The sequence below is a fragment of the Zea mays genome, chromosome 1 (genome assembly GCF_902167145.1).
Source record: "Zea mays cultivar B73 chromosome 1, Zm-B73-REFERENCE-NAM-5.0, whole genome shotgun sequence".
Lineage (NCBI taxonomy): Eukaryota > Viridiplantae > Streptophyta > Magnoliopsida > Poales > Poaceae > Zea > Zea mays.
The window spans coordinates 226,480,763-226,552,851 of record NC_050096.1 but is presented as its reverse complement, the minus strand read 5'-3'; the positions used below and the strand labels follow the sequence as shown (position 1 = coordinate 226,552,851).

At 46.1% G+C, this 72,089-nt stretch overlaps 1 protein-coding gene across 1 annotated transcript; it reads left to right on the top strand.

Moving 5' to 3' along the window:
• Window positions 1–36,134: 36,134 nt before the first annotated feature.
• LOC100272614 (uncharacterized) lies at window positions 36,135–46,026 on the top strand. The gene is made up of 6 exons (NM_001147077.1): window positions 36,135–36,442; window positions 43,288–43,364; window positions 43,448–43,502; window positions 44,461–44,530; window positions 44,653–44,722; window positions 45,206–46,026. Exons 1-6 carry the CDS (start codon window positions 36,229–36,231, stop codon window positions 45,521–45,523), a joined length of 804 nt encoding a protein of 267 aa, NP_001140549.1. The 5' UTR covers window positions 36,135–36,228; the 3' UTR covers window positions 45,524–46,026.
• The last annotated feature ends 26,063 nt before the right edge of the window (window positions 46,027–72,089 follow it).

The following is a 72,089-nucleotide window of genomic DNA, read 5'->3' as shown; positions in this document are numbered from 1 at the left end:
TCACCTTAAGTGGGAAGGTCCCTGTTGGAACTTGTGTTCCCGGGCAGGTTGATTCCAACGGGGGAGTGAGCGAGATGTGAACACGGTTTAACTTGAGGCGGTGGTTGCTCTGTTAATCCAGCCCCTCAAGGGTACTATACGGGGGTATTTATAGGTGCCTGAGTGCCCAGCGTCTCAATGTAAGGACGCATGTTCCCTCAGGCACCCGGTCTATCCACGGAATATTCCTATAAAGGAGGGTTACAGACTGTCATTACAGAAAAGTTGTTACAAATTGGGCCCGTAACACATTTATCCGAGCGGGGCCCGTTACAATGGGCCGAATCCCACGTGGGCCTCAAGGCGGAGTGAGGACGTGGGACGGGGCGACATCGCTGTAGGCCTTTGTCCTGTATCATAGAAGACGAAGGGTGGACCTCGCCGGTCTTTCTGCCTCCTGCCAGCGCAGCGAGGTAGACGAAGGCTAGAGCGGAGGGTAGCGTCTTTGCCTTGGCCCCAACATTTGCCCTCCAAGGGACCTGTTCGACTAAGTCATCTGGTGCCAAAGACTTCGCCAGATGGTGGAGACGCTGCCCTCGCTCGAAGTGGTTCCACAGGGGTTTTTGATGTGACTGTTGGACGCCGTACTGTTGGAGTGCGGGTTTCCCGAAGCGCCGCGTCCTGTGTATAAAAAGGGGGGTCGGCGCAGGTCAAGTACTCTTTTTGCACGCCGCCAAACCCTAGCCTCCTTTTGAAATCATTCGCCCGCTCGCCTGCTCTCCCTGCTTCTGCTCATCGGAGATCTGGCCCGCGTCAAGCAAACCACCCGCCGCCGCCGACGGTACGTAGCCATGTCGTCCCCTTCCTCATCTGCTGCCAATACGCCGCCGGCTGGCACGTCATCCGAGGACACTTTGAGCAATGTGGTGGTGGAGGAGTTACATCCTGGGGATACCGTGGAGTTTGGCGTGTCGCGGATTTCCTCGGTCCGCGTTCAGGATATGCAGCAGCTTGGATATTTTGGCAGCGGAGTGGGGCATGTCCTGGGGGCGAAGGAGGTCCCCGAGCCAGAAGGCGATTTGGTCGTTTTTGAGGCTTTTTTCACCGCTGGTCTTCGTCTGCCTACTCATCGATTCGTGGTGGAGGTCCTGCGAAGATTCGAGGTCCAGGTCCACCAGCTGATGCCGAATGCCGTGGTGGCCCTGGCGAAGTATGTTTGCGCGACGACTTCTTATGGCGGTCGGCCCTCTGTGGAGGTCTTCGCAAAACATTATGTTGGGGGCCTTCGGCTTCCGAAGGTCCTCAAAAACATGATTTAACAATGTTTCTGGAGTATAATGTGTGAACAGGTATCTTCGGACTTGAATCAGAAAGGGAGAAGCTCAAAAGATACGAAGGTTGACACGGTGCCGAAGCTGTGAAGCAGGAAAGCTTCGGCATGTTCGCAGAAAAGGGAACCGACTTAAAGATAAAAAGGCCATTTAGACCTCGATAGAATGCTATAGAATTATCACCAAATGTAAAGGGCATGTATGTAATTTTGTATGGGTTGTACCCCGTGCCTATAAATAGGTGAACAGTACCCCCGTACTGTTCACGCTGACTTGGCATTTGCTTTTGCGTCACACTTGTATTTTCATCTCCTTCCAAGCCGAAGGTACATTTATAATTCAATATTGTTTTTATTTCTTTATGATGAGTTAATAAAGTTAAATGAATAATGTTATATGATTATTCATGCTATCTTTTATGTTTCATAAGCTTCGTCTTTTACTAATGTATATTGTAATGATGAAGGTTAATCTTTCATGACCTTCGTCCGGAGATCGTTATATCCTAAGGGAAATAATGCTTCAAAGGACGAAGGATCTTAATGTTTAACATTTTCTGTGTTGCCTTGTTCTTAATTCATAGCATTTGAGAACAAGTCCCCAACATTGGCGCCCACCTCCGGTGAACTCACTTCCACTTCTTGAGTTTTTCGGCACCTTCGGCAAGCATCAGCTTCGTCATGCCGCCGAAGAAGGCTTCAGCACCAGGGGCTGGCACGCTGCAGCCGCTGGACCCCAATCAAGACGTCCTTTCTCTTAGAGAAGCACGGAGCCAGAAGAGGAAGGCTACCAGTCCAACACCTCCGGAGGATGATCTAGATCAGGAGATTCGAAATCTGGAAATCCTTCAGCAGCAGGTTCAACGCAAGAAGGAGAAGATGGCCAGGCTAGCTGAACTGCAGAGGCAGATAGACGAAGCCTCTGAAGAAGTTCGTCATCTTGCTCAGGATAAGCAATACCGAAGGCCTCAGCATCAAGACCTTCATCAGGAGGGCTTTCACAACGAAGATGACTGGTATGACAATTTCCATCATGGGAATTTTGTTTTTGATGATGTTTCTCCCCTGTCCGCTGAGTTACAGGCTACACCTTGGCCTCCATCATACAAGCCGCCTCAGCTCCCCGTATTTGATGGCCATTCTGATCCGAAGCAGTTTTTGATGAGTTACGAAGCAACAGTGTCTTCGTACGGTGGCAATGCTTCAGTCATGGCCAAATCTTTCGTCATGGCTGTTAGAAGTGTTGCTCAAACCTGGTATTCCTCCCTTCGACCAGGAACGATCACTTCATGGCAGAAGCTGAAGGACTTGTTGTTAACCAGCTTCCAAGGATTTCAGACGAAGCCGGTCACTGCTCAGGCTCTGTTCCAGTGCACTCAGGACCACGAAGAATACCTTCAGGCATATGTCCGAAGGTTCTTGCGTTTGAGGGCACAGGCACCGACAGTGCCCAATGAGATTGTTATTGAGGCCATGATCAAGGGGCTTCGGCCAGGGCCATCAGCGCAGTATTTTGCCAGGAAGCCACCACAAACGCTGGAGAAGCTGCTCCAGAAGATGGATGAATATATTCGAGCTGACAATGATTTTCGTCAAAGAAGGGAGGAGGCCTTCAGATTTTCTGAGATGACCAGGGGCTTCGGAGGAAGATTCTATCCGAGGCATGTCAGATCAATTCATAATTCCAATCAAAATGATGATAAGGGGAGCCAGCAGCAAAGGCCACAGTACTCCTCACAGGCTTCGGGGCAACAGCAAAGCTCCTTCCGACCACCAGCTCCAAGAGGCAGAGGCGCCAGGGGCTTCGGAGGAAGATTTGGCGATCAACCAAGAAGAATCTTTTGCTTATTCTGTGGTGAGAACAAAGGCCATACTACCAGGATGTGCCATGTTACTATACAGAAGCAAAAGGAAATAGCTGAAGCAGCAGCACAACAAGCCCAGCCGAAGCAGGTCATGCATACAGCTTCGTATCATTCGCCCTACATCCCAGAATATGTGGGCAATCATCCTGTAGTCTCTGCTGCTTCGGCAAGTCAGCCTTCAGCTTCCTGGCAACAGCCTCCGCCTCCACCTCCGTTGCAACAAGGTCAGCAGCCAGAAGGGAGCCAATATGCTCCACATCAAAGGGACTTCAGAGAACAGTCCGAAGCTCGCACGGTCAACAGCACCGTGCCAGAATCAAAGCACATCTATTGACAAATATCCTACCTTAATAGCAATCTTTTTCATTCAGTTTTATTCTCTGTAATAAAGGACATTGTTTTCATGTAATTAGTTTCGTTGATTCCTACAAGAAAAATATGTTTTCTTCACAGGTTTGCGACAATAAAAAGGACCTTCGGACTATCGAAAATCCTTCGAAGCAATGAAAAGTCGTTCTAAGGAACGCAGAGTAAGTCTGACGAAGTCACAAAAAGTCGTTCCGAAGGGAGCGCAGCGTAAGTTTTCTGCTCCAAAGTCGTTCCAAAAGGAATGCAGAGCATACAGCGAAAAGTCAACGCTGATACCGCCTAAGTAAAAGGTGAAGAAGCTCCAAAGACGTTCCTAAGGGAATGCAGAGCTTATACCGCCTAAGTAAAAGGCGAAGAAGCTCCAAAGACGTTCCTAAGGGAATGCAGAGCTTATACCGCCTAAGTAAGAGGCGAAGAAGCTCCAAAGACGTTCCTAAGGGAATGCAGAGCTTACAGCGAAGAATCAGTGCTGATACAAAAATATTGTGTGGGGATATGTGTGTATCTTTCGGAACAAATGTCATATACGTAGCATAACATCATTACATCATTTTGCATAGCATAAGCATCATACATCATGTTGCATATGGCCCAAGAAGGGGACACAATATTGATCTTCGGAAGTATGATTTGAAAGAGTGAAAATCGTGGTCCCAAGAAGGGGACACAATATTGATTTTCGAAAGTATGATTTGAAAGAGTGAAAATCATGGTCACAAGGAGACACAATCTTCATCTTCGAAGTATAGCTTCGGAGAATTTTTTCACGAAGTTTGGATATTCTTCACGAAGCATGAAAAGAAGGGAAGGTGTTTTTTTCGCCAAACTCAAAAACGGTACGTGTGTAAAGTTTCATGCATCGTAAAGAATTGAGTAGCAAAAATAGATATATTACATTCGGGGTTACAAAAATGTTACATTATATTACATTTCCGAAGTTTTTTACAAAAATGTTTAATCCTCTCTCAAAACGACTCCTGCAGCTTCATTCAGAAGCCGATTGACGACTTCGTCCATAATATCTTCGGCCATCTTTTTAATTTCGTCGTCCCCCTTCGGCTGAGGGCCCGAAGGCGCTTTAGTCGGATCTGAAGCAGGACACGACTACATTACTATTACAAATCGCAAACAGATCTTAAAAGCCTAAAGATTACAACACGGTAAAAACTATTATTTAGTACCTAATTGACCTTCGGACTCTGTGCTCTTTTCAGCAGCCTTAGCCACTTCTCTAGCATTATGGATGCCCTTTTCACTTCTCTGAATAATTTCTCTTGCCATTTCTCGGCCACCGTTGTCCCAGATGTCGGTGAAAAATTTTCCCCCAACCGCGCTAGCTTCGGCTGAAGGATCTTTTATATCTTCAGTCGACAAAGTGGCTTCGGACTGTGCTAAAATTTTTACATGCTCACAGCCCTTTTTCTCTAAAATGGTGGCAATCCCTCTGGCGCCAGAGAAGGCACATATATCTCCTCGGCTATTTAAAATTTCTTCGAAGGCTTCAGCTTCGTGGTCAATCCATTCAATGACACCTTCGGGATTGCCCCTCGAAAAATTTTCTTCACTTGAGAATGCGCCGGCCTTGGCGAAGCTAGCCTTTAATTTTTTAACACAGTCTATAGATTTATTGTAGCATCTCTTTTTGGATGAACGAAGCTCTTCAACAGTCACTTCTAGGTGATCTGCCCATTGATCGCTGAGTTCACGCTTTGTTTCTTCAAGTATACGTTCTTCTTTGGCTCTGGCCAGTTGTTTCCGAAGGTCTTCAATTTCGCGTTTCTGAGCTTCAGCCTGACTTTTGAAAGCAGCTTCGTCCTCCTTTATTTTATCTATCAATGAGTATAATATTTTGTCTTTTTCGAGACCTTCGTTCCTCAGTTCAATTACTTCGGAACGAAGGTTGCTCAGGGCTATAGTACACCCTTCGTCTTCAGTATCTTTCTGGGCTCTGAGAGCATTGCTAAGAATCAAGCCCTGCAAAAAGGAATATGTGTGTGTGTCAGAGGGTTTAAATGAACGGAAAAATGCAAGGATCTCATTTATCATACCTTTAAACTGTTATAAGCTAGGCTGTCAGCCAGATCGTTTTTTGATAGCACCGAAAGTCCGTCTTCTAAAGTTGGGAATCCGAAGCTTCTGCTTATCTCCCGACAGATAGAAATTTCCTTGTTGTCGGGAAGACAGTACAAGAAGTCTTCTTCTCCACTGCCATTAAATATTAACGCCCCCTTCGGATATTTCAGTTTTTGGGCATAATGCTGGGCCTCTTGTTCTTCTTTTTCTGATAATTTTTTCCCCGAAGCATGACGAAAAATATAATCACGAATTTTGGGGGATGCTTCGGGGGCAACAACACTAGATTCTTCAATAGTTGGCTTTGTTATTTTCTCTGCTTCACTTTCCAAAGTTTTTGCGGGCTCTGAGGGTCCAGCTTCGGCTTCAATCTCTTGCTCTGGAGCTGTAGAACCAGAGATTTCAGCTGTTGTTTCAGGAGTAACAGCAGCTTTCTTCGGAGGTGTGCTCGAAGATTTGATCGTTTCCAATACGTCTAGCACATTAGCCATTCTCTTTCTCTTCGGAGTTGCAGCTGGCACTTTTTCATTTTTTGCTGTCCCAATGATTGCTGTAGGACTCAAAACTTCTGATGTTTTGGAGCCCTCAGTTGCTTCTTTTACCTCCTCAATTTTTTCTGTGAGTGGCGCTTCGGTTTTCTCTTTTGTTTCTGACAACAAAATGATTGATTGTTCTGATTCTATCTTTGGTGGCACTTCGGCCGTTTCTGCGATCTCTGGCAACAAGGCTGGCTCGATTAGTTTTTCAGCTTCGGTGGCTGAAGAAGTTTTCCCGGTAAACTCCGGCACCGAAGCTGGTTCAATATAACGCGGCCGATGCGTAAGAACCTTTATCTTTTTCCTTTTCGGTTCTGGCTCGCTAGGAGCAGCTGCAGCTTCTTCTTTTGCAGAGATTGTGTTTTTTCTCTTCTGCCTTCGAATGGGATAGCAGTAATCAGGGTAGGCAAACCCAATGGCATCAAATACCCGATTCAGTCTCTTCTTTTTTCGGCCTCCGAAGGCTGCTGACATTGCATTATCTTCAGCCTTCGAGTAGGTCCCGAGTAGCTCATCACTTAAATTGTCAATGCCTTTCAACCACTCATCATCTGGCTCAATAAATTTATCTCCAAATTTGAAGGTGTACTTCAGTCTCACAAGCTCACCTTCGTCGGCCTCTTTTATGGTTTCTTGTGGCATTTCCCATTTCTCAGCAAGCGGCCACACCCTGAAGGCGATATGTTCTTGTACTAAGTCCCTTGTTCCTGTAAAAGAGCAGACAACGCCGAAGGCTCTTTGGCACTCTTCGGCGGCTTCGTTCATTTCAACCTTCGGCCTCCAAAGGCCGAAGCTTTGCCAAATAGGACGCATAATTATACCTTTGATGTCTTCTCGTGCTGATAAGTCATTCTTCACATAAAACCATTCTGTCATCCAATCCCCGGGCCATCTCTTCCGAAAGGTTGGTACGGGACAGCTTGCCCCGGACCGAGAAACGAAGCTGTAGCAGCCAAAGTTGTTATGGTACTGTTCTTTGCCCCAAGGCTTTGTTTCATATAATAATTCATGAACATTACAGAAGCTTCTTGCGTCAGGCTTCAGACCTTGGCTCCTCGCGGCCCACACGAAGATATTTAGCCTTATAATTGCCTCGGGAGTAAGTTGATGAAGATAGACTTCGAAGATTTTCAACACCTCCACGACGAAGCTGCTCAAGGGGAATCGCAATCCAGCTTTCAAAAAGCTTCGGTACACCACAACTTCATTTTCTTCAGGGTGTGGACAAGTTTTTTCCCCTTCGTCCGCCCTCACAACGGACAGATCCCGGAAATACCTTCCTCTCATATTAACAAGATGATTCTCTTTGATAGTTGATTTACCATAAACTGAATGGCTTGGTCGCCAGGGGCGATCTTCGGAGTCTTCGCCATCGCTGTCCACATCATAACTTTCACTGTCACCAGTATCTTCAGACAGCCCCTCCAGAATTTCCTTGGTAATCTTTTCTGTGTTGGACTTCGACATCGCTATAAGAAACCCTAGGTTCTTCTCTTCATCAAGACTCAGCTTCATCTCAGCAGCAGCCTTCTTAGCAGCTTCAGACATCTTCGAAAGCGCTAAAAAACTGTTTTTAAAAGCCGAAGCTTCAAAGCTAAAAACTTAGCAGATCACAGTGCACAAGAGCTAAAAAATGAGTGAGCAGGAGTGGTTGGCCAGAAAGCGTGCAAAATAAGTCTGCGGTATGGCCGTATTTATACGCTTGATGCGTTGAAAGTTGAAAGACCCCACTTGTCATTGAATGTTGCTATTCTAGCAAAGGGAAGGTGTTTTTTCGGACCTTCGGCATAAAGCCTTCGTTCATATCGCAATCTGAATTTATTATTTCAAACAAATTAATATTGCGAGGGGCTACTGTTGGGGGCCTTCGGCTTCCGAAGGTCCTCAAAAACATGATTTAACAATGTTTCTGGAGTATAATGTGTGAACAGGTATCTTCGGACTTGAATCAGAAAGGGAGAAGCTCAAAAGATACGAAGGTTGACACGGTGCCGAAGCTGTGAAGCAGGAAAGCTTCGGCATGTTCGCAGAAAAGGGAACCGACTTAAAGATAAAAAGGCCATTTAGACCTCGATAGAATGCTATAGAATTATCACCAAATGTAAAGGGCATGTATGTAATTTTGTATGGGTTGTACCCCGTGCCTATAAATAGGTGAACAGTACCCCCGTACTGTTCACGCTGACTTGGCATTTGCTTTTGCGTCACACTTGTATTTTCATCTCCTTCCAAGCCGAAGGTACATTTATAATTCAATATTGTTTTTATTTCTTTATGATGAGTTAATAAAGTTAAATGAATAATGTTATATGATTATTCATGCTATCTTTTATGTTTCATAAGCTTCGTCTTTTACTAATGTATATTGTAATGATGAAGGTTAATCTTTCATGACCTTCGTCCGGAGATCGTTATATCCTAAGGGAAATAATGCTTCAAAGGACGAAGGATCTTAATGTTTAACATTTTCTGTGTTGCCTTGTTCTTAATTCATAGCATTTGAGAACAAGTCCCCAACACATTACTGTCTGCACTAGCAAAAGAGGAAAATTGGAGATGAGATTGCACAATTTGGGTCATGCACATTTACGCCGAAGACTGGCAAGACTTCGATGGAAGTGGTGGAGTTAGTTCCTTGTGCCTGCAATAAGTGGGGCAACTGGTGGGATTTCTGGTTTTACGTTTCCGAGGGCACAGTCGAAGACCACCCAGGACTCCCCATTGCCGTCATGTGTTCCCACTATTGCATAGCGTATCCGTAGTTTGAGGTGGCGGAGGATGATGAAGACGAAGGGGCCCTTCGGTGCGCTACCCGCATGAGTAGCGGGCGCGATTTAGTTGAGGAATTTATCGGGTATGGGGTATGGCCCCTGGCGCATGGTTGGGCGCTGGGCGAGGTGTGCCCTCGCGAGATGCCCTCTCGGGGCGGGCAGCGGGCGCGAAGTCCCGCCTTCGCGTTGGATCTGCGTGGCCGGGATCCTGCCGCATTCGTGCGCGAGGCAGAAGACGGTGCGGCGAGGATCGTGGGGCGCTACGTGTCGAAGACGGAGGGACTGCGGAGCTAGGATATCCGAGGGTCCAACGACAGATTGAATTGGGTCTTCGAACTGAACCGCCTGCCATACGGTGTTTATCCCGGGGAAGATGCCGCCGACCGCCATGGGAAAAACCGATGGGCGTGACCGAGAAAGGGCCTTCGCTGGAGGCTACCCCGGCCACTAAGAAGAGAAAGTTAGGTACTGTAGTGGGGGAAGTGGGGGTGTCTGATGGTTTTGCTGTGGAGTTGATGGGGACATGTGCGGCCCCCGGGGGAAGGATGTCTTCGCTCGAGCTCCGGGAGTCTTCGGCACGAATGCTGGAGGTGACCGGGGGTCGATGGCCAAAGAATGTTCCAATCCCCTGGGCGGAGGGCGAAGACATGTCTACGTCTCGTATGGCTCGTGGCTTGAGGATTTTTCCTTACGGACGGAATATTGCTGCTGTTGTGTCGACAGTGATGAACAAGGACCATCAAGACGCTGCGCAGAAGCGTCGGGCGGTCGTCAGGATTGCAGATCCTAGGCGTGAAGCGAAGAGGGCGCGGGGGAGCACGAAGGCTGCTGCCCCCGGCAGAAGCCAGCCGATGCCGGCTGCTAAGCCGGCCGCGCCCGGATCCAGCAGGGTGTCGGCGAGTGGGAAGACTGTCGCCTCTAGCGGAACCAAGCCTCCCCCAGGTGGATCTGCGAAGGGACGGGAGCTACCTTCGCCGGGGAGGCGTGTTGGCGACTTCGGCACGGACATCAGTTTCGAGGATTATCTTGTTGGTAAGTTTTTTTTAACCGGTGATTTGTCACAGGGTCGGGTGAAGAGCAGTTGGTTGTTGTCCCGCCTTCGGCGGCAACCGCGCTGCCAGCTTTGGTGGCTGGGGGGAAGGGTGCCGCGCAAGACCCGTGGGCCGCTTTCTACGCGAGCGGCGAGATTCCGTCAGCCACTGCCGCCAAGGACGTGGCGGGCTCCATGTCCTAGTGGCTGAGGGAGGCGTCGCAGGAGCTGAAGCAGGTAAGTTGTGCTGGGCTTCGAAGTTTGTTGTTTGCATGAGGTTTTGGGGCTCATGTGCTTTTGTTAGGTGGCCGACTTCGCTGACCGCGTGGCGTCGGGCATCCTGACTGCGGACGTGGCTGCCGAAGTCGAGAGACTTCGGGCGCAGCACGCGGATGTCGTTCGGGAGAAGTCGGTGGCGAAGAGCAAGAACCACAGGCTGGCGGAGAAAGTGGCCGCCTTGGAGGCCGAGAAGATGGACCTCCGGCGCTAGTTGGTGGAGGAGAGGAGGGAGGCGAACCAGGCCATCGCCGAGGCGCAGGCTGCGCAAGCGGAGGCCAAAGTGGCGCGGGCGAAAAGCAGTCTCGCCAGTCAGCGCGCCAAAGAGCTGGAGGCGAGGTTCAACGCCTTGCGCGGCCGCGTGGACAAGGCCGAGGCCTCTACGCGCTCGGAAGTTGAGCGGATGCACGCACAGTTCGTGGGAGCATACCGCGAGCTGGGTGCGCGGACCGCTGACTTCGAAGTGCCCGACCGGGAAGTGGGCCTTCGCTTCCTCGAATGGATGCAGGAGGAGCTGCTGGTGCTCCCGACCATTGTGGAGGGTTTCATGTCCTTCGCCTCCCTTGTCACCTGCGAGGGGGCCATGAATGCGTTGTCCCGTGAGGGCTGCAGGCACTACGAGGTCTTCGACCAATCGGATGAGAACTTTGAAAGCGAGATTTTCAAGGTCGACGGCCCTGTGGTGAAGCAGTCAGGGGGGCACTTTTCGATAGGATGTGGGGTCCACATGGTCGGGAGGCGGTCAGGGAGCGATCCGACCGGGCGAGAGAGCAGGTGAGGGTCATTTGTTGTATGGTAGTGTGTGTGGGTATGCTTGGTTTTTGCTGAGTGACTGGTGTTGCTGCAGATGGAGCGTGCTGAGGACATCGAGGACTTCGGAGCTCTAGCCGGCGCACCGCCCGAGGCTGCGGAGGTCAAACCGGTGCTGCCCTCGGATGCAGGTGAAGGCCCCTCGGCAGTGCCCATGCCTACTGTGGTTGAGGAAGACCCTGCGTCGGCCCCTGCGCCGTCGGTCGAAGGTGCCTTAGAGATGGTGGCTGAGCCGGCAGTCGAAGACCCCACGGCTGCGGTCGCATCTTTGCAGGTGGCTAAATAGGTGGGGGGAGTTTGTAAATCTTGTCTGAGTGTTACTGAACTTCAGTTGCTGCGCAGGTTCAGGGTTTTGGGCCTGCGCACGCAACCGCTACTGACAATACTAATTTTGTGGCTTCGACCGGGGTTGCTAGAGACAGTTCTGATGATTCTGGGTCGAAGTTTTTTGGATCTAATGATTCTAGGAGTTCGATTGTGTGGACAGAGGGGTCTTTGGATGAGGACTTAGACTATTTTGCAGCATTGGATGTGGCTGCAGCGGAGACTTCTCTGCGTGTGACGGGTGAGGATATTCCTTGTGCGAATGCTGGATGTAGGCGTCGAAGGGCGGTGGCGAAGCAGAGGGTGAGCGAGTTGTCACGAAGTGATAGGCGTCATGGTGAGGTGGAGGGTGGTTGTCTTCGAGTGGACGGGACTGCCAAGCGGGAATTGTTGTCTTTGCCGATTGGGGCGAGTGTAGGTGAGGGGGAGCTGCGAAGTCTTTTTGAGGGTGAGGAATTGAAGATAATGTTGTTCAACTATAGGGAGATGAGTATTATCCCGAAGGTAGAGCCATTGTAATGTGTGATGCCCTCGCTGTGTGTGTAACTATGATTTGTATGATGAGACAACGTGCCTTCGTTGATCCAGCCGCGCCCGTAGGCGTATTTTGCGCACACTTATTGTGCTATTCCGGCTGCACCCGTAGGCGACTTTTGCGCGGATAGTCTTTTGGAGAAGACTTCGATTTTTCGCATTTATTGTGCTATTCCGGCTGCACCCGTAGGCGACTTTTGCGCGGATAGTCTTTTGGAAAAGACTTCAATTTTTCGCACTTATTGTGCTACTCCGGCTGCACCCGTAGGCGACTTTTGCGCGGATAGTCTTTTGGAAAAGACTTCAATTTTTCGCACTTATTGTGCTACTCCAGTTGCACCCGTAGGTGACTTTTGCGCGGATAGTCTTTTGGAAAAGACTTCAATTTTTTGCACTTATTGTGCTACTCCGGCTGCACCCGTAGGCAACTTTTGCGCAGATAGTCTTTTTGGAAAAGACTTCAATTTTTCGCACTTATTGTGCTACTCCGTCTGCACCCGTAGGCGACTTTTGCGCGGAGTGTCGCACGCGAGGGTAGTAAGCACTGCCCCTCGCGGTGAATTTGGTGTGGTCGAATGCCGAAGACTGCCGGTGCGGTCTTTTTCGACGTGTCTTAATTTTTGCGGGGGATTTTTGTGGGTATATTGTATGGCTCCGCCTCATTAAAAACCTCACCCCCCGGGAGGAAAAGAGTACGGGCCAGAATGATAATGTTTGGTTAATTATAAGGGCGTGATGGCCCTGAGGAATCAAACAAAGAATTTGCGGAGATTGTCTATGTTCCAGGAATGCTCCAGGACTTCGCCAGATTGCGTTGTTAGCTTGTACGTGCTGGGGGACGACTTCATCTTGACGATGAATGGTCCTTCCCACTTCGGCTCCAGCTTACCTCGTGACTCGGTCCGGGTTGTTCGGACGAGTACGAGGTCTCCTTCGTTGAATTCCCTCGGGACGACTGCGTGGTCGCGCTAGGTCTTCATTTGGGCTTGATATTTGTTGAGGGCCTACAGGGCGAAGACGCGGTCTGCATCGATGAGATCTTTGGAGGTTAGCTCGTCTACATCGGGTGAGGCCGAAGCGCTTGTTCTTGGGGACCCATGCTTGATTTCCTGCGGGGTCATGGCCTCCGAACCGTATAGCAGGCGAAAGGGAGTAAACCCGGTCGCTCGACACTCGGTCGTGTTCAGCGCCCAGACTACTTCAGGTAGCAGGTCGACCCATTTACCCTTCTTGTCGTCGAGGAGCGTTTTCTTGATCGCCGTGAAAATCTTGTCGTTGGCGCGCTCCACGACGCTATTGGATTGTGGGTGATATACTGAGGCGAAGGCAAGTTTGGTGCCAATGGAGAAGCAGAAGTCCCTGAAGTCTTGGCTGTCAAATTGCTTGCCATTGTCAACTGTGAGCTCGGACGGGACTCCGAATCGGCAAACAATGTTTTGCCAGAAGAATTTCTGGGCAGTCTTCGATGTTATCATTGATACTGCTCTTGCCTCGATCCACTTGGTGAAATACTCGACGGCGACGAAGGTGAACTTGAGGTTCCCTTGGGCCGTGGGTAGTGGCCCGACAATGTCCATGCCCCAGCGCTGAAGGGGCCACGTGTGGGCGATTAGCTTTGTGAACTGCGAAGGGCTTCCCAAGCGTGGAGAAAACTTTTGGCAGGCTTCGCACGACCTTGTGACCCGATTCGCGGCGCAGATCATAGCAGGCCAGTAGAAGCCTTGATGGATCACCTTGGCAGCTAGGGCCCTAGGCCCCGCGTGAGAGCCGCAAGTTCCGCTGTGGACTTCGTGCAGGATCTGAACGCCTTCGGTCTCGGTGACGCATTTAAGCATGGGTTGACTGACCCCCTTCTTGTAAAGTTGTCCCTCGATGAGAGCGAAGTCTCGGCTTCGGTGTTTGAGGCGCTTGGCCTCGCTGATATCGCTTGGGTGGTAATATCCCTGCAGGAACATGGTTATCGGTGCCTGCCAGTCTTCGGTCATGATGAGGTTGACTGTGTGGTGGCCTTCGGTGTCGTTGGTTATTTGGAGGCCCTCTGGGCTGCGAACGGCTGGCGTGCCGATGACGTGGTAAAATACATCGGAGGGCAGGGCCTCGCCTCTGGCGGCTGCCTTGGCCAATGCGTCGGCCTCCTCGTTCTTGGCTCGGTCTACGTGCTGCAAGGTGAAGCCTTTAAACTGTCTCTCGAGACTGCGGACAGCCGCAAGGTACTGCGCAAGTGCGGGGTCCTTTGCTGCGTAATCGTTCTCGACTTGGCCAACAACTACTTTGGAGTCTGTTCTTATTATGCAGGTGGTGACACCAAGTGCTCGTAGCTTGCGAAGGCCGAGGATGACCGCTTCGTATTCTGCTACGTTGTTGGTGCATCTGTCGGACTCCAAAGCAAAGCTGAGACGTGCTGCATATCTGTGCTTGACCCCTATGGGCGAAGTAATGACTGCCGCTGCGCCTGCCCCCGCATGGCACCATGCGCCGTCGCAGTGGATGGTCCACACCTTCTCTGCAGACATGTCCGGCTGCGTTATTGGCCCGGTCTAGTCGACGATGAAGTCTGCCAGGACTTGTGACTTGATGGCTGTCCTGGGCTCGAAGGTGATATGGTAGCCGGAAAGCTCGCCCGCCCACTTGGCGATCCGGACAGATGCCTCCGGATTTCTGAATAATTCGCCGAGTCCCCTGTCCGAGGTGACTCGCACCTTGAACGCTTCAAAATAGTGGCGCAGCTTGCGCGAAGCCATAACGACTGTGTAGGCGATTTTTTCCTGTTCCGTCATGTTGCATTTTGATGTCGTGAGTACTTCGGAGACGTAATAAACTGGACACTACCTGGTCGTGCCCTCTCTGTCCTGCTCTTGAACCAGCGCTGTGCTGACCGCGTGCGGTGAGGCTGCGACGTAGAGCAACAGGGGTAGTGAGGGGTTGGGGCTTGTAAGAATTGCCAGCTCTGACAGGTGCTGCTTTAGTGATGCGAAGGCTGCCGCTTGCTCTGGTCCCCATGCGAAGTCCTTTGCGTCGCGTAGCGTTTTGAGGAAAGGTAGGCTTCGCTCTGCGGATTTGGAAATGAATCTGTTGAGGGCGGCCAATCTGCCTGTCAGTCGTTGGACGTCTCTGGCTGACTGCGGGGGCGTCATGTTGATGATGGCCTGGATCTTGCTTGGGTTGGCTTCGATCCCGCGGTGCGACACCAGGTAGCCCAGTATTTTCCCCTAGCGAACGCCGAAGACACACTTTTTGGGGTTTAGGCGAAGTCGCGCGTCTCGCATGTTCACGAATGTTTCTGCGAGGTCAGCTAGGTGGTCCTCTTTGCTTCTGCTGGCGATGACGATGTCGTCTACATACGTAAATATGTTTCTGCCGACTTGGCTCTCGAGCACCATCTTGGTGAGGCGAGAGAACATGGACCCGACGTTCTTTAGTCCCTCCGGCATTCTGATGAAGCAGTACGTGCCGAAGGGTGTTATGAAACTGGTGCTAGCCTTGTCTTCCTCCTTCATATATATCTGGTGATAGCCGGAGAAGCAGTCAAGGAGTGACATGACTTCGCACCCGGCCGCGCTATTGACGATCTTGTCGATCCGAGGCAGGGGAAATTGTCCTTGGGGCAGGCCTTGTTGAGGCTAGTGAAATCAATGCACATCCGCCACTTGCCGCTCTTCTTTTGCACCATGACTACGTTGGAGAGCCACGTAGGGTAGGCGATTGGTTCGATGAAGTTGGCCTCGAGCAGGCGGTGTACCTCGGCCTTGGCGGCTTCTGTCTTCTCATCTGACATTTTGCGCAGCCTCTGCTTCTTCGGCCTCACCGAAGGGTCGATGCCCAAGCTGTGCTCAATAATGGAGCGACTGACTCCGACCAGGTTGAGGGCGGACCAGGCGAAGACGTCCTTATTTTTGGAAAGACAGGAGATGAGTCTCTCCTCATCATGCGAAGTAAGGTCCTCGCTTATGACGACCGTTTGCTTGGGTGTTGCCTGGTCAAGGGGGACTGTCTTCGTCCTATCATTGCTTTGCAGCTGTGCCTTCTCATGCCCGTTGTCGGTTGGGCGGGTAGCCTCAGGGACCTCGCGATGCGCCGTGAGGCAGTGCACGTTCCTTTGCCCTGGAACGAAGTCTCTTTCTATGTTGCGCGTGGCCTACTTGTTGCCATGGACTGTGATCACACCTAGCGGGCCCGGGATCTTCATGCACAGGTAAAGTCCATGGATGGCTGCCTCAAACTTGTTGATGGAGCCCCGACCCATTATGGCGTTGTACGGGTACACCATGTCAACGATGTCGAAAGTGACCTGCTCACTTCGTGCATTGGGTGCTACACCAAAGGACAGGGGTAGCTCTATTTTACCCACAGGGAAGGTTCCCTTGCCATCGAAGCCATATAAGGGGTTGTACGAAGGCTTCAGCAAGCTGTGGCTGATGCCCATGCGGTCGAAGGCGTGGAGGAAAATGATGTCCGCCTAGCTGCTGTTGTCCACTAAGACCTTGTGTAGGTCCCAGCCTGCCATACTGTAGTTGATGACCATGGTGTCGATGTGGGGTGCGCTGCGGAGGTCGACATCTCTGGCGTCGAAAGTCAACGACACGTGAGACCACTTTGTCTGCACGACTGGACCTGTGACGGCGACGTGGTTGACGCTGCGGTAATGGTCCCTCTTCTGTCGCTTCATGTCGAAGTCGACGCTGGACCCCCCGGTGATCATGTGAATGACTCTGCGATACGGCTGATCAGCGAAGTCTTGCTTTGGTGCTTGGGGTGGTTTGGGTGGTGGATGTTTGGCTGCTGCGGGGGTGGAGGTGGGAGTGGGGGAGGTACGATTTGTACCTCCTGGTGGTGTTGGTAAGCGTGGTTAGGTGGATGTTGTGTGGGGCCATGGTTGTACGGTTGTGGGAGTTGCTGATATGTGTGCGCGACAACTCTTGGGTTGTCAGCTAGTTGCGCCCGTGACATCCTGTCCCTGGTGGCCTTCGTTTCCGGGCAGTCCCTTGTTGGGTGCGCACAGTCTTCGCCGTGAAACAAGCAGTAGAAATGGCGCGGCTGTTGCGCTCGTCCCCGGCCCCGACCACGAGTTCCGTTGCCGCGGCCTTGGGGGGGGGGATAATCTTGGCGGCGAGGGGCCTCACCAGCGAGGTGCTGGTTGGCAATGTTGTGTACCTGCTGCTGACTGCGGCCGTCCCGACCGAAGTCTGACTGCGAAGGTCTTGTCCACGTCCGACTGGACTGCGAAGGGTCCTTGGGTTTTCTCTGGGACTCGACCTTGCGCTGGTGGAGCTCTTCGGATCTGGCATATTTTTCGAACAGCTGATACAGCTCCTGAAGGTTCTTGGGTGGATCCCTGATGCAGTGGCTGTAAAGGACGCTGGCCCGAAGGCCGCTGATGGCGTAGTGAATGGCGATTCGGTCATCAACCGAAGGCAGTTGTGACTTGAGGGTCAGAAACTTGTGGTAGTACTCTCATAGAGTTTCTCTCTCCAGCTGCTTGTAGAGTGACAATTCAGCCAAGGCATCAGTGTCTGGGCGGTACCCTTGGAAGTTGAGCAGAAATTTGTCCCAGAGACTTCTCCAGGAGTCAATGGACAACGGGGCAACCTGGTGTACCAGGTGAGAGCGGGGCCTTCGAGGGCGATGATGAATGACTTGGCCATCGTGGTGTCGTCCCCTCCGGATGATGCGACGGCGACTTGATAGCTCATGATATACTGTGCTGGGTCAGTGCTGCCGTTGTACTTGGGGTAGGTCCCTACCCTGAAATTGGCGGGCCATGGTGACACTTGCAGTTGCGGCGCCAGGGGGCTTCGCTCGTCAAGGTAATTGATGCCTTGGAAAGCTGCAGTGTGCGGGATGAAGGGCCCACGCTGAGGGACGAATAGGTCTTCGACTGGCGCACGCTGCTGGAGGGGTGGGCCGTGCTGCAGATCATGTTGGCCTTCGCGCTGCAAGAGTGCAATCTCTTGCTCAAGCTCCTGAGCCCTCTGCTCTTCATCTCGTATCATTTGGCGCAGCTTGGCCTGCACAGAGATGTGTTGGCGCTTGGCCTCGAGGATTTCCTTCTGCTTCTGAAGGTTGCGGTTTCTGAGGCACAGGGCCCGTAGCTGTAGTTGTTCTTCTACAGAGACGTCGAGGACCTCGTCGTCCTCTGCTGCATCCTTGCCCTCTGGTGGTGCGAAGCCTGGGGGTGGCACTTGTGGCTGCCCTTCGGAGCTGCAGGTGCGAAGGGTGCCTTCTGGAGTGTGTTGATCGTTGCGTTGTCTCTTGCTGTGTGCTTCGTCTTCGCCAGCTCCTTGGTGGGTGTTGTTGGCGAGGGCCTTGCCCTTTTTCTCAGCTAGCAGGGCTGCCTTCGCTGCTTCGTCGACAGATGGGGCTGCCTTCGAGTTAGCTCTTTTGGGTGCCATCGCGGGTGGTTTTCTCGTAGCACGAACGGTGGGCACCAATGTTGGAACTTGCGTTCCCGGGCAGGTTGATTCCAACGGGGGAGTGAGCGAGATGTGAACACTGTTTAACTTGAGGCGGTGGTTGCTCTATAATCCAGCCCCTCAAGGGCACTGTACGGGGGTATTTATAGGTGCCTAAGTGCCCAGCTTCTCAATGTAAGGACGCATGTGCCCTCAGGCACCCGGTCTATCCCCAAAATATTCCTATAAAGGAGGGTTACAGACTGTCATTACAGAAAAGCTGTTACAAATCAGGTCCGTAACACATTTATCCGAGCGGGGCCCGTTACAATGGGCCGAATCCCACGTGGGCCTCAAGGCGGAGTGAGGACGTGGGACGGGGCAACATCACCGTAGGCCTTCGTCCTGTATCATAGAAGATGAAGGGTGGACCTCGCCGGTCTTTCTGCCTGCTGTCGGCGCAGCGAGGTAGACGAAGGCTGGAGCGGAGGGTAGCGTCTTCGCCTTCGCCCCAACAGTCCCTTCTTGGTGGTGTCTTCGCCAAGACCTCAATCATATAGGTTGAAATATATGGACGGAAATGACATTCCAAGACCTTGGAATGCAGATGAGCTTCGGAGATATTATGTGTAAACTATGCAATTTACTTACTTTTCCCTATGGCACTCTTTTCCTTTCAAAAGGGGAGAAAGGTTTTTAATGGGACCATAGCTTGTAATTTTCATTTTCCTTGCGCAGCCCTGTGCAATACAAGGGCTAGCTTCCCCCATATGTAAAATGTAAGGATCTGGGATTACACCATCGAGTGTAAAAAATATGAAAAAGCTCCAAAGTCGTCCCTAAGGGGATGCATAGCTAAAATGCCACATAAGTGAAAGGTGAAGAAGCTCTAAAGTCATTCCTAAGAGGATGCAGAGCCTAAATGCCACCTAAGTCAAAGGTGAAGAAGCTCCAAAGTCGTTCCTAAGGGGATGCAGAGCTTAGCTCCAAAGTCATTACTAAGGGGATGCAGAGCTAAAATACCACCTAAGTAAAAGGTGAAGAGACTCCAAAGTCGTTCCTAAGGGGATGCAGAGTCTGGGTGTGTATTCGCGTGAGTTTTTTTACCATCGGCATACATTTGTATACTTCATCACATCATATTTTGTATTTAATACAAACATACATTAGGCATTTATAGCTTCATCGCATCATGACATAACGCATAAGGCATTAACAGGAGAAGAAGCAACGGCTTCAGCCTTCAACGAGAAAATGCTTCACAACATCTTTTGAAACGAAGATGTTTTGTTTCAAATGAAGATTGTTTTTTAGAAAAAGAAAGGAAAACACTTTGTTATATATGAAGGGGGTCATTCTTTGATTTTGGCCCAAAGGTGCTTCGATGTGAACGAAAAGAAGAGAAGGTGTTTTTCGCTTTCGGCTCAAAAAGCCACGAGCGTTGTTTCATCCACAGCAAAGCAGACAACAGTCGAATAAAAGGTAAAGCAGCATTATGAAGCATTCACAAATATTTATAAAAATCTATTCACATTCAATTACAATTCTTTGCCGAATGATACAGTTTCATGTACAAAGAACCTCCAAAAGTGTTTCTACAGATATTAACAAGAGAAGCTTCTGAAGTCTTCTTTAGCGCTCCAGAACAATCTTCGGTTCTTCATCCTTCGACAGTATTACCCTGAAAAATGACAAAGGCAAGGATATTAAGAAATATGGTAAGGAAAAATAAAATAAAGACATAAAGGTAAAAGAGATTTTCTATACTTTGTTAAGTAGGTTTCGAGCTTCGTCTCCAGCCATCTCTCGACCGTCCTTTGCCCAGATTTGAGTGATGAATCTGTTGCCTATGCTTCGAGCTTTAGCTGGAATATCAACTAGGTCAGACAGCGAAAGGCTGAAGTTTGGCCTATTAATGGCTCTTATATGATTACATCCACCTTTGATGAAAGCAGCAGCCATGCCACGAGAAACCACTAGCGCACAGAAATCATCGTGGCCAGTTATAACTTCGTCGAGGACGTCAACCTCTTTCTCAACACATCCAAGGGCCTCAGGAATATCTTCAACAGAAAGGTTAATTTTTTCAGATACGGCCTGTTGGGTTTATGCTTCGTCGCCGAAGGTCTTCTAGGAAGAAGCGGCTTTTGGCTGAAGCTGTTTGTATGAGATGGCCGAAGGTTCCTCTTCATGAAGCTTCGGTATTACAAACTGACTTAAAGTAGAATGACCTTTTAGTCCATAAAGGTCTGAGTCAACGTTGTAAACTTTTATGAGGGGCATAATTGTAATTCCTCACAGGCTGTGTCCTGTGCCTATAAATAGTGAACAGTATTCCTTTACTGTTCAAGCATTCGATTAATTGCTATCGCATCTTTCGGGAACCAACCTTTGTCAAGGCAAAGGTATTATTGTACTCAATAACTTAATATATTAAGCAAATATAATATATAATTCGTCTATGATTTGTTTACCCTTTTTTATACCCTTTATTTTATGTTATCTTATACAATCTATTAAAATTTTATTACGAAGACCTGAGCTTCGTAATTATATCATCATCAGCCTTCGTCCAAGACTCATTATCCTCAAGGGAATAATGTTTTATGGACGAAGGACGTTAACATTTAACATTTTATGTTGCCTTGTTCTTAATTCATAGCATTTGAGAACAAGTCTCCAACATTGGCGCCCACCTCCGGTGAACTCACTTCCACTTTTTGAGCTGATGGCTTCGTTCAATGATCAAGCTGGAGCTGCTTCGGACCCGAAGCTGGTGCTCCCGATTACAGGTGGTTCGTCCTTAGAGCCAGCCAACAAGAAACAGAAGAAAGAAGCACAGAGAAGGGTACAACATGTTGGGGTGCAAGGACCCTTCATCAAGTCAAGATGGTCTCACATTCCTATTACCTTCTCCCAAGAGGATCTTCAGCTCAAGGATTACCCACACAACGATGCCATGGTTATCTCTTGTGTTATCAAAGGATTTCTGGTCCACAATGTCTTGGTTGACACAGGTAGTGCAGCTGATATCATATTTGCTAAGGCCTTCAGACAAATGCAAGAGCCAGAAGATAAGATTCATGATGCCACACATCCTCTCTGTGGCTTCGGAGGAAGACAGATTGTAGCACTGGGAAAGATCACCATGTCAGTGACCTTCGGGTTCGTCAACAACACTAGAACTGAGCAAGTTGTGTTTGACATTGTTGACATGGAATACCCTTACAATGCAATTATTGGTCGTGGTACCCTCAATGCTTTCAAAGCAATTCTTCATCCTGCTTATCTCTGCATGAAGATACCTTCGGATCAAGGACCCATTGCTATTCATGGAAGTCAGGAAGCTGCCAGAAGGGCCGAAGGAAACTGGACTGACTCAAAAGCAATCCATAACATTGATGGAGCTGAAGCTTGTGAACAATACAAATTCAGAAGGGAGAAAGCAGCTTCAGCAGATCAGCCGAAGCCCATGCTCTTATGTGAGGACATAGCAGAGCAGAAGGTGCTGTTGGGCTCTCAATTATCCGAAGAGCAAGAGAAAACCTTGATAAGGTTTTTGTTCAACAACAAAGATGTTTTTGCGTCGTCAGCCAATGATCTCTGCGGAGTTAATAGGGATGTTATTGAGCACTCGCTCAATGTTGACCCATCCTTCAGACCTAGAAAGCAGAGGCTTCGGAAAATGTCAGATGATAAGGCCGAAGGTGCTCGTAACGAAGTCAAAAGACTCTTCAGTGCAGGAGTTATCAGAGAAGTAAAGTACCCAGAATGGCTAGCTAACACTGTTATGGTAAAAAAGGCCAATGGCAAGTGGCGAATGTGCATCGATTTTACAGATCTTAACAAGGCTTGTCCGAAGGATGAATTCCCATTGCCAAGGATAGACTCTTTAGTTGACGCAGCAGCTTCTTCAGAACTCATGAGTCTGTTAGACTGTTATTCAGGCTACCACCAAATCTGGATGAAGAAGGAAGATGAGCCGAAGACTAGCTTCATAACTCCAAGTGGCACATATTGTTATCTTCGGATGCCTGAGGGGCTCAAAAACGCTGGAGGAAGTTTCAGCAGAATGACTGTGAAGGTTCTTCAGTCTCAGATAGGCAGAAATGTACTAACTTATGTTGATGACATCATTGTAAAAAGCACGAAACAGGAGAATCATATTGCTGATTTACAGGAGACCTTTGCCAATTTCAGACAAGCTGGCTTAAAGTTGAATCCAGAAAAATGTGTCTTCGGAGTAAAGAAGGGGAAATTTCTTGGATGCTTGGTTTCAACAAAGGGAATTGAAGCCAATCCAAGTAAAATTGAAGCTATACTTCGGATGGAGCCACCAACTACAAAAAAGGGGGCTCAAAGATTGACAGGAAGGTTGGCATCTCTCAATAGATTCATATCCAGATCAGCAGAGAGAAACTTACCATTCTTCGAAGTGCTGAAGTCAGCCGAAGTCTTTCAATGGGGACCAATCCAGCAGAAGGCCTTTGAAGAGCTGAAACAGTACTTGATAGATCTAACAACATTAATTTCACCTACGCCAGGGGCTCCTTTGTTATTATATGTGGCAGCTTCGCACTCAGCGGTAAGTGCAGCACTCGTTTAGGAGAAGCTTGAGGGTCAAGTTAAGAAGCAGGCCCCAATATATTTTGTATCCGAGGTTCTTAGTATATCAAAGAAAAACTACACAGAATTAGAGAAGGTGTTATATGCTGTTTTGATGGCATCCAGGAAGCTTCGGCACTATTTTCAAGCTTACAACATAATTGTTCCTTCTTCACAACCTCTGAAGGATATCATGAGGAACAGAGAAGCTACTGGAAGGATTGGAAAATAGGCTGCAGAGCTCAATGAATTTTGTATTGAATATGTTCATAGATCTTCGATTCAGTCCCAGGCGTTAGCAGACTTCATTGTTGACTGGACGCCAGGGGCTCAGGAGGAAGAAACAAATAAAGACGCCGAAGCATGGATAGTGTTTTGTGATGGGTCTTGGGGAACCTTCGGAGCGGGAGCGGCTGCTGTGTTGGTTTCACCTTCCAAAGTTAAAACCTGCTATGCGGCAAAACTTGATTTTAGTTGCACAAATAACATTGCTGAGTACGAAGCCCTGCTTCTGGGCCTTCGGAAGCTAAAAGCAATGGGAATCAGAAGGGCCATGCTTAAAACTGATTCCCAAGCTGCTTATTCTGTGGAAAAGGATGCTTTAGAAGGGATCAGGCTGCAAGCTGTGGAGAACATCAGTAAATATCAAGCCGAAACAATCAAATGGCGAGATAGAAAGGTTCGGCTAAAGAATATTTAGCCAGGACACTTGGTGCTTCGAAGAGTGGCCAACCCAGAAACAGTGGGCAAGTTGCAGTTGAAATGGGATGGACCTTTCTTAGTAGCATCTTCGTCAAGACCCGGTTCATACAGATTGAAGGATATGGACGGCAACGACATTCCTAGATCTTGGAATGCGGATGAGCTTCGGCGATATTATGTATAACTCGATGTAATTTTTCATACTTTTTATTTTTCTTTCATGGCACCCTTTTCCTTTCTGAAGGGGGAGAAAGGTTTTTAATGGGGCCATCACATGTAATTTCCTTTTTTAGTTCTATAAGAGCAAAATCCCCCAAGATTGTAAATGTAAAAGCTGAGAACGCACCGTCGAGCGCCAAAAGTAAAGGCGAAGAAGCTCCAAAGTCGTTCCTAAGGGAATGCAGAGCTTACAGCGGAAAATCAACGCTGATTCCGCCAAAAGTAAAGGCGAAGAAGCTCCAAAGTCGTTCCTATGAGAATGCAGAGCTTACAGCGAAAAATCAACGCTGATTCCGCCGAAAGTAAAAGGCGAAGAAGCTCCAAAGACGTTCCTAAGGGAATGCAGAGCTGATGTATGATTGTTTCTAAGGAAATAATGGCTGAGAGTATGGCTTCGGATATGTGTTTGGACATTCATTTGCACATCACATTACATCATAGCATTTGCATTCATAAACATTCATCCAGGCATGTGTAGGATAATCATCATCATGGCATAAGTGGTCGCTTCGGCAAAAAAAAAGAGAAGAGCTTCTTCGCGTAGAAAAAGGAGAGCTTCGGAAAGAAGGGAAATGTTGTTTTCTATGCTTTGCTGAGTACGAAAAGAAGGGAAGGTGTTTTTTCGCCTTCGACTCAAAAAAGATAATTTCGTTCACAATGAAGCACATCGCATACATTAATGGAAGGGTAAGAGCATGATACAAGGTATGAACAGAACTCATTAAAGACAAGTTTAGGTACATTTACAAAAGTTATCTCAAAAAGTTTCCTGAGTATGTCTACAGTCTACTCCTACTTAATCTTCGTTTGATCTTAGCTTAGGCATCATTCTTTTCAATCATCGGCTTCGGCTTCGGCTTCGTCATTCTACATGAATTAAGTTGTAAGTCAAAATTGAGCTTGAGGGAAGAGGTAAGCACAAGGTATGATTTCTTACTGGTTCAAGATGACTCCGAGCTTCGTCCCCAGCCTTCTCTCGCCCGCCTTTTGTCCATATCATTTTCACAAATCTATTAGAAATACTTCGAGCAAGATCAGGAATGTCATCTAGGATTGATGGTGATAAAGTGAAATTGGGCCTATTGACAATCTTTCCGTGATCACAGCCAGCTTTCAGGAAGGCTGCAGCAGTGCCCCGAGAAGCTACCCAGGCACAAAAGTCACCGTGCCCAGCTATAACTTCGTCGAGCTCGTCAATTTCACCCTCAATATGTTCGAAGGTCTTCGATAAATCTTCAGCCGAGGGGATGAATTTCTCACTGCTGGCTCCAACTGAGTAAAAAAAATTTCTTAGTCGTTGAATGCATCTGTTGCTAAATTCCAAGCATTTTTCTTGAAGGCCCGTCAATAGTTTTTTCAAATCAGAATTTTGTTGAGCTTCGGCTTCAAGTTTTATATTAAGTTCTTGCTTTTCTTGTTCAAATTGCTCAGATTGGCGGAGAAGCTTCGTGTTCAGTTCTGTTATTTTTGCTTCGGCTTCCGCCAATAAACCTTCGGTTGCCTGGAGCTCAAAGTTCTTTTTCTCCATAGCATCTGATTGCTCCTTTAATCTGCTTTCCAAATTTTCAATTATAACTTCGTGTTTCTTGTCTTCAAAATCTTGCTGCATTTTCAAGGCTTTACTCAACAGCATGCTCTGCACGAAAACAACCTTCGTCAGACGTGTTTTCATTATTAGAAAAAATAAAAGTTAAGGGAAAAGTAGTTCACCTTGAAATTGGAATAAAATAAACTACCAACGATATGTTGTCGTCGGTAGCGGCTGATGTCTGTTTCTAGCTTCGGAAAACCGATACTCTTTGACAGAGTACCGATAACTTTGGCTCCAGTTTGATCTCGAATACAATCTAGTTTTTCATCATCAATGCCTCCGAAGAGGAGTGCTCCAGGTTTGTATCCGCAGGATTTGGCATACTCTCTAAGTTCTTCTATTTCAGCTTTTGACAGTTTTTCTCCAACTAAATTCTGGAACATGAAGGCTTCGTTTTCTGAAGCTTCATCAGCAATTTCTTTCTCTTTCCCCGACGCTGCGGTCGCGGCCTCTTCGGCGGCGGTGGTAGCTTCTTCTGCAGCCATATCTAGCAGTATTTTGTCAATGTGTTCGATTGTGCTCTCCAGGTTCAAATCTTCAGCTGAGGCAGCTTCGGCAGCCACGACCTCCGAAGGTGCGATTTCAATTTCTGTCCCTTCCTCAGCCGCTGGTATCTTCTGAGCTGAAGCTCTTGGCGGTGTCTTGTCAATTACTTCTGTCACACCGATGATTCTCTGTCTCTTCACTTTAGTCGTTTTCTTCATTTGTTTGGGCTCCTCTTCCTTCTGAAAAAACTTTGTCAGTTGAGGCCCCAATGGACTTAGCTTCGCAGGCAGGGATTCGGTCATTACCTTCAAAATTGCCTCCAAATCAGTGGCAGAGGGTGATGCGGGGGTTTCTTCTTCATCGGATAATTTTCGCTTCAGAGGAGACGCTTTCCTCTTCTTCGGAATTTTCTTCTTTGGTGTTTCTTTTTCATCTTCATTTAAGGCTTCGGTTATCCTTTTCCTCTTTTGGCCTCCGGCACCTTTGTTCAGATTTTCATAGTCAGGGTATTCAAAACCCAAGGCGTCCAGCACTCGGTTCAGTCTTCGCTTCGGACGGGTGCCGAAGGCTGCAGTCATCAATTGATCTTCCTTTTTGGAGTAATTGCCAAGTATTTCATTACACATTACTTCAATTGTATCTAACCACTCTTGGCAAGGTGTTTTAAAGTATTTCTTAAACTTGAAATAGTAGGGCAAACGCACAAGTTCACCTTCTTTCTTCTCCCCCTTTAGCTTCGGCATTTCCCATTCTTTCAAGCTAGGAAAAACTTTGAAAGCCAAGAACTCCTGAACCAGGTCTCTTGTACTGATATGCTCTGCAATGATTCTGAATTCATTCATTGCTTGTTGTGTTGGACCTTCGGGTGTCATGTTGCAGCGAGGTCGGGTTTCTCCGAAGATTAATTCGAGTGGACTTTGCACAAGCTTCTCCTTGTCGTCGTCAACCTTGACATAGAACCACTCCGACTTTCAACCTGCTGCCCATTTGCTTCGGTAGCTGATTACAGGAAACTTTGTTGTTTTCCGATAGGCGAAATTATAACAACCAAAATTGTCGTGCAATCCATCCTTTCTAGCCTTCGTCTGATAATGCAGCTCGTGAACTCAGCAAAAGCTGTCCGCAAATGGCTCCACTGTTTGGCTTCGGAGTGCCCAGATATAAACACTAAGCCTAACGATAGCGTTAGGGGTCAGCCGGTGAAAATAGATACCGAACCTCTTCAGTACCTCTGCAATAATCCCATGTAGGGGGAATCTTAATCCAGCCTTTAGAAAGCTTTTAAAAATAACAATTTCATCCTTCTCTGGCTTTGGGGTAGTCTCTTCTCCCTCGAAGCGTAATAGCTTCTTCTGATTTTCATTAAAAAAGCCCGACTTTACCATCTTGGAGAGATCAGCCTTCGAAACAGTAGATTTCCCGAAGTCCAAATGGCTGGGCTTGCTTGGCATGGCAATGCGATAATCATCTTCGGGATCAGTTTCCTCAATATCTTCTTCTTCTGCTTCGGCGATTGCTTGTTCCGCATCATCATTAGGGATCTTTTCCGAAGTCACCAGCCCGGATCGTTGCATGGCTACGGAGATGGGAACGGTCTCCGAAGCTTCAGTTTCGCTCCCCTCACGCTCAACCCTGGCGGTAGAACGTACTCTGGCCATTTAATTCTGAATTTGTGGAAATTAAATACTTTTTTCTTCCGAAGTTTTTTCTCTTGACGAAGCAGGCTTCAAGTTGGAGCTTCGTTCGATTCCGACAGCCAAGCTTCGGCGATGGTTAAAAATTTTGGCAGCAGAACAGTGCAAATAGCAATGAATGCTGTGGTAACTTCACACCTACTCGTTTGTTTATATAGTACTGCAGGTAAGAAGGCGAAGCGCCAGGATTTTTACACCAGGCGGACACCCGCTTACACTCGCTGCGCGGTGGACCGCAGGGACAAACAGTAACTCTGCAAGGTGGGACCACTACGCGCTGGGAAACTGAATCGTTTCTCGACAACGAGCTCAGGGAAGGTGTTTTTTGGACCTTCGGCTCCCCGAAGCTTAAGAGAGACTTTTTTCACGGATCAAGCTCGTTACGAAAAACGATCTAGCACCGCGAAAGGGGCTACTGTTGGGTTTATGCTTCGTCGCCGAAGGTCTTCTAGGAAGAAGCGGCTTTTGGCTGAAGCTGTTTGTATGAGATGGCCGAAGGTTCCTCTTCATGAAGCTTCGGTATTACAAACCGACTTAAAGTAGAATGACCTTTTAGTCCATAAAGGTCTGAGTCAACGTTGTAAACTTTTATGAGGGGCATAATTGTAATTCCTCACAGGCTGTGTCCTGTGCCTATAAATAGTGAACAGTATTCCTTTACTGTTCAAGCATTCGATTAATTGCTATCGCATCTTTCGGGAACCAACCTTTGTCAAGGCAAAGGTATTATTGTACTCAATAACTTAATATATTAAGCAAATATAATATATAATTCGTCTATGATTTGTTTACCCTTTTTTATACCCTTTATTTTATGTTATCTTATACAATCTATTAAAATTTTATTACGAAGACCTGAGCTTCGTAATTATATCATCATCAGCCTTCGTCCAAGACTCATTATCCTCAAGGGAATAATGTTTTATGGACGAAGGACGTTAACATTTAACATTTTATGTTGCCTTGTTCTTAATTCATAGCATTTGAGAACAAGTCTCCAACACGACCCCAACAGAATTGAAGATACCCTTCAGCCGAGCGATGCATTGAGTAGCAAAGCTGAAGCATTTATCCCGAAGAGTTTTGATCGTTTCGTTCAGCTTAAGATTCTTTTCAACTTCGGCTTTGATTGTCGCGTTTAGTGCTTCGGACTTGCGATTGAAGCGATCCGAGTTTCTTTCCAAAAGTGTTCGAGCTTCTTCTAGCTCTTTGCTCAATTTTTCATTTTAGGATCGAGCTTCGGCGAGAGCCTTCGACCGATTGCAGCAGACTGTCTTTTTCTTTCCGTGAAGCTTCAAGCTTATTAATCCTCTTTTCCAAGCCTTCAATAACAAAATCATTTTCCTATCTTCGTCGTCCTGCTGCATTTTCAGTGCCTTGCTCAGTAACCGACTCTGAAAGACAAATTAAAAGTTAAATCCCTATTACCGAAATACTTAAATTGGCATGATGAAAGAAAAAAAAGGAACTTTACTTTAAAGTTTGAGTAAAATAAGCTGCCAATAATGTGTCGTCTTCTATAGCAGCTGATGTCCTTCTCTAGTTTCGAAAATCCGATGCTCTTTGATAATGTGCTTATAATTTTAGCTCCGGCGCGATCACGAATACATCCTAAAATCTCTTCGTCGACGCCACCAAAAAGCATGGATCCGGGCTCATAGCCGCAAGATATGACAAATTCCTTTAGTTCCGATATATCCTCTTCAGAAAGTTGTTGGCCACTCAGGTACCGAATGATCGAAATTTCTATCTTCCGAAGAGGTCTCTTCAGTTCTCTTTCCCTTATCAGTAGACGCTTCGACTACATTTTTCTCGGGAACCACATCAGATATGAGTCTGTCAATTTCTGACATTATGGTAGCGAGATTATCAGTTTCAGGTATAGCTTAATTAACTTCGGCTCCGACAGTATCTTCAGCATCATCAGGCACAATAGTATTTTCTGTCGAAGCCGAGGGCGGGGTCTACTCGATGGCTTGCATCACGTTCATCATTCACCGTTTCTTTTGCCGCCTGGCATTCCCCGGTAGTCAAAGCGGTCTCCTTTGACTGCAATAGGCTAGTTAGATCTGACCCTAGAGGACTTAACATTACAAACAGGATGTATTCAATCATTATCTTCATAATTTCTGAAACATCAACAGAGGAAGGCGAAGAAGAGCCTGCAATCTTTTCTGGCACATCTTGCACCTTCGATTCTGTAGAAAATATTCTGGCAAGTTTTTGTTTTTTAAGCCGAATCTTTCGGCTCCGTTAGAATTTTTTGTTTCTTCACAACCATATATCTTATCCTCCTCGACGGACCGAATTTCAGAATGCTAACACTCAGTCGCGAATCCATTGTGTGGGCGGGTGCATGTTCTGGATGATGCTATCATCCATTACGTCATAGTGACATAAGTGTTCGGCTAGCTGAATAAAGGAAGAGAGAAAAAATACAAGTATACGTGGGCTGATTTTTTTTGGTTGGGGAGGAAGTGGATGTGGTCCGGCCGACGCATGGAAGTAAATATTCCCTTTTTCCATTCTCTTTTTTTGTTTTCCTTATTTATATTTCAATTTAGAGATTCCAAATTCAGTTGTGAGTCGAAATTTCAATGTTTAAATTAAGTGCACAATCAACAAAGTTCCAGCATGTATGCGAATTTACTTATTTATTATTTATTATTTATTTTAATCCTATGTATAGTTCATGAGAAAAAATATATAATTTACTCGCATAAACAATTGAAAATCATTATGTCTATGTACGTTACTAATTTTCAACTCAAATTTTAGTTTCACAAGTTTTAGGTTCTAACAATATTTTAGCATTGCCAACTATCTATTTTAGGAGAAAATTACTTTTAAAAGTGATGGGCCCATATTAAAAGTCATTTTAATTCTTAATCTTTGGAGAAATTTTTATAAACACCAATATAGGATTTTGGGTGTTACACTGCTTCATTAGTCATCTTCTTCCCTCTAGCATTTTAGACATTTGTGAAAAATTTGCGACCAAAGTCGGATGCTTCGGCTGAAGGGTGCTTTATAAGATCTGAAGAGACTTTGTGATCTAGGTGGATCACAACTTTCACATGCTCGCAACCAGCCTTTTCAAGCAGCGAAGCTGCACTTCGCGCACCCACCTAGGCACAATAATCTCCCTGAGTAGATAACACTTCATTAAAAGCGTCCACTTCCCCGACTATCCACTTCACATCCTAGCGGCATCTCCATCCACATAATCGTTCTCCCTAGAAAAGGCCCCGATGGAGACAAAGGTCTCTCTTAGTTTTTTGCAGCATTGGGCGGCGATGGAGAAGCTTTCCTCTCTAGAGCCCTGCATCTCATCAACAATCTTCTGAAGTCTGACTTTTTCATCTTCAGCAATTTCTTTCTTCACTTTTTCTAGCTCAAAATTTTCATTCGTGACTTCAAGCTTTCCATTCAGCATAGTCGTTTTGGCTTTATGCGCCTCAGACTCCTTTTTTATCTGCGCCTCAAGCTCCTTAATGCGCCTTATGCTCTGATGGTTTTCGGACTCCAACATTGAAATTTCACCATCATTATTCATTTTCCTCAACAGATTTCCAAAGCTCAGTTTGGCTTTTAATAAGATTATCATCTAGAGTATTGAGCATAATCTTTGTCTCTTCAACATTGTGTCAAAGCTCGATAACTTCAGAGCATAGATTGTTCATTGCCATCTAGGCACCTGCTTCTTCAACATCCCTCTACGCTTTCAAGGCTTTGCTCAAAATAAGCCCCTACATATCACAATGAAAACCAATTAAAAATTATGCCATAAAATATATTGGCCTAAAGTAAAAATAAAAAGGCCCACTTTTAAGCTATTGTAAGCAAGACAGTCTGCAATGTCTCCCTTCGACACTGTAGATAGCTCGCATTCGAGATTCAGGTATCCAATGTTATCCATCATGACACAACATACATCAATTTCTATACTGTCTCGAAGGTAGTAGAGATAGTTATCTTTGTTGTCACTGCCATAAACAAGTGAGCCCGACATATACTTGAGATCTTTAGCGTAATCATGCACTTTGGCAATTTGTTTAGCCACATATTTTTTTGAAGGCGTGCCGAATAATGTATTTAGGCAGCCTGGTTGGTTGCTCTTAGGCTGGTGCAGTCATCTCCTCTTTAGGGTTTTTAGTCCTTGCCTCTTCTCTACTCTTGGATTTCTCAAAAATAATATCATCTCTCAAAGTATCAACTTTCTCTAGAGCAATATCGCTCTTCGGAGTCTTGTCCACTCTTGTCCTTACCTCAGCTGGAGTACCCTCGCAACGGCGACGCTATCCTTCTTCGGAGAGGGTGGAGCAAGCTTCGGATTGGAAGGCTCTCCAGTCTCTATGGACTTCAGGATTGCCTTTAAAACAAAGGCCATTTGCTTGCCTTTCTTTGGTGTCCCCTAAGAAGCCATCTTTGTCTTCGGCTTAGGCTCTATGTTGGCCAAGGGGATCTCATCTTGAATAGGCAGTTCAACTATCTCATCTTCACCCTTTTTATCCTTTTCCCGTGATCAAGATAAAGTCATTTAAGTATTTCTAAAAATAAACCCATGTCTAGAAAAGGTTTGAGAAGAACTATTACTTTTGTCAACTTGAAAGAAGCAACCTTCGTTGTAATGATCGACGCAGGCTTAGAAGCGCTTTCTTCAACAAGTATAATCGTCGAAGGAAACTTCGACTCAATGGTAGCCACCTTTTCCTCGAAGTTGACCTTTCATCGCTTCATCGTAACTTTTGCCCTTTTCAGCTTCAGGTCGTCAACCGGTTGTTTCAGAATGGTTTTCCTTTTCTTCCCTCTGCCTTGCCCCAGTCGAGGGTAGTCTGGATAAACAAAGCCTATGGCATCGAATACCCAATTCAGCCTTCTCTTGCCTCGGGCCCCAAAGGCAGCTATTAGAGCATCATCTTATTTCTTAACAAAGTTGCCTAGGACCTCGCTGCACTTGCCTCAATTCCATACAACCAATCATCATCTAGCTCTGCAAACTAATTTCTGAACTTGTACGTATATTTCAAACATACCAAGGCCCCCTTCTCAGCCTCTTGTCTTGATGGGTTGTCTTCCTTCACTTCTGGCATCTCCCAATCGGCCTATAGCGGCCAAGAGTTGAAGGCCAAGTGCTCTGGCACAAGATCCCTTGTGCCAATGAAACTACACACGACATTGAAGGCCACTAGAGTGGCCTGAGGTTCATCATTCATGATGCATGCCAGTCCCTTTATGCCGAAGTGCAGTTTCACAGGCCTCCGAAAGATATCTTTGATGCCTACCCTTTTTCCAGATCGTTCTTTACATAGAACCATTCCCTCGTCCAAGCATTTGGCCACTTGCTTCAGTTTGCTAATCCTGGATACTGGGCCACCTTCCGATATTAAAAATTGTAGCAACCAAAGTTGTTGTGTTGCTGCTCCTTTCCTATTGCTTTTGTTTGGTAATGAAGTTCGTGAATCTGGTAGAAACAATCCACATTTAATTCCACATCCTAGCTCCTTACCATCTAGATGAAGATTCCTAGACTCACTAAGGCATTAGGGTCAGTTGATGAAGGTAAATGTCAAATTTTTTCATCACTTCCACTACCATCTTATGGAGTGGGAATTGGAGTTCGGCCTTCACAAAACTTCAAAACACTACCGCTTCATTTTTCTCAGGAAGGGGGTAGTATCCTCTCCACCATGCCTCACAATGGAGGTACCGCTAATATAGTTAGTGTTTTTCAGCACCTCAATGTGTCCCTTCATTATAGTCGACTTGCCGAAGTTCACATGACCTGGCTTGGATGGCCGATCTTTAGCATTATCCTCCTCCAAATCAAATTCTTCACTTACATCAGAATCATTAGATAAACCAACCATGCTTTCTTTAGTAGTCTTCTTGACTTTAGTCTTTTCTGCAACATCATAGTATGCCATGAGGACGAGCTCGTTAGACCTTCCCTACCTAGCCATTTGGAAATCTACAAAGCTAGCAAAGCGTAAAGCTTTTGAGAGAAAAGTTGGTCGAACCAAGCTTCAAAGGCAGAGAAAATAATAGTTGCGGGATGGCAAAAGCAAATGAATGTCGTGATTTGTCACGCATGTATCCGCCCATTTTATAAGAAAAAATTGCGAGACTCAAAAAAATCAAATGCAACCTACCACTGCAAATGGGCTCATCGCAACAATTGCTTATGAAGGTGTATTTTTAAGAATTCGTTTTCACTAATGAGACCAGAGAAGGTGTTTTTCGGACCTTCAGCATGGGGTCTTTGTATATTTTGTATCCTAAGCTTGTTATGAAAAACGAACTAATACCTAGGGGCTACTGTTGGGGCCCTCTTTAGCTGAAGGTCCTTAAAACATTAATTAAGCATTTATTCCTGAGTTTGTTTCGAGTGTAACAGGGTAAATGCCTAAGGGAACCTTCGCTTGAAGATGACGTGCACTAATTGCAGTAGCAAAGACAAAGCTACAAACTTCGGATTAGCGGCGTACACGTGTGATGAAGGAGCTAGCAAGAGAAGGATGGGATCCCTAAGACTTGTTCAGCAAGACTACCAACTAAAAAGACAATAGTGCCCTTTATCGTCTTTGTAGCTCGCATGTATAGGTTTGAGGGCATGATTGTAATTTTTACGGAGATGTACCTCTCGATTATAAATAGAGGAACAATGGCATGCATGAGACACACCTTTTTTGACTGGAGAAAACTGATTTGCTCCATATATGAAGTTGTTTTCTCTTTTTACCTTCGTATCATTGCTTATAAAAACTGAATGTATCTTTGCAATCATTCGTCATATAATAGAAAATGGAGTAAAGTAATGTTCAACCAAGATGAGTTGTTTGATTTACCTTCGTGTCTTTTGTATTTCATACTTGTCACCTTTTCTTTAACCTTTTTAACCTTCTTCCTTTAATTAGCCTCTCTGAGAAGAGTTAATTAAAGGGTGGAGTTGGAGAATGATTCATTTGTGTTGCCTTGTTTCTGATATCCATCAAGTATTAAAAATGAGTGACCAACACTTCTCATCCTCTTTTGCTTCGTGCGTTAATATTTCGGAGTCGAAGCTTCTTCTCCTCTTCATTCTTGTTCGTCAGTCATGTTGGACTGAAGCTCTCTAGCTTCGTCCTTTCCTCACACGTTGTTTTAGATGAAGGTTGGCTTCACTATCTTCTAGTAATACCTAAAACATGATTTGATTGAAAATACAACGCTTTGAGGACTTTCGGCAATAGAGGCCCCCAACACGCTGTCGCTGGGAGGGAATAGGCGACAAAACCATCCTTACGTGCAGTCACCACCAGGGTCGGATGTAACACTTGTAGACGTCACCTCTGGGGATAAGAGGAACCAATGAGAGGAAGGAGGGGAAGAAGCAGAGGCAGGTAACTGTGGGGGTATCGAGTGATGTCATGCATTGATTGATGAAGGAATCGAGCACCACCGTTGTGTGTGGGGGGGCATACCTGAATGACTGCTTCGTTCATCCGTTGGGTGCCGAGTGGTTTGGGGTGGCGGTCGTCGGGGAGAGACAGGGGGAGGGGGACTTTTGGACACTGGGGTGACCCTCTTCACCGTCACACCAAGGGGGTGGGGGTAGCATCATTTGGGGAGAGACGGAGGATGGGACGGTGGGGCGACCCTCTCCACCGGCGCGCCAAGGGGGTGGGGGTGGTGCCGTCGGGGAGAGATAGGGTAAGGGGGACACTGGGACGACCCTCTCCACAGTCGTTGTCTCTCTGAGAGGATGGAGCATAATAGCAGATGCATGGCGAGAAGACTAGACTCTAGAAGAACCTGGAGGCTCCTTATTTTTCTCCGAAGGAGTAGAAGCGACCGGAGCTATCCATGTTGAATCGAACGAATGGAAACAAAAGAGGTACATGGACACGGTATCCGACGACTTTTACTCTCGTGCTTAATCTATACCATTATATAATCCACCAGTTTAAACTTTGCAAGAACCACCCAACCAAATCACCCCATACCCATAACCTTCACTAAATCCACCAAACAAATTGCATCCAGACTAAACACACTATTAAAACCAACGGTTCAGATCGCTGGATAACCTACTCTCTCTTACTGACTCAAATTCAATGTACAATATTATTTGAATCATCTCTCATTCCTCATCCCTCTCTGTCCCTCTCCCCGATGACCTCGCCGTCTCTAGTCCCCCTCCCCCTCCTCTACACTTACGCCACCATCACCATTGTTAATTTCTTTTCTCGCATTGCCGCTCATCTTTTTTATTATCACTGTGTGTTATAATGTTAGCACGAACTATATGTTAAATTTTTAAATTTTTTTTGACTACAAACAGACAAACCACTGTTTTATGCCCATGTGCCAGTAACAGTACGAAGTGAGAAGCGTGGTGACTGGTGTGTGATGATAGCTTCGCTTCCTGTGCGACTGCGACGGTGAAAGCCCGGGTGTCGCGATGTCCCCGTCCGTGAGCGGCCGCCGGTCGAATCTCTCCTTGGGTGAAAACTCTGCTGCGCAAGCAAAAGCGGAACACGAAAGCGGGGAGGAACGACAGCAGCCATCAGAAGAAAGCTCCAATCTTTCTCGCCCTCTCGCGGTTCGGAGGAGGGACCCGGGCGCAAAGACTCTAAAGCGCAGGTGAGCTCCGGGCGGGGAAGATGTTCCCCAGCCTGATCCACCACGCTAGCCACGGCCGACCCGACGTCGCCGTCGCCGAGGACGCACCACGCAGTGGCTGCGGGTTAGGGCTGCCCGGGCACGGCGGCGGGCCCAGCGTGGTGCTCACGGCCGATCCCAAGCCTAGGCTCCGCTGGACGGCCGACCTCCACGACCGCTTCGTCGATGCCGTCGCCCAGCTCGGCGGGCCTGATAGTAAGCATTTCGACAGCTCTTCCCCATGCTTCTTTCCCGCATCCTTTGCTCTCTGCTCCGTGGTCACTTGTGCGTGCTTCTTGATCCGCCTGTTTCATGTTTGATGTTTCCTAGCTCATTTGGCTGAGTTGCTCAATTTGTTGCGGTTGCGGCTAATGACATATAGGAATCGGCTCAGCGGCATTGCGGCATGCAAGATATGTTGTTCACCTAGGACTCTAGTACAATTGACTAGTACTGTGCGTCTTTTCGGAGGGGGAGTTTCTGTTATCATGAGGGTTTATTCCAGTTTTCGAATGCACGAATTTTGGGTCCCAGGTCAGGTCATGGCCTCCCGGTAATGCATCATTAGTTCATCCTGTGCTCTCAATGCGGGTGTCTCTCAGTAACCAGGTCGAGGAACCACGTACAATGTACGCTACTAAAACTAGGATTTAACACTAGGAGAACGAGATTGTTCCCATGTTCCCAGAACGAGAGGAACGTGGCCAAGTTCCCGGTTACTAAGGGGTGTCTAGTTGAGGAATTTTAGTGCACCTTGTTAATTTGGATTGTGAAGAATTGCTACATTTATTTATGCATGTAATCTCTTCAATGTTTACCTACACTTGCAACACTGCTTTGTATGAATCCACAAGTGTAAGGTCATCATTTCAGGGAGTGTGTCATTTTTCAGGTAACACGATCATAAAAAGCTGCATCTTTCATAATTTTTGGGATGATTACAAAGAACATGAGGCTGGTCAGCTGGGAGCAATTTGGTCTCTTGGGAGTGTTTTTGTTATGCTGTGGTTTCTCATTTGTGTTGGTGCTGTTATTAATCCCCGGTGACTCGCTAGTCGTTATCTTGTTATTATACTTTAACCAAAGTTTGTTTCATTTTAACTGTGGTATCCATGATCGTGTTTAGGGATTTGAGCTTGTTGTTTTGGATGCTGCTTGTCAAATTTGAAAAAAATGATGCCTTTTGTCAAAGAGCATTATTTTTCTCGAATGCACAGGAGACTTCTGACGTGACGGCTTATCATTTATATAGAGGGAAAGGTCCAAACGTCCAAAGTACAAACCAAAAAGAACCAGAAAAAACAATAACAAAAAGTGCAGTAGGTTTGCTATTTTAAGTCTTGGAAGCCGGGAGATCATTGATCGAATTCCAGAAAATTAACAATAATGAAAATAAATGCATGATTCCTGCCTTTATGGACTCATCTCATCTTTAGTTAGGCACTTTGGTGTCAGTTACTTTGGAGTTTAGTAGAAGAGCTCTCTTAGTAGAATAGTTTCCACTTGATCAAATTATTGCATATGGCATAAACAGTGGCAGATCTCGCTATAGGGTATGCCATGTCAAAATTTTCATTATATATACAATATGGTAAAAATCCATCTAGAAATTCAATAAAAAAATATCCCGTAAATCGGTATTCAAAGTGAAAACTAGCATACTAGTGGTTAAGTTTGACAATTTGTATAAATTGCCCTTCTTCTAATTGAATTTTTACTCGTATCACTATATTCAGATACTTATAACAGTTTGTCAGCTTTGGGTGCTGCTCATAAAGGTCCCTAGCTTGCTACCCGATGTCGAGGAAATAACAATTCTATAGCTTCTAGAGAATATAATTCAGAAGAAAGATGAGATCCCTATTTTGTTCACCGTGTTTATAGTTCAGAAAAGATATCTCCACCACTAGATCAACGCTTCTGTAAGTTTGCGCGTGTGAGTGGACGAGCGACGGTGAGACAACATGACACCTGCTCTTTATGATCGCAACTCACAAGGCAAGCCATAGACAAATTTACGTTTAAGATTACGTGACAGGCGGAACATTACAAATTTTTTCATATATATATATATATAGTATATGTATTTAGAGCCCTAGGCTCTATTTAACTATAGGAAGCCCCGACCACGTACCGACCAGGTGCGCGACCGCACCGGACCCTTTTTGGCTTGTTGTACCTAACTGCTTACGCCAAAATATAATACGAGTTATGCTGATGTGTGTATCAGTTTATGCAAATATAGTCTGCGCATATTACGTGCATCGGGCCCACGATCCGGCCCACGCCACCACTATAAAAACACCCCCACGCCGCCAGGAATTAGGTTTTAGCGGCGGCGGCGGTTCTCTAGGGCGTGCGAGCGGCGGTTCTTTAGGGCGTGCGAGCGGCGGTGATCCTGGGGGCCAGCAGCGGTGTCACCTCGAGGCAGGCGACCGACGGCGGCGCTCCACCAGGAACGAGCGACAACGACGCTCCGAGGCAGGCGAGCAAGCGGTGACGGCGCTCTTGAAGCGGACGGACGACGACAGCGCACCCTAGGCCCGGTGACAACGGCGGTTGTCCCGTCCGTCTCTGCGATGGCCACCGCCACCGCCGCTCCAGCATCTGTGGCGCGACGACGGATCTGGGGACCCGCTCGCGACGGCGGATCCCTGAGGCGCGACGGCGGATCTGGGGACACGCTCGCGATGGCGGATTCCTGTGGCGCGACGGCGAATCTAGGGACACGCTGCGGCATCGGATCCCGAGGGCACGCACGCGGCGGCGGCCCCATGAGGTCCGCACGACGGCGATGTGCCAGCGGTCGCGACGGCGGATTTCCCTAGGCGCTAGCGACGACGGCATCCTCCCCTAGGCACGAAGTGGTGGCGCATCCCAGATGCGAGGAGCTGGTTCCGCAGGACGGCGATCCTATTTTTATGCTATTTTGTATACATATTTATGCCAATGTCAATAGGATTTTATGACCTATATTTCAGTTCATGGATCCGCTTCCATCTATTTGTCTGTTTCTGATATTTCTATTCATTTACGCTAAAATTTATACTCATTTACGCTGTTTTGGTTCACGATTTACACTTAAATCCGCTCGAGCCAGAACCCGCGCACGATTTTTACGCCGTAATTTGTCCCCATTTGCCGTTACGAATTCAATCGATGATTTACGCTAAAATTCATACTCATTTACGCTGTTTTGGTTCACGTTTTATGCCGAAATCCGCCCGAGACAGCGCCTGTGGCGATTTTCATGCCGTAATTCGAGACCCATTTGTCGTTACGAAACAGATCGATGATTTACGATAAAATTTGTACTCATTTACGCTGTTTTGGTTCACGTTTTACGCTAGAATCCACCCGATCCAGAACCCGCGCACGATCGGGTGCACACGATTTTTACGCCGTAATTTTAGGCTCAGTTTGCTGTTACAAAACAGATATAAGATTTACGCTAAATTTCGTACTCATTTACGCTGTTTTAGGTCACGTTTTACGCTGCAATCCGCTCGAGCCAGAACCAGAACCAGAACCAGATCGAGCGCGCGTAGATATACCTGACTGGGGCTTCCCATACTAATGGAAGCCCAGGGCTCCAATTACTATATATATATATATATATATATATATATATATATATATATATATATATATATATATATATATATATATATATATATATATAGTAGTATGTTGGGCTATAGGGTATGCCACGACATACCGGGCATACCCTATAGATCTTCCCATGGGCATAAAGACTAGTATTTTATCATGTACATCCTCCGATCCTTTTTATTTGTCGATTGTTAGAGTAAAATTCAACTATCCAGCGACAACTAAAAAAAATGGAGGGAGTATTTAAGATTCATCTGCCTTGCCGAGCCAAGCTTAGCGTCATAGCATGCATCTCAGTAGACTGTATGATATCCACAATCAGGTTACTGTTATTATGCTTTGGTTGATCATAAATATATCACAAAAACTATGTTCTTCCAATCTAGTCCATAACAGTGAACATATTTTCTAGAACATACACTATTTAGCTATTAGAAACATGTGATTATTTTATGTTCACTAGTCACCAATAATCTTGTTAGCTACTGCATTATGTTATATTTTCTTCAGTCATTTTTGATAGTCCATTTTGTTTGCTACTTTGTGGCATCAGCTTTTCGTTGACTCTTGTTTCTAGCAGTTTGGATTTTGAAATTTGAATATGTGGTTTAGCCATTTAGGTGTTCCTTACTTTTATTGCCCCTTTGTTAAATAAGTGTGACTTTCAATACCTTGTGGTTTTGTTAGATTTTTGCTGTTGTTTTTATGCTTTTTTCGTTGTTATTTTAGTGTGATATACTTTACTGCCCAGGTTCCCCAGAGTGATTGGTGGAGCTCTTAGTAAATGTCAACTTCTTTACATAATTTGAATCCCCATTGTTTGGTGAAGGAGGCATAAATACAGAGCGAATCCATACCATTTTCTGTAGTAACCTAGGTAGTAAAACTGTTTAAACACAATATCATCAAGTGTAGATGTCATGTGGGGCCAAACATACTCGCGGTAGCGGTGCGCCAGGGACATTCGGTGGGCGGCGTCAAGCGCACCAGAGGGCGTGACCACCCCCACATGATAGGCTGGCGGTTAGGATTAGGGGCTAGATGGTAGCTAGTCCTTAGCCTTAGGATTAGGAGGTTTGTTAGCAGGTTGTTAGCCAGATCGGACCAGCCAAGTTTGTTAGCAGGTTGTTAGGAGGCTTGTTAGTAGGTTGTTTAGCTAGATCAGATGAATCCCTAGGATCTAGGAGTAGTTATCTCTAGGGTTGTTAGCCGGTGGGCTTATATATTAGTTTGTAACCAGGAAACCAGAAAATCAACAACAAACTATTTCCTAATCTCTCTTTCTCTTCTCCAAACCGGCCGGGTGTGCTGAGGGGCAAAACCTCGCCTCCCCCCAACCATGGATCGCGGCTACGAACTCCGAAGCCGAGGTCCTGCTACCCTAGGGCTTAACGCCCTTGACAACCTAGTATCCGGGTCTAGTCAATCATGTTCCACCCACAAGCCACCACCATCCCCAACCACCACGCCAGCTCCAGCTGCCGCGCCCCACGCCCAGTCCATGGCAGCTGACACCAGCACCAACGCCGCCCTGCAGGCCACCTTGGATACCCTGGTTGCCTCTATCCATTCCCTCCAGACGTTCGTCGAAGCCAACGCCCAGGTTATCTGACGTCTTTCTGACTCCCAGGACTTCATCCACGCCTGTACCACCTGCCAACGCTATAAGTCCGAGCACTTGCACCCGGCGGGTCTCCTGCTGCCCTTGCCCGTGCCACATGCAGTTTGGACTGACATCGGTCTAGATTTTGTTGAAGCATTACCGCGCATGGGCGGCAAATCGGTGATAGTGACGGTAGTCGACCGTTTCAACAAAATATTGTCACTTTATACCTTTGACTCACCCGTACAGTGCAGAGTCCGTCGCGCAGGCGTTCTTCGCGGACATCGTGCGCCTCCATGGGGTACCCCAATCCATGGTGTACGACCGGGATCCGGTGTTCATATCAACCTTCTGGAAGGAGCTCATGAGGCTCATCGGCGCCAAACTCCACATGACGATGGCCTTCCACCCACAGTCGGATGGGCAAACAGAGGCTTCCAACAAAATGATCGCCATGTACCTCAGGTGCTTCACGGGGGATCGCCCTCGACAGTGGCTCCGGTGGCTTCCATGGACGGAGTACGTCTACAACACGGCTTACCAGTCTTCGCTCTGAGAGACGCCATTCAAAGTGGTGTATGGTCGGGACCCGTCGTGCATCCGTTCCTGCGAGCCGAGCGAAATAAGGGTCGTGGCCGTAGCCAAGAACATGACGGATCGGGAGGAACTCCTAGCGGACGTTCGCTATCGCCTGGAACAAGCTCAAGCGGTCCAGAAGAAGTTCTACGACAGGCGCTACCGTCCTATCTCCTACAACGTTGGCGATTGAGTTCTCATCCGCCTTCGACAGTGCTCCGCCGCCTCTCTTTCACAAGAGACAAAGGGCAAGCTGAAAACACGCTTCTTCGGACCGTACTGCGTCGCCGAGCGCATCAACGAGGTCGTTATCCGCCTCGTCCTGCCTCCCCACACCAAGCTACACGATGTCTTCCATGTTGGTCTCCACAAGAAGTTCGTCGGGCCGCCACCAGACGTTCCACCTCCGTTGCCAACCATCCACAACGGTGCTGTGACTCCGGAACCAGAGCAGGCTGTTTGCTACCGTTTTTCTCGGGGCGTCCGTTAGGTGCTGATCCACTGGAAGGGCCTATCAGTAGCCTCGGCAACCTGGTAAGACGTGAATTGTTTCTGCGACAAGCATCTGCAGTTCCAGCTCGAGGACGAGCTGGTCATCGAGGGGCGGAGAGATGTCATGTGGGGCCAAACATACTCTCGGCAGCAGCGCGCCAGGGACATCCGGAGGGCGGCGTCAAGTGCACCAGAGGGCGTGGCCACCCCCACATGATGCGATGGCGGTTAGGATTAGGGCTAGATGGCAGCTAGTCTTTAGCCTTAGGATTAGGAGGTTTGTTAGCAGGTTATTAGGAGGTTTGTTAGTAGGTTGTTAAACAGATCGGATCAGCCAAGTTTGTTAGCAGGTTGTTAGGAGGTTTGTTAGTAGGTTGTTTAGCCATATCGGATCAATCCCTAGGATCTAGGAGCAGTTATCTCTAGGGTTGTTAGCCGGTGGGCTTATATATTAGTTTGTAACCAGGAAAACAGAAAATCAACAAAGAACTATTTCCTAATCTCTCTTTCTCTTCCCCAAACCGGCCGGGTGTGCTGAGGGGCAAAACCTTGCCTCCCCCCAACTACGGATCGCGGCTACGAACTCCGGAGCCGAGGTCCTACTACCCTAGGGCTTAACGCCCTTGACAGTAGACTTCTCTGCAGACCTTATTCCTTGCTAGTATGAATTTGTAAGATGCTAAAGAGTCAGTTGCTGTTGTTAGGCTGGCGTGTATCTAATTGAATTTCCTGTAATGATATATCATTGCTAGACTGATTGCTATAACCAATCCTGCAGAAGCAACACCGAAAGCTATCATGAGGACAATGGGAGTGAAGGGCCTCACCCTTTTTCACTTGAAAAGCCATCTTCAGGTACATACAGTTCATGTATCTATGTCCTGTAATTTCAAAAGTGCAACTTACTCTTAAGTTTACTTCTTATTTCTACTTATCAGAAATACAGATTGGGAAGACAGTCTGGAAAAGAGTTAACGGAGCAATCAAAAGATGGTAAGTTACATGTAAGTACTGATGATATTTTAAACTTCCATGCTACACCTTTTCCATCCCATGTGTTATTCATTTATTAACATTCTTAGGTCATACTCCATCCGTCAGTTTGACCGGTACACAAACCATAGCGACAAATAATTAGGAACAGAGGGAGTAGAATGGAAGAATAGTCTTTACTTTGGTATGCATGTCATCCATAGTTATGATTCTTAGAATACAATTCCTCCTTTTTTTGTGCATAGTTGCCACTCATTTGCCATAGTGTGTGCTATAATATGATATACATAACAAGGAAAACATATATGGTTTTTAGGTAAATTAGTTTCTGTACTTCTGTAGTGTTTTCTTAATAATTAGAACTGTTTCCTACTTTCCTTCAATCTATAAGCCATAATAGTGAATTGGCCAATATTACTGAACATGTTGGCATTGGCAAAGCGTGTCCTTGCGATGTTTTTGTGGCAATCCTCCCTGAGCTAAATAGCATCTGTACACTACCAGTATGCCCAATAGAGCTCCAATAGGGGATGCATCACGAAAATTGTGAAGTGTATTTTGAGCATAGTTTATGATGTCATATATCAACCCATAATCAGCAATCTAAACTTAAAATGCAACTTATATGAAGAGGATTTTATGTTTCGTTTTTTGGGTTGGGGTGGGGGGTGGGGGAAGGTGGTGGTTATTGATGTGAAACTTTCTATGGGGAGTTGAATGGACAAACTGAATAGATATAGGCTGAAATCTTCAATAAATTCTGTATATTTTATCCGATTTCACAGCTAGCACTCAAAGGTTGTCTGAACATTGTTTACATACGCATCGTCAAAATATTGTTTACATATGATCTCATGAGCCATGTGTATAATTATTTATTACTGTAAGCCTAACATTGTAAAGTTGGGCCAGATTCGTAGTGACATGTATGGCCTTCTCTGTTCTCTCACAATTGCAGCTTCTTACCTTATGGAAGCTCAAAGTGGAACAACTTTGTCTCCTAGAGGTTCTACTCCAGATGTGAAAGAGTAAGCTGCATAAGCACAGATCCAACAATTCTTTATTATATTTATTTGCTGATCACATACATATTTAGAATTTTAAGTTATGAGCTCTAGAGAAATTTTATGGTACTATGACATTTGTACAGGAGTCAAGAAGTTAAAGAAGCACTCAGAGCACAAATGGAAGTGCAACGAAGATTGCACGAACAAGTGGAGGTAACATGAGTTCCCAACCTGCCAGCATGTCTTGTTTTTTCTTGAACTCAGTTGGTTACACTGCTGCCTTAGCATACATAATGCTAAGGAGATAGTAAGCATCGAATACTGATTTTGCTTGACAAATTGAGTTGTACGATTGTTGATCAGACTACCTAGCCATTTGGAACTCAGTGGTTTCCACATACTTGGGTACTTCGTACTTCGCAGTTAAGAGAGGAAACTATGCTCTGCTGTCTGCTAATCTGTAATTTATCAAGAACAAACAGTGTTGTGGGTTACTTGACTGACAGCAACTGATGAAGGATTGAAACAACCTCCTAATTTTAGCTTAAAGACAGTGAAATCTGAGTTAACGATTCCAGTTCCTCACAATTCAATTTGAACCAATTTATTCACATGGCTTTCTTTGAGTTCAATCGAAGCTGTGCAGGATAATCTCCTACTAACATCTGGTTACTGCATTTTTTTTGCATTTATTAGGTCCAGAAGCATATGCAGATCCGAATGGAGGCGAACCAGAAGTACATCGACACGATACTAGATAAGGCGTTCAAGATAGTATCTGAGCAACTGAGTGGCTTCAGCATATCTGACCAAGACCTACCGATTCTCACCTCTGCTAGGGCCATGCTTAGCCCTGCAGATCACTTGAGTTCGTCTGTCTTCCCCCAGCTCTCCGTCAGCTCCGTTAGCCTTCACAATCCTGGTCCTGGAGGAGGGAAAGGCCTTCCGCATGTTGCCGACAGCCACGTGTTCTCCCAGAGGCCACCTGAACAATTCAAGCGCAAATCACGTTGAGAAGCATTGCTAGCTCGACGCAGATGCATGACCTGATCAAGGGCACACTGGAAAATCAGAGGAATTTCGTCTGACATGTGCACGGTGCAATCGTTCACCCATCCTCCCGTAGCACATCTGTGAAAATCAAGGTTATCTTGGTCTATTTCGGTACATCTAGACTGACCTTTATTAATATCTAATGTAATGCCTAAGTGGACTAGATAAGTAATTCGCTTGATGTAAACTGCCCAGCTGTAGGATCCAGTTTTAAAGTCCTGTTCCACGCACTTAAAACTTAGGGGCCGTCTCTCGGGCGGCTTCAGCAGCTCTGGCTCTTTGTCGGATCCCTACCAAAGGCCATGTCCCAGAACAGCTTCTGAGCAGGAGCTCATATACGGCTGGAAGCCGGAGCCTAAGGGGGCGTTTGGTTACTTGTATGGGTGAGCCTGGCTCGTATCTAGTGAGCCTGGCTCAGACTGGACTGGCTGAGTGCATGCAGTATAGCGTGTTTGGTTGTGTGTATGTGGCCAGTCTGGTTCACAAGAGATGTTTGGTTGCTTGCATGAGTACATGGTGCATGAGTTAAAAAAATTTAAAAAATCTATTAATAGACACTAATTATATGGTAAATTGCTTAATAGATACTAATTACATGTTAATATACACTAATTATATATTAATCTTAATCACGTAATTTTTTTATTTGAAATATATATAGTATGAGTGGTCTAGTTTCGTTCGCAAAAATGTCAGGAACGCGGATATGAAATCGGTTCGGTGATTAAATCTTTTAATTAGACGATATAATGAAAAAACCAATTAAAAACGTGTCTCGATATGCGTGCACGAGTAAAGAGCTGGCTGAGCGGAGCCTGGCCGCGCGCGTGCGGCCGCGCGATGCGTTTCTGCCGGGCCTGGCTCGCGGCGCTTTAAGTTCCGTGCTAGCCTGTCTCGTGCGATACAACGAACCAAACAAACACTACTTTTTGCATGTGTAGATGCAGCTGCACCACCGGAGAAGGCAACCAAACGCCCCCTAAAATTTTGGTTCTGCACGGCTCCACGTGCGTAGGTTCACGCTGTGTCTCTTCCCGACCAGCCATCTCTCTCCATGCTGTCTCTCCCCATCGCCGCAGCGCAATCTCTCCCCGAACAGCATATCATCCTGAGCCGTCGCCATGTCACAATGCCGCGCTGCCATATGCTGATGGTGTCATAAGGAAGCAAAAAAAAATCCTGTTACTTGTATCTTATGATGCTGATTTGATTTTTTTTGGATAAGGGAAGTTTTATTGCTTCAAGATAATCAAAAGTCACAACTCTCCTGAAAACAAAAATCCGACTTCTGCATCGCGCAAGATGCACACGGTCTAAACAAAAAATCAACAACCCAAACACTCTAGTAATAATCAATCCTAAGACTAGATCCCAAACACTCTAGTAATAATCAATCCTAAGACTAGATCGCCACCCATGAGCCTAAGTAAAAAAAACTCCTTGACCACTTGCTCCAAACGTTGACAGGTAGTCAAAACCAACTCCTGTAAGATAGACTTCTGTACCACAGCCCAGGAACGGAGCCAGTGGATAGCCAAATGAAGAACCTGCAAAGAATTTGTCACATTTTTACGTTGAAATACAATGTCATTTCTATGTCGCCAAATAGCCCAACAAATTGCTGCTGCCCCCAATAGCGCTAGCAATTTTGAATCTTTACTAATCCCCCCTTGCCATGAACCAAACATATTCGCGACACTAGAGGGAGGGTAAAAATTTGTGACTATTTGGACTATATGCCAGATTACTCGCTCTACCTGGCACTCAAAGAAGAGATGCTTAATTGTCTCATTTTTGTGACAAAAGCTATACTTCACGCTGCCATTCCAATTTCGCTTCGCCATATTATCCTTTGTTAATATTACACCTTTTCGTAAAAACCAAAGAAATATTTTTATTTTTATAGGGGCCTTTAGTTTCCATAAATTTTTGTTAAGGTTGGGTACATCTAGGTAAATTAAGCCAAGGTAATGTAACTTCACTGAGAATTGCCCATCAGGTGATAGATTCCGTCGAAATCCATCCTGATCATTCGATAGAACTATATTAGCAAGCCGTGGAGATAGATCATTCCACACTACTAATTTATTTCCTATTAGATCTCTACGCCAAGACAAATTTAAAGGCGAATTGCTGAATACATCTGCCGCACTCATATGTTTATATCTAGCAATATGGTACAAACAAGGGTATTGGTCACATTTCAGTTAGTGTCGAGCTGAAGCAATTTGACAAGTGATCTCATAAGGAAGTTTGTGTTAAGCTGTCGTAAGGAAGCAGTCATAAGGAAGCAGGTTCGTTTGCTAGTGATTTGGTAAGGAAGTTTCAATTACCAGTTAGCTTCTTGTATCAAGTAGCAAGTTTCAGTTAGTAGATAGCAGTTTTGCTAAACATTGTAATGACAATGGTAGATGTTTCACACGCTGATGCCATATCTTGTTTTGCGTTGATGTTTTGCTTGAAGTTGACAGTGTTCAGATTCCATCATTTTTTTGTCTCAACACCGAATAAAAAAAACGCGAGGAGCCGTTTTGCCAAACGATTTGTCAAAGGCACCGGCCGGCTTCTGCAGAAGAGCTACTCCTTTGAAGGAGCCAGAGCTGTTTCTATAGGAGCCGAATCCTTCCTAAATGGAGTCTTAGCAAAAAGAGCATGCGGTCTTCACCTGTAGTCTATATGAAATGAACGGATGTTGCAGGTCACGGTTGCACACCCATAAGGTTATAATGTCCGCGCGTTGTGATGTCACTTAAATTATTTGATAAAATGTTAGTCCATAGGAATTACATGAGAATAAACAACATAAATTACCATGTCCGTGCATACGGAAAACTGTCCTAGGAGCGCGGACATGGCACGGTAATTTCAATTCCCTCAAAGTGTCTTGAAGTCTTTTTGGTGCTAAAAACTCAGGGGCAGGTTGCCCAACAAGCGGTTGAAGGAGAGATCCCAGATGAAACAATTGAGGTTAGTCGTATATGACAATCTTACTAAAATAACATTCTAGCAGGTACTATAGAAAATAAATTCCAGTTATAGATTCCAAAGCTCTCAACATTGACTTACAATGTTGAGAGCTTTGGAAGTTGTGAAAACATATTTGTCAATTGCCCACTTAGGTGGTTCTTCCCAAATCCTGCAGTTTAATCAAATGAGGAATTATATGGCGATTTATGCAAACAAAAATCATGTTTGTGTGAAGGGAACAAAAACCAAACAATTAAATAGAATCCAATGCGAATTAGAATTCCTATGGTGTTTCCAGATCACCCATCAAATATGAGCTGAAGTTGCTTGCCAGCAATACATACATGATTCATCCAAGTAATGATAAAGCATAACAAAAAGTAATTACAGACCTCATATAGTCCACCTTGCATCGGAACCCCAAACCAATCTTCCTCAACCTTATAAAGATATACAGAAACATCACTTTCAACCAAGGATCCTCTAACACCCTCAATTTGGGGTATAAAATTTATTTGCTGATATCCACCAAATTTAAGTGTAATCCCTTACTTTCCTTTTCCTTTATTTTCTTTTTCTAAACCATGGACAAGTATTTTGCTTTATATATTAGTGTCAGATGCAATAAAATCAAACCCTAAAAAAGGGTCATAATTGTTGCACAACATGCTGGAGAATCGTTTCTTTTTGTATGCTGATTTATTCTGGTTGCGCATTCACAAAGTCTAAAAATTTGCGCTTGCATTTGAATTCAAAAGAAAATAGAAGAAAAAGGTTGAAGAAAATAAATAAAAGAAGAAAGAAAAAGATGAAGAAACCCCCCAACCACCCGACCTGCCCCGCCAGGCTGCTTGGCTCGTGTGGGCCAACGCCAGCCGCAGCCCGCTCTCCCCCTCACGCCGGCCTAGCGCGCTCTCCCCGTGGTCCAGCCGTGGCCCAGCTCGCCTCGCTCGCTTTACGCGCCGCGAGCCGCCCAACAGCATCGCCCGCCCACTGAATAGCGGGCCCACCTCTTCAGCTTCTTCCCCTTCCCATGTAAACTACTCCCCACGATGCACGCGCCCACGCCTCCAAAGCCAGAACCACCCACACCCATTGAAAACGAGACGGATAAAGACGAATATAGAATCATTTCGTATCCTACGTTAATTTATTTCTCTCGGATACGGGACCAGATGTGGCTAGTTAAGATTCAGGACGGATACATGACGAGACCGGGTAATAATCCGGACCGGTAAGAAACAGATAACGGATACTACTAAGGTAGGTACCGGATAATTGTCGGATAGTTCGTCCGATGATATTAATTGTCCAACCATCCAACAAACACATAAATTAAGCAATACATAATCATATATATGATAGATCAAATGTAAGAAAGGAAACCAATAAAATTGACATCATGTAGTTCAAAGTTACTAATCACAAAGACATTGTAAAAACCAACACCACAATATTTAAAATTCATAAAATATTCTAGTTTCACTCAAAAATTGCAAATAAGTTAAAAAAACTAATAAACATTTTATGCGAAGATAAATCAAGTCCTCATATAAAAATGATAAAGTAAAGTACTGATTATATTGAAACTTGGATACTTATAATGATTTCACATGTAACTCATACAAATAAGTGAAAGTGAAATAGAAGAAACGCGGTCATCTTATAGATCTTATAATTCAAACACTTTTTATGGTTATATATGGACATATGTGCCTCCGTAAAATTTCACGATTTTTTGAGGCTATTTATGTATTATTAATTTCTTTTCATAGAAAATCATCAAAATTCAATTAAATCCTTAAAATATTGTAGCATCGACTGAAAACTACAAATAAGTTACCAATACTAATAAATATTCTATAAAAAATAACCTTAAGTTTCCACATGGAGATAACCTTAAGCCCCCACATAAAAATGATAAAGTCCATTAGTTTGATATAAATTTGGACATTATTTCAATAATTTTGGCCTAAAGATATGTTTAAACAAAAAAATAATGTACTACAAAGTTATAGATCTCTTCAAGCTCTACAATTTTCATATAAACTTTATCTTCATCCGATTTTATATGTAAAAGTTATGAATTTATAACTATATTATGCAGGAAAAAGAAAAACCGGGTACCCGTATCCGACCCGAATATCCGGGTAGTCCTCGCTTCATATCCGACCCGAATCCGAAGCTACAGTATGCGGGTATTTCCCGTATCCGTCCCGAATATAAAACAACCCGAATCCGTATCCGAAAAAATGAGTATTTGCACTATCCGTATCCGGTACCCGACGGGTATACCCGACCCGTTTTCACCCCTAGGAGGAAGGAGTTAAGGCACACTAGATCCCACCTCCCTCCAATCTTTTGTGGTTGAGTTTCATGTAGGTCTCGGTGTGGCCAATTTTCGGCCAATAGAATCACGCCATATCACTTAGATCTTTGAAACGCTATTATTCAGTATATTTTGTGTCGTAAATCTGTTTAGTACCGTTCAAATTATGTTAGCTTCATACTAATGTTACCTACGCGTTAATAAAATTGCTTCATCATGTCACATGTTTTAATTATAAGTAATTATTTCTTTACCCAATGTTTAATAAGTTATTTTTCTAATTAAAACAAATTTATGGTTTTAATACGTTTTATAATACATGTTAAAATGACTAATGTTAACATAAATATTTTGATTTAATACTTATTTAGTATAAACACAACATCTATTTGGTGATTCTCGCGTGACACGCGTGCATCGTCGCGTTGTTCGCCCATCGTTCACGCACTGTCACGTTTGTGCCTGCTATTCGCATGCGTCGTTCATGCGTGTCGCACACACTTCTGCGTGTGTTCTGCACGTTGTTTTCATTTGTCACGCGCATTGCCGCGCGTTGTTCCCGCGCGATATTAAACCATTCGCTTATAATCACTCATGTTAGTTAATTAACTGTTTGTTTAGTCATCCACTATTAAAATAGTAAGTTAGTCAAAACTAAGTAGTAATTTGAATTTATATTTGATAAATGTCAATTAATATAATTATGTTGAATTAAATGTTCTAATTAATAATTGTTTAACGTAAACGCTATAACTTCTCGACCGTAGCTCTGACTGTTGCGTTTCTTTTTCTCACGTGAACGTGAGCTCTATTTTGTATCACATGTTTTTATAATGTTTTCCCTTGTATGGTGTAAAGGTCTTATGTGTAACACCTCTAGTGTTATGAGACATAAAACTTTGACATGTCATCATATGCACTGGCATTGCCTTGCTTGTTACACCTAGGATGCATTCACTAGGCTAAAATTTCAATAAAACTTGTGATGTGATACTTGCTTGAGTATATGATTTGGTAAGAGCATTCCTTAAGCTAGGTAGGGGTGAATATCTCCATGGGCTAGTAGCATGTGACCTTATATTTTAAGCACAAATGAGTGATCTTGTTAAGTTGGCTAGACATGTTTTAATGGGTGATGTCACGCCTGATTTTAGGGGTAAAATCGAATGCATAGCATATGTGATCTAGGATCCATTTTCCACACATATATTAACGTCACAAGTGTAATATATCAAAAGTTAATGCAATAAAGGCATAAAGAGAGTATAATAACTTTATTACATCATCCAGGGGTAAAACCGAATGCATAACATATGTGAGCCAGGATCCATTTTCCACACATACGTTGACGTCACAAGTGTAATATATTAAAAGTTAATGCAATAAAGGCGTAAAGAGAGTATAATAACTTTATTACATCATCTAGATATAAGTGTCTTAAATAGTATCATCATCAAAGTATAACGAATATAACATGGACGGTCTTCCACAGGAAGATGACTGACGCATCGTTAGACTCGGTACTCGTCATCACCATCGTCACAGTCTTCCTCATCACTTATGGTCGGGACTCAGCAAGTGGGAGGAGTAATGCATGTTTAATAAGGTAGGCTATGGATAAACGGTAAGCATTTTAGTTGGTCAATATTTTATTCACAACATCTGACTTACTAGTTGTAAGTGTATCCCAAAATTCCCAATTAAACATAAGTACATGATTATATCTCAAAAACACTTAAGTGAAACCACTTAAGCACACCATTTATAAATCATCGATTCACGATTTATTTTCATCTTTAAGTTCAGTTATCATGTGAGGGTCCAGGTTGCTCTTAACTGTGAGCACGCCTGACATATCAGTTTTACACTCCGCAGAGGTGGTACAACTTTACCCACAAGACATGTATCCCATCTAGCCTAGGTTGTATGGACCCGTAAACACTGCCGAGGTGAATGGCTAGGGATCCATTATGAGGCTTTCACAAAATATCCTTAGTATAAAGGCACCCGCTAAGGTTTCCACGTTAGTATTGATGGCCCTCTCTGCGAGGTAACTTAGCCAAGACTATCACTCCATGTTAACATGAGCTGCCACCAAACTACTGCCGCCCCCTCTTGCCCATCTTTCAGGTAGGGATGCTAAGCACTAAGTCTATAGAGCTAATTACCAAGCCAGAGCCATGATAACACTCGTGGTTGCACTGTTATCCTCGCTGGTCACTCCATGTTCCATTTAATATGGAATGATCTTGTTAAGCATCGGGTTAACATCATAATACAAATTTCATTTCTGGAACAATAGTATCATTAAAGAGTGACATTATAATTATCAAGTTGAGCAGTAGCACAAATTGCTAAGCATAGTATTTATCCCAAGGTAATCAAGGAATAGGGTTGGTATTCCTAGGAATCCTATTTAGGCAAATCCCATCAAATTATGCAAATATTAAAAAAGTAAACATTATTATATGTACTATTTGGGTAAAATAGAAATGCAAAGGGAGAATCCACTTGCCTTGCTCAAACGTGTGCTACGGGTCGTCTTCGAACATATTCGGTTCTTCTACCACACAGTCAGCTTCTAATATAGATACACATATCGTACAAACAAAAGAAAACATTCACCAAATAAATAAACATACACCATTACATGAGTAACATTCATCATTACATGATCAAGCATATACCACACAAACTATTCTTATAAATAATTCCTAGAATAAAACCTAATTCATATTCATTTTATTAATTCACTATAATTTTATTTTGGATAGTTACTTAGGGAAAGTTATAGGGACATTTGACTACAAAAGTATTCTATATAACATAGTTTAGATGAAATGACCTAGCCAATTCTATAGAATTAAATTAATTATCAGTTAATTATTTCTATTGTGAATAGTGATTCTACTTTTAATTTTATCTTTTCTTTCTAAAAGAAAACACCATTATAATAATCAGAGGTCAAAACATTTAATAATAAATTAAACCACTGATTAACCTATAATTCTTGCATTATTATGAATTCTACACCACTTACTAATTTTGTGTTAAGAAATTAACATTATTTATTTAGTGAGCCTAATTGAGCCTTTGATTGTAAACTTCTAGTTAAACTCTAAAATTCATCGTAAACAAAATTAACTATGAAATTGGTTATCAATTGTTTTTACTACTAACACATGTCTACCAAACTTTGTCATACTTCTTTCTAATCCAACATTCTAAAATCATTGTAACAAAAACATGACTAATAACAATTTACTAACTTATCACATATATATACCCAAAAATAAATAATTCACATATACGTGAATTCCAAATCACAACATTCCCATATTACAACACAATAATTAAAAAATTAATAATCTAATTCAAAATGTGAATTTCAAAAATTAATAAAAAAATATTTCCAGGTTGTCTTCAACCTTGCGACGAACGACGAGGAATCGAGGAATGGCCGGGGACGGACGGTCCAGCGAGGCACGGTTGTACAGGGGCATGGCCGAGACGACGGGGCTTGGCGGGGTAGGGGCGTCGCACAACTCCGGTGAGGACGGCGAACGGTGCTCCGGCGAGGATGGCGAACGGCGCTCCGGCGGTCGGTTCGGCACGGGCGCGGGTGAGGGAGAGCCTGGGCAGGCGAGGGAGAGAGGAGGGCTCAGTTGCCCTTTTATAGGGAGAAGAGAGGGAGAGGGAGGATCGATGCCGGGGAGGGGAGAGGCCGACCGACAGTGCCATTACTCCATTAATGGTGGTGGTTTCCTTAATGGAGGAGGCAGTGGGGGAGAGAGGGGAGAGGAGGAGGCGAGCGACCGGTTGGCCGAGCCGAGGTGGCAGCGGTGAGCGGCCGAGACGTGCGGTGGCGACGGCGCTGGGCAGTGAAGCGTCCCGATCCTTTGGGACTCAAATGTGATACAATTACAAGTCCCAGGAGGCTAGTAACCACATTCCTTACTTCAAATAGTACATAGTTTAAATAAAAGTTATTACAATACTGGGGTACAAGCTCGAGAGAGCCGAAGTATATAGAGCGCAGTAGAAAGTACACTAGCCCAAGCCACAGGCAGAACTGGGTGCAGACACAGCCCTCTTAATCAAGCATAGCAGAGAAGAAGTCTTCGGCTGCTGAAAAACATAAATAAATCTAGGTGAATACACTAGGTATTCCGCAAGCCCACCCCGCTCCCGTAAAGAGAAAGAGACCTATATCATACATGCTTTATTTGGTGGAGTTGAAGTCACTCTTCATTTTCTTAGAGAAAGGCAGTTGATGTAAGGTTTTCCCCAAAGACTTAAAAGTAACAAAATACTCAACCACCACTGAGCTTCCCGCTCCCGTGGCCTTGTTTTCTTTTTCAGTACACACTTACACACACATTTCCCTGTTTACGGAGGTTATAAAAATCTCTAATTGTCATACCACACCAGACTCGTCCATACCAGTGGACACGGACTATTCGAATAGGTTTCAACTCTGCGCAGAGGGGTACACTTTACCCACTAGTCCGGTTTATGCGATCTCACCGTCGCGAGACCCGAATGCCGGATCTCTTTCTTCCCCCGCACGTCCTAACCTTAACGGTTATCCGTAAGGAGTCAGGCCGCCACCATGTCCAAACTGGACAAAACATTCCCCCTCCTTATCCTCCCGGTGCTCCCCAGCCTTCATAACCCTAGGGTTGGACCGCACGAGTTCAGATTGAGTGACTGCCCACACAGTCTCGAGTGGTTGTACTATTAAAGAGTACAGGTAGTGAAGATGACAAACCAGTCCTTATATGAGGGGACAATCCTTCTGCTCACGCCTAAACCAGCAGAGCCAACACCTTAGGCCCTCCCCTAAACCAGGGAGTCCCTAATCATCCCACTCCCAAGGTGATGAGGGTGAATACCCTTCATCGCACATTCCTTTTTAAAAGAAACCTTATTTGAAGTAACATATTGCCCTTTTTCCCAACCCACATTTTGTATCCAAAAGACATATGTTAATGCGGGCCATCTCTCTACTCACAATGCAAATATCCCACCCTGAAATCCCGGCCTAGGAAGTGGTAGAAAGAATAGGTAATTTATGCATCAAGGGAAGGATGGACTTGCCTTCGTCGAAGCTTTCCTGGCACAAAAGGTCTACCTCCAGGAGATCGGGCTCTGGCCCTTCTTCCGGGGCTACAGGTTCCGGATCGACTGTCCCCGCTTCTTCTAGTAAAACAAGCAATAAAACAATACATCAACAGTGGTTTACTAATTGTAGTGTGCCATTTTCTAACATTATTATTACATGTGACTTTAGAAATTATTTTTGATAATTTTTGGTGCATAAAATTATGAGAAGTATTAATTAAAGGAGAAAAGGCTGAAAAAGAAAAAGAAAAAGGGGTTTCAGCACTGGTGGGCCGGGGGGATTCTGGCCCAGCCAGGCGCAGCGCGCGCGCGGGCGCGAGGGCGCCGGCCCAGCTGCGGCCCAAAGCGGGAGTCGGCGCGGGCGCGCGGGGATGACGCCGTCGCCGTGGGGCTCACACGCCAGCGAGAGCGGAAGGGGGGAGAAACGACGCCACGGTCGACGGCAGGGTGAACCGGCCGTCCGCGGGGGAGAACCCGGTCGCCGGTGGCCCGGTTCTTGGGCAACGGGTAGGTGCCTTAGCACGGGGAGGGGCTGGCGAACCTAGGGGCGGGCTCAATTTGGCTAGAGGGGGCCGGGAGTGGGCTGTCCGCGGGGAGGTGGCGGAGCTCCGCGGCGGGAGTCGTCGCCGGTGAGCTTCGGGCGGGGATTGGGGTAGGGGAGTGGCGTCCTGAGTTCACGGCGGTGTGGCGAAGCTGATAGGCCTAACTAATTGCTCGTTGGACCAACAGAGGGGAAGGGAGAGGAGGGGGAAAGCTTACCGGAGAGGGAGAAGACGGCGGCGCTTCCGCGAATTGAGTTCGGGCGAGGGGAAGGAAGGGTGGCTGAGGCTGGTGCGGGGCAAGGGAGTGCTCGAGGCGACCCTTTTATAGGCGCCCGAGGGGAGGGGAGCGGCGGAGCTTGGTGGGCGTCGGTGAGGTGCACAGCGCCGGCGTTTAATGCCGCACAACGGCGACGACGAGACCGCACGGCGGGGGCGCTACCGGGCAAGGACACGGTCAAGCGACGTGGACGGGGCGGTGCCAAACTCTCCTGTGCGGCGAGGGGATAAGCGAGGGGACGAGGGCGATGGAGGGGACGACGGTCGGAGGTGACCGCGATGAGCCGTACGCGGGGAGGACGACGAAGCGGCTGACCGGTGGGGCCGGTCTGCCAGCGGGACTGCATGCGCGAGAGAGAGAGCGCCAGGCGGGTGGGGTCGGTTCGTCAGCGAGAGGGAGAGGGAGCGCGGAGCGGCTGCGCGCGCGCGGAAGCAGGCCGGAAATGGGCTGAAAGGGGGGAGTCGCGGGCGCAATGGGGGGGGAGTGGCCGCGGCATGGGCTGGATTCAGCCCAGCTAGGGGGGAGAGGGTTTCCCTTTTTCTTTTTATTTTCTAATTCCTATATCCATTTTTATATCCTTTTGTTTTGAACAATTAATTTAATAAATAATCTAGGTGCTGGAAAATAACTTTTAAGTGAGGTGCTTCTAATCACACAAAGTATATGCATATGATGAGAAAAATCTAGGGGATATTTGGGATAGATAATAAGAAGGGGGGGTTAGGCTAGGGTTTCAAACCTGGGTTAGAAATTGGGATGTTACAAACCTACCCCACTTAAAGGAATCTCGCCCTCGAGATTCAAACGGGGCTCGAGAAAAGGTAAGGGTATTCCCTCCTCAGAGAGTCCTCACTTTCCCAGGTAGCTTCCTCTTCTTCTCTGCTCCACTGAACGTTACAGAGTCTTACTTCTGAGTTGCAGGTCTTTCAGACTGCTGAGTCGAGAATCTTTACTGGCTTTTCCCGGTACTGGAGATCTTTTTGAATCTGAATTGTCTCTGCCTTGATGTGGTTTTTTGGTACTTGCAGGCATTTACGGAGCTGGGACACATGAAACACATTGTGAATATCTGACATGGATTCTGGTAGCTCAAGGCAATATGCTGCGGGTGCCACTCTGCCAATGACGGGATAGGGGCCGACGAAATGCAGTGCTAGCTTTCCTTTCATTTGGAACCTTTTGACACCACGCATCGGGGAGACCTTGAGGTATACGAAATCTCCTTCCTCGAATCTGAGTTCTCTTCATCTGTTGTCTGCATAACTTCTCTGGCGACTCTGAGCTTCAAGTAACTTCTTGCGGATCAGGGCAACCTTCTCTTCGGCCTCTTTAACAAAGTCGGGTCCTTCCAGTGTCCTTTCCCCTACATTGGACCACATTAGGGGAGTCTGGCACTTTCGCCCATACAATGCTTCGAACGGTGACATCTTGATACTGGCCTGATGGCTGTTGTTATATGAGAATTCGACATACGGCAAACTAGACTCCCAATTCCTGTCCAACATCAACACACATGCTCTTAGTAAATCTTCGAGGACCTTGTTGACCCTCTCCGTTTGACCATCTGACTGAGGGTGATAAGCGGTGCTGAAATCTAACTTGGTGCCCATAGCTTGCTGAAGGCTCTTCCAAAATTTTGAGGTGAACTGCGTCCCTCTATCTGACACTATCTTCCGAGGAATACCATGGAGCATGACTATCTCTTTAAGATATATCCGGGCAAGGGTGGCTCCTCCAAAAGTGGTTTTTACTGGAATGAAGTGGGCCACCTTGGTGAGACGGTCTATTATTACCCAGATAGAGTCATTCCCTTTTTGCGTCCGGGGCAATCCGATTACAAAGTCCATGCCTATTTCCTCCCATTTCCATTCAGGCACTGGGAGGGGTTGCAGTAGGCCTGCAGGTTTCTGGTGTTCGGCCTTCGTTCGCTGGCAGGTGTCACATCGGGCCACATACTGTGCTATCTCCTTTTTCATCCCTCTCCACCAGTATCTGGCTTTGAGGTCTAGGTACATCTTGGTGGTTTCTGGGTGGATGGAGTAGGCTGAGTTGTGGGCTTCATTGAGCAGGACTTCCCGTGCCTCTCCTGTTGGTACACACAGACGGTTCTTGAACCAAAGAACTCCTTGTTCATCTGCTCTAAGGTCCGGAAGTTGCTCTTTGCGAGCTCTTTCCATAAGCCTTGCTGTCTCTGCATCCAGGCGTTGAGGCTTGCATATGAGGTCTTCTAGCATTGGCTTGACTTCCAGGCTACCGTTGTCTCCTAGACATGCATTTAGCTGAGGTGATTCCTTCTTCCAATCTTCCAAAAAGTTGGTCCCCTTTATCCCGAAAGGTTTTCGGCTGAGGGCGTCTGCTACCACGTTGGCCTTCCCGGGGTGGTAATGGATCTCGAGGTCATAATCTTTGATCAGTTCAAGCCATCTTCTTTGACGGAGGTTGAGGTCTGGCTGAGTGAAGATATACTTCAGACTCTTGTGATCAGTGAAGATGTGGCATTTGTTCCCAATCAGATAGTGCCTCCATATTTTTAGGGTGTGCACTATGGCTGCCAACTCCAAGTCGTGGGTGGGGTAATTCTGCTCATGCGGCTTGAGTAAGCGGGATGCATAAGCAATAACTTTCTCATTTTGCATTAAGACACACCCTAAGCCTTGCCTTGAAGCATCACAAAAGATGACGAAGTCCTGGTGTATATCTGGTAGTGTCAAAATGGGTGCGGTCGTGAGCTTCTCCTTGATGATCTGGAAACTTTCCTCACACTTTGGAGTCCACACAAACTTGTTGTCCTTCTTGAGAAGTTCGGTCATAGGTCTTGCTATGCTGGAGAATCCCTTGATAAAGCGGCGGTAATATCCTGCCATTCCCAGAAAGCTTCGTACTTCACTGACGTTGGATGGCTGTTTCCATTTTGAGACGGCTTCTACCTTGGATGGGTCTACTTCTATTCCTTATGCAGTCAAGATATGCCCAAGGAAGGCTATCTTTTCTAACCAAAATTCACACTTGCTGAGCTTAGCATAGAGTTGATGTGCCCTGAGTCTTCCGAGGACGATTCGAAGGTGACGCTCATGGTCCCTGCGATTCTTGGAATAGATAAGGATGTCGTCGATGAAGACTACGACAAACTTATCCAATTCTTCCATGAATACCTTATTCATGAGGTTCATGAAAAAGGCGGGGGTGTTTGTTAGCCCAAACGGCATCACTGTGAACTCATATTGTCCATATCTGGTGACGAATGCAGTCTTCTGAATATCTGCTTCTTTGATCCTCAGCTGGTGATATCCTGACCTGAGGTCTATCTTGGAGAAATATTTGGCTCCATGCAGCTGGTCGAAGAGATCGTCGATCCAAGGGAGTGGGTACTTATTCTTGATTGTAACTTCATCCAAGGACCTGTAATCAATACACATCCTCATACTTCCATCCTTTTTGGTGACGAAAAGGACGGGTGCTCCCTAGGGAGACGAACTGGGACGAATGTACCCTTTTTGTTGCAGCTCTGCAATCTAGAGTTTTAATTCTGCTAACTCTGTGGGGGCCATGCGGTATGGTCTCTTTGCGATGGGCACAGTGCCAGGAATGAGATCTATATAGAATTCCACTCCTCTTTCAGGTGGCATTCCAGGCAACTCTTCCGGAAATACATCCATGAATTCTTCTATTATCGATATGTTTTCTGCTGCCAGATTAAACATCATTGGATCATTGGCGAGCGGTTGGGCCTGACAGGAAACTGCTTTTCCTTGGCGGTCGGTGAGAAGGATGGTCTTACTTGCACAACTTATGATACCCTTGTGCTTAGTTAGCCAATCCATTCCTAGGATCACATCAATCCCTTGGGATGGCAAGATGGTTAAGTCTGCTAAGAACACTACCCCACTTAAAAGAATTCTGACCTGGGAGCATTTGAGCTGGCATAGAAGGTCTGACCCCGGGGTTCGGGTGACCAAAGGAATTTTTAGGGATGTAGAGGGGATGCCATGCTTTTCCACAAAACTAGTGGCTATAAATGAATGGGATGCTCCTGAATCAAAAAGCACAGTAGCGGGAGTAATTTCAATAAGGAACTCACCGAGCACTACTCCCGGAGCTTGCTGGGCCTCTTGAGCGTCGACATGGTTAACTCGTGCTCTGCCGTGGTACTGGGTCCTGCTCTGCTGACTATTGGAGGGGGGTGCCATGAAGGTAGGTGCCGAGGTAGTCTTGGGGCCATTCACCGAGTTGGAGTAGGTAGGTCCGGGTGCCTTCAACTGGGGGCAGTTATTCTTGAAGTGACTGGGGTCTCCGCAGTGCCAACAGGCATTTGCTGGCGGTTGGTTGCTTGCAACCGAGGGGGCCTGAAAGGAGCTCTGACTCTACTGACTGTAACGCGGCGGAGTGGGTTCAGCTGGTCTATTGAAGCTTGGTCCCTTGGGTGGAAGCCCAAAGGATCGAGCTCTCTGGTGACGGTGTTGCTGCTGAGCTCGGAGAACCTGAAATTTCCTCTTGAGGTGCCCTTTTTCTTCCTCTTTTGCCCTTTCCACTTGGATGGCTTTGTTGGAGAGGTGAGAGAAGTTGAGGAAATCTTGGCTGGCGAGGATGGTCTTGAGTTCTGGTCTTAGCCCTTTTAGAAAACGGGCCATCTTCCTTGCCTCGGTGCTGACATCGTCAGGCGCGTAACGAGCCAACTCTGTGAACTTGTGCACGTACTCACTGACAGATCTTCCACCTTGAGTTAGTTCCCGGAACTCATCTTCCTTGAGTTGAACTATCCCGTGGGGTACGTGGTGCTCGCAGAAAGCAGTTTCGAATTCTACCCAGGTAGCATCCCTGACGGCCTCGCTGAAGGTATCCCACCAAGCTAGGGCCATCCCAGAAAGTTGATGAGCAGCCAACTGAACACGCTGATTTTCGAGGCATCCGATGGCTTCTAGTTTCCTCTTGATCGTGCGCAACCAGTCATCTGCATTGAGGGGTTTGCTAGACCCCGCGAACGTGGGAGGCTTGAGTCTCAAAAATTCTCCCATCCTGTCCTGTGGTCTCCCACCACCTGGGCGTTGGTTTTCCAGACTTCTAGTGAGGACTTCAATGAGTCAGGTCTGATTGGCTAGAACTTGGGCCAAATCTAGTGGTAGTTCCGGAGGTGCGGGGAGGTGGGTCTCACTCCCTTCTCCGCCAGTTTCTCCTTATGCTCTTAGGGGAAAACCTGCTCCAATCCCGGAGGCGGTAGGCGTGGTTTTATCCGAAGCCATCTGCCAGGGGAAAAGAGTTACTACTATGCACATGCCAATTTTTTTAACCAGTTACTTTATTCATTACACAAGTTCATTACAGCATACAATTACCATAAGTTCATTACACACGGGTGCTATCTAGGGTACTCCCGAACTCCTTCTCTAAAGTGTCCCCAAATTCCTTGAGAAGGTCATCAAGGCTGGCTAGGGACATTTCCTCGGTGTCGGACGAGTTCCCTATCCTGGTAGGAGGTAGGGCTGGAGGGGCTTCTTCCTTGTGCTCAGTCTGACATCCTTGGCTTTTGGTCTTCTTGCGGATTTTTCTTGCGGGGGTGAGCTTCTTCAGCTTCTTGTTGTAATCCATCTTCAGTGTGCGGTAGGCCTCACGGGTGTTGGTTTCCTCGCCTTCTGCTATCTCGAGGCTCTCTTGAAGGGACGCCTTTTCCCTTGTAAGTTCCCTGACTTGTTGCTCCAGGCTTTCCACCCGGGAGTTTAGGTGAGTGCAGTGGGAGGCAAGGTCATCATATTGGTTATCAAGGGTGTGGAGGTATCCAGCCATGTAGACGATGGTGGGGTCATCCTCGATAGGGTCTCCCCCTGACAGGGCCTGAAGTCTTTTCCTCCAGGCGGGTGTATTTTTGTTGCTGGGTGGAAAGTAGCAGAGGGGGGTTTCAAAGATCACTCTGTTGTAGCTCTGGCATAGTTGTCGGAGGGCTTCCCGGGCAACATTTTGGCAAATATCTGGGAAGCGGTATCCGGTGAAAGTGACTTGGAAAGAAGGATGGTTCGGGTAGTTTTGGCTTTCTCCCAGGTAGACTGCCATATAGCACTTCTCCATTCCATTCTCTAGATACTCCTTCCAGACATATTCTGGCTTCTTGCGGATTCCCATGCGAAGCGCACAACTTCGCAATAGATGTGGGAACCCCTCCACCTCTGAGCAGTAGGATGTCCTAATGACCAGAGAGTCTTCCATCTGGAATAGGAAAAGAAGGGTCTGTCAATATCGGGGGAAAAGGAGAGAAGGTTTTTCTTGGGGTAAGAGGTATTTTATTTTAAGGTAACTTTTAAGGTGAGGGCTGCGACCTACGGCCAGTCCTATGGGCTCTGATACCACCTGAAGCGTCCCGATCCTTTGGGACTCAAATGTGATACAATTACTAGTCCCAGGAGGCTAGTAACCACATTCCTTACTTCAAATAGTACAGAGTTTAAATAAAAGTTATTACAATACCGGGGTACAAGCTCGAGAGAGCCGGAGTATATAGAGCGTAGTAGAAAGTACACTAGCCCAAGCCACAGGCAGAACTGAGTGCAGACATAGCCCTCTTAATCAAGCATAGTAGAGAAGAAGTCTTCAGCTGCTGAAAAACATAAATAAATCTGGGTGAATACACTAGGTATTCCGCAAGCCCACCCCGCTCCCGTAAAGAGAAAGAGACCTATATCATACATGCTTTATTTGGTGGAGTTGAAGTCACTCTTCATTTTCTTAGAGAAAGGCAGTTGATGTAAGGTTTTCCCCAAAGACTTAAAAGTAACAAAATACTCAACCACCACTGAGCTTCCCGCTCCCGTGGCCTTGTTTTCTTTTTCAGTACGCACTTACACACACATTTCCCTGTTTACAGAGGTTATAAAATCTCTAATTGTCATACCACACCAGACTCGTCCATACCAGTGGACACGGACTATTCGAATAGGTTTCAACTCTGCGCAGAGGGGTACACTTTACCAACTAGTCTGGTTTCTGCGATCTCACCGTCGCGAGACCCGAATGCCGGATCTCTTTCTTCCCCCGCACGTCCTAACCTTAACGGTTATCCGAAAGGAGTCAGGCCACCGCCATGTCCAAACCGAACAAAACATTCCCCCTCCTTATCCTCCCGGTGCTCCCCAGCCTTCATAACCCTGGGGTTGGACCGCACGAGTTCAGATTGAGTGACTGCCCACACAGTCTCGAGTGGTTGTACTATTAAAGAGTATAGGTAGTGAAGATGACAAACCGGTCCTTATATGAGGGGACAATCCTTCTGCTCACGCCTAAACCAGCTGAGCCAACACCTTAGGGCCTCCCCTAAACCAGGGAGTCCCTGATCATCCCACTCCAAAGGTGATGAGGGTGAATACCCTTCATCGCACATTCCTTTTTAAAAGAAACCTTATTTGAAGTAACATATTGCCCTTTTTCCCAACCCACATTTTGTATCCAAAAGGCATATGTTAATGCGGGCCATCTCTCTACTCACAATGCAAATATCCCACCCTTAAATCCCGGCCTAGGAAGTGGTACAAAGAATAGGTAATTTATGCATCAAGGGAAGGATGGACTTGCCTTCATCGAAGCTTTCTTGGCACAAAAGGTCTACCTCCGGGAGATCGGGCTCCGACCCTTCTTCCGGGGCTACGGGTTCCGGATCGACTGTCCCCGCTTCTTCTAGTAAAACAAGCAATAAAACAATACATCAACAGTGGTTTACTAATTGTAGTGTGTCATTTTCTAACATTATTATTACATGTGACTTTAGAAATTATTTTTGATAATTTTTGGTGCATAAAATTATGAGAAGTATTAATTAAAGGAGAAAAGGCTGAAAAAGAAAAAGAAAAAGGGGTTTCAGCACTGGTGGGTCGGGGGGGATTCTGGCCCAGCTAGGCGCAGCGCGCGAGGGCGCCGGCCCAGCTGTGGCCCAAAGCGGGAGATGGCGCGGGCGCGTGGGGATGACGCCGTCGCCGTGGGGACCACACGCCAGCGAGAGTGGAAGGGGGGAGAAACAGCGCCACGGTCGACGGCGGGGTGAACCGGCCGTCCGCGGGGGAGAACCCGGTCGCCAGTGGGCTCGGCGGCGTGGGCTCGGCGGCGATTCGCCGCCGGTGGCCCGGTTCTTGGGCAACGGGTAGGTGCCTTAGCACGGGGAGGGGCTGGTGAACCTAGGGGCGGGCTCAATTTGGTTAGAGGGGGCCGGGAGGGGGCTGTCCGCGGGGAGGTGGCGGAGCTCCGCGGCGGGAGTCGTCGCCGGTGAGCTTCAGGCAAGGATTGGGGTAGGGGATTGGCGTCCTGAGTTCACGGCGGTGTGGCGAAGCTGATAGGCCTAACTAATTGCTCGTTGGACCAACAGAGGGGAAGGGAGAGGAGGGGAAAGCTTACCGGAGAGGGAGAAGACGGCGGCGCTTTCGCGAATTGAGTTCGGGCGAGGGGAAGGAAGGGTGGCTGAGGCCGGTGCGGGGCAAGGGAGTGCTCGGGGCGACCCTTTTATAGGCGCCCGAGGGGAGGGGAGCGGCAGAGCTCGGTGGGCGCCGGTGAGGTGCACAACGCTAGCATTTAATGCCGCACAGCGGCGACGACGAGACCGCACGGCGGGGGCGGTACCGGGCAAGGACACGGTCAAGCGGCAAGGACAGGGCGGTGCCAAACTCTGCTGTGCGGCGAGGGGTGGGCGAGGGGACGGGGGCAATGGAGGGGACGACGGTCGGAGGTGACCGCGACGAGCCGTACGCGGGGAGGACGACGAAGCGGCTGACCGGTGGGGCCGGTCTGCCAGCGGGAGTGAGCGTGTGAGAGAGATAGCGGCTGGCGGGTGGGGTCGTCTCGTCAGCGAGAGGGAGAGGGAGCGCGGAGCGGCTGCGCGCGCGGAAGTAGGCCAGAAATGGGCCGAAAGGGGGGGAGTCGCGGGCGCAAGGGGGGGAGTGGCCGCGGCATGGGCTGAATTCAGCCCAGCTAGGGGTGGAGAGGGTTTCCCTTTTCTTTTTATTTTCTAATTCCTATATCCATTTTTATATCCTTTTCTTTTGTACAATTAATTTAACAAATAATCTAGGTGCTGGAAAATAACTTTTAAGTGAGGTGCTTCTAATCACACAAAGTATATGCATATGATGAGAAAAATCTAGGGGAGATTTGGGATAGATAATAAGAAGGGGGGGTTAGGTTAGGGTTTCAAACCTGGGTTAGAAATTGGGATGTTACAGGCAGCGCGCCCGCACGGACCTGGGCACGCTCGCGCCCGAGTGGCGGCTGGAAGGGGAGGGGGCTGCGGGGCCAGGGGCGGGCCCACGCATAAGAGAGAGGGAGGTGAGATGAGAAGGTCGGCGACCGGTTGGGCTGGGTTGGCTGGTTAGATTAGGGTTTCGATTTTTCTTTTTTCTTTTTCTTTATATCCCAAAAATATAAATAAATATATAAATAAATATTTTTGAAAACTCATAATAATTATACAAAAAATATTACCATTAATATATTTATTTTTGGACCAAAGTTCTCATATTAATTAATTGGGTTTTCATATAAAAGAAATTTTATGAATACAATTATCAACCAATTATGAGCAAACAAAAATCATTCTAAAGACAAATAAGATCAAACACTTGATTTTTAAAAAAAAACCTTTACTATACTCACTAGTATAATTTAAATGCATTATTTTTAGTTGATGGTTTTGAGGTGTTACAAACCTATCCCCCTAAAAAGAACATCGTCCTCGAGATTAAGGAACTTCTGAAAATAGCCGGGGGAATTCTACTCTGAGTTCATCTTCTCTTTCCCAAGTGGCCTCTTCTTCCGAATGATGACTCCATTGAACTTTGCACATATTGATAATTTTACTCCGAGTAATTCGGCGAGATGTTTTCAAAATTCTGATAGGATACTCCGAATAAGTCAAATCCTCATTAACCTTGAGTTCTTCCATGGGTAACTGTTCCTCCAGTACTCTTAAGCATTTCTTAAGTTGTGATACATGAAATACGTCATGCACGTCCGCTAAACTGTCGGGTAGCTTCAACTGATATGCTACTTCACCTTTTCTTTCCAAAACTTTGAATGGGTCGATATAGCGGGGAGATAATTTGCCTTTAACCTTAAACCTTTTCATTCCTCTCATTGGTGAAACCTTAAGATATATGAAGTCTCTAACTTCAATGATTAATTCTCTTCTTCTATTGTTAGCATAGATTTTCTGCCTTGACTGTGCTGTTTTCAAATTCTCTGTGACAATCTGCACTTGCTTCTCTCCTTCTTAGAGAATTTTTGGACCAAATACTTGACTTTCCCCAGTTTGATTCCAATATAGCGGTGTTCTGCATTTTCGTCCATAGAGTGCTTCAAATGGTACCATCTTTTTAGACTTGCTTGGTAACTATTGTTATACGAGAATTCTGCATAGGGCAAACTCTTATCCCAACTTCTACCATGTTTTAGAGCACAAGCTCTTAACATATCCTCTAACACTTGATTTGTTATTTCTATTTATCCATCTGTTTGTGGATGATGAGCTGAGCTAAAATTTAGCTTAGTATCCATGGACTCATGTAATCTTTTCCAAAAGCGCGAGGTAAATTGGGTTCCTCGATCTGATACGATCTTCTTTGGTACTCCATGTAGACAAACAATCCTTGACATGTACAGTTCTACTAACTGAGCTCCTGAGTAAGTTGTCTTCATAGGTATAAAGTGTGCAACTTTAGTCAACCTGTCTACAATAACCCATATGAAATCATAACCATCACGAGTACGGGGTAATCCAACTATGAAATCCATACCAATTTCTTCCCATTTCCATTCTGGTACTTTAAGAGGTTGTAGCAAGCCTGCTGGTCTTTGATGTTCTGCCTTAACTTGTTGACACACATCACAAAGCGCAACATGAGTAGCAACATCCCTTTTCAAACCGTACCACCAATATTTTTCCTTCAGATCCTGATACATCTTAGTACCTCTAGGGTGAATAGAATAAGACGAATTATGAGCTTCTCTTAAAATAAGTTGGCGTAGGTGTCCGATGTCTAGTACATAGATTCTCTTTTTAAACCATATTGTGCCTTATTCATCTTCTATGAAATCTGAGGCTTTATCCAAACTAATCTGAGTCTTAATTTTTTTAATCTTCTCATCTCATTCTTGCCCTTTACAACTTTCTTGTTCCAAAGTAGATTCCACTTCCATAACTGTTGCTTCTGTATTATTGACCATACAAAGGTTAAGTTGTTCCATTTCCCAACATAATTCCTATGGCATCAAATAGGTAGTAACATTGTTCACTTGACCTTTACGACTCAAAGCATCTGCCACTACATTTGCTTTTCCTGGGTGATAATGTATATCCAGATCACAATCTTTGATTAACTCAAGCCATCTTCACTGTCTTAGATTGAGTTCTTTCTGAGTGAATATGTATTTCAAGCTTTTGTGATCAATGAAGAGTTTATAGTTGTTTCCAATCATGTAGTGTCTCCAAATCTTCAAAGCGTGCACTACGACAACTAATTCTAGATCATGTGTAGGATAATTCTTTTCATGCTTCCGCAACTGCCTTGAGGCACAAGCTATTACTTTTCCTTCTTTCATTAACACACATCCAAGTCCTAGGTGTGATGCATCACAATACACGTCAAATCCTTTGTGAATATCAGGCATTACCAAAACTGGTGTAGTGGTTAGCTTTTCCTTTAATTCGTCAAAACATTTCTGACATGCTTCATCCCAATTAAACTCTTTACCTTTCTCCAGCAGTGAAGTAAGGGGTTTCACTATTTTGGAGAAGCCTTCAATAAATCTTCTATAATATCCTGCTAATCTAAGAAAACTCCTGATCTTGGACATGTTTGTTGGTTGCTTCCAATTTAATATTTCACTTATTTTACCGGGGTCTACCTTGATTCCTCTATCTGTGATAATATGACATAGGAAAGCGACTTCCTTCAGCAAAAAATCACACTTCGAGAATTTTGCATAGAATTGGTTGTCACGAAGCTTCTGCAGAACTAGTCTCAGATGATCTTCATGTGTTTCTTCATTCTGTATACAAGTATGTCGTCGATGAATACAACCACAAACTGATCAAGATATTCCATGAATACTTTGTTCATCAAGTTCATAAAGTAAGCCGATGCATTGGTTAATCCAAATGACATAACCAAAAACTCATATAGTCCATATCTTGTAGTGAAGGCTGTCTTAGGTACATCTTCAGTTCGAATCATCAACTGATGGTAACCTGATCTTAGATCTAATTTTGAGAATACCTTAGCTCCTCTCATCTGATCAAACAAATCTTCAATCCGAGGCAAGGGATATTTGTTCTTGAATGTTGCTTCATTCAAGTTCCTGTAATCGACACACATTCTTCTCGAACCATCTTTCTTGTTCACAAATAGAACCGGGGCTCCCCAAGGAGACGAGCTTGGGCAGATAAAACCTTTTTTCTAATAATTCTTCTATTTGTTTCTTCAGTTCAACTAAATTCTTGACATCCATTCTATAAGGTCCTTTTGAAATAGGTGTAGTTCCGGGTAATAATTCAATAGAGAACTCTATATCACGCTTAGGCGGCATTAAAAGGGAAATGTGCCCTTGGGCCATTTCTATAATGTTTTGGTTATTAAGTGTCCAACACATAGTGAGTGAGATATTATGTGCCAAACAAGCCAAAAGTGCAAATCATGTAACAAGGTACGTTTCTAGACTTAGTACATTGTTTTGAGTACTAACATATTTTGTCTAAGTGCTAGAAACAGAGAAAAGAAAAGAAGAAAAGAATTGCAAGTGACTTGGCTGTGTACAACCGAAGTCCAACTCAGTCTGGCACACCAGACTGTCCGGTGGTGCACCGGACAGTGTCCGGTGCGCCAGGCTGAACTCCGGTGAACATGCCGCTCTCGGGAGAATTTGGCGGCGTACAACTATAATTCACCGGACTGTCCGGTGGTGCACCGGACTGTCTGGTGAGCCAACGGCCGCCTGCGCAACGGTCGGCCGCGCAATCCGCGGGCGACGCGTGGCCGGCGCCAACGGTCGGCAGGGTGCACCGGACTGTCCGGTGTGCACCGGACAGTGTCCGGTGCGCCAACTACCACGAATCTACAACGGTCGTCTGCGCCAGAAAAGGAAATAGATCTGCACCAGACCGTCTACAGTGATTGTCAGGTGGCGCACCGGACTGTCCGGTGCGCCACCCGATAGAAGGCAAGGATAGCCTTCCTTGTTGGCCTACAACGGCTCCTAGCTGCCTTGGGGCTATAAAAGGGACCCCTAGGCGCATGGAGGAGTCACCCAAGCATTCAAGAAACACTCTAAGACTTCTAGACTCCAACTTCGCGCATTTGATTCCTTGAGATAGTGACTTGAGCTCCATTTGAGTTGTGAACTCCGAGAGTTGTGTTTTGAGCTCAAGTTGTGACTTGTGTGCGTGATTGTGCTGTGATTTGAGTCTTGTGTGTGTTGCTCTCCCGTCCCTTACTTCTGTACATCTTTTGTGATCTTCATTGTAAGGGCGAGAGGCTCCAAGTTGTGGAGATTCCTCGCAAACGGGAGAAAGACAAAGAAAGGAAAAACCATGGTATTCAAGTTGATCATCGGATCACTTGAAAGGGGTTGAGTGCAACCCTCGTCCATTGGGATGCCACAACGTGGAAGTAGGCAAGTGTTACTTGGCCGAACCATGGGATAAAAATCGCGTGTCTCTTGTGTGCTTTACCTTTGATTATCCGTGTTCACAAGAACTCGTTTCAAGCTACTTAGCCGTTCTAACTTACATAACAAAGTTTTTGTGGCTATTAGTGTTGAATTTTACAGGATCACCTATTCACTCCCCCTCTAGGTGCTCTCAATTGGTATCAGAGCCGTTCTTTTCATGTAAGGGACTAATCGCCCGAAGAGATGTATCCTAAGGGAAAGGGGATGGTGGTTAACAACAAGGAGAAGGAGTCCCTCTTCAACGAGCCAAGGGACAACAAGCCCACTGACTCAGGATCGAGTCACAAGAAGAGGGACGGGAAGAAGAAGAGGTGGATCAAGAAGATCATTTACTACGACAGCGACGCCTCCTCTTCCTCACCAAGAGACGACGACGACGATGACTCGTCTAAAAAGAAACCGGTTAATCAAAATTATTCATTTGATTATTCTCATATTTCATTCAATTCCAATGCTCATTTGCTTTCAATTCCTCTTGGTAAATCTCCACACTTTGATGGAGAAGACTACTCTTTTTAGAGTCACAAAATGCGTAGTCACTAATTTTCTCTCCATCCTAGTATTTGGGAGATAGTTGAAAATGGAATGCATTTCGATAGTGCGGATAACCCTGTGTTTATTAATGAGAAAATCCATAAGAATGCATAAGCTACTACTGTTTTGCTAGCATCCTTGTGCAGGGATGAATACAACAAGGTGAGCGGCTTGGACAACGCCAAGCAAATTTGGGATACCCTCAAGATATCACACGAGGGAAACGACGCCACCATGATTACCAAAATGGAGTTGGTGGAAGGCGAGCTGGGAAGGTTCGTGATGATCAGGGGAGAGGAGCCAACTCAAACATACAACAGGCTCAAGACCCTGGTCAACAAGATTAGGAGCTATGGAAGCACAAGATGGATGGACCACGACGTCGTCCGACTAATGCTAAGGTCATTTACGGTAATTGACCCCCATCTTGTCAACCTTATTCGTGAGAATCCCAGGTACACCAAGATGACGCCCGAGGAGATTCTTGGGAAGTTTGTGAGCGGGCGCATGATGGTGAAGGAGGCTCGATATGTGGACAATGCTCTAAACGGTCCACTATCCGTCCACGAGCCTCAAACCATTGCCCTCAAAGCAACCAGCAACAGGGAGACGCTACCAAGCAAGGTGGCACAAGTGGAGGCCACGGGCCTCAACGAAGATGAGATGGCGCTTATCATCAAGAGCTTCAACACCACATTGAAAGGACGCAAGGAGTACCCCAACAAGAACAAAGCAAGGGGAAAGCGCTCCTGCTTCAAATGCGGTAAGACTAGTCATTTCATAGCACAATGCCCCGATAATGATGATGACCAGGAACAAGAAAAGCATGGGAAGAGGGAGAAGAAGAAAGTCTACAAGAAGGCGAAGGGTGAGGCGCACCTTGGTAAAGAATGGGATTCAGACTGCTCTTCATCCGACTCCGACGATGAAGGACTGGCAGCCTCGGCCTTCAACAAGTCTTCACTCTTCCCCCAACGAACGCCACACCTGCCTCATGGCCAAGGAAAAGAAGGTGAGTGTTTGAGATTCCCCCAAGTACTCTACTTCTAGTGATGATGAAGTAGA

Excerpts from the sequence above, each read along its gene's own strand:
- LOC100272614 (NM_001147077.1), top strand. The coding sequence starts at position 36,229 with ATGTTCCCCAGCCTGATCCACCACGCTAGCCACGGCCGACCCGACGTC. Across the intron at positions 43,503-44,460 it reads AACGGAGCAATCAAAAGATG|CTTCTTACCTTATGGAAGCT; the intron begins GTAAGTTACATG and ends TCACAATTGCAG. Across the intron at positions 44,723-45,205 it reads GATTGCACGAACAAGTGGAG|GTCCAGAAGCATATGCAGAT; the intron begins GTAACATGAGTT and ends TGCATTTATTAG.